Source organism: Chenopodium quinoa, unplaced genomic scaffold (genome assembly GCF_001683475.1).
Source record: "Chenopodium quinoa cultivar QQ74 unplaced genomic scaffold, ASM168347v1, whole genome shotgun sequence".
Classification (NCBI taxonomy): Eukaryota; Viridiplantae; Streptophyta; class Magnoliopsida; order Caryophyllales; family Amaranthaceae; genus Chenopodium; species Chenopodium quinoa.
In genome coordinates this window covers 605-72,491 of record NW_018742541.1, presented here as the reverse complement: position 1 = coordinate 72,491, position 71,887 = coordinate 605, and the positions used below count along the sequence as shown (strand labels likewise).

Here is a 71,887-nt window from a genome sequence, read left to right as displayed (position 1 = left end):
TGTGTTGGGTTAATTCCATCCATCACGTATATGTACGGAGTACATCCATCACGTATAACTAAATTTAAGAGTTACTTTCATATTAAAAATAACTAAAGTGGCCATGGAAGAAATACATTCAGACTTGCTTTGAACCACACTTTGGTAGATTTAGAGCTCGTGTTGAAGAAACCTGGAATGCTCTTAATGCTGATCTATTCCATTCAAGGAAATAATCTAGGGAGAAAACCGAAGCATGAGATTTTTGTTCGTTGGATAGCACCCCCCCTCCAACTGGTTTGCACTCAACACTGACGGTGTAGCTAAGGGAGCACCAGGTCTAGTTGGTGGAGGAGGGGGGTACTAAGAGACTAACCTGGTAAGTTTATGCAAGGCTTTGCAGCAAAATTTGGGATGTGCAATTCCTACGGGGTTGAGCTTTTAGTACTAGAAATAGGGCTACAAATGGCTGTCAAAGGCATTGTGAAGCTAGTAATTCAAATAAACAACGAACCAAGCATGCATTGAAGCGCTATTTTTGTAATGTCGTAGTTAATCATTGCTTTAGGGAGGGAAATAAAGTAGCCGACCGCTTGGCTAACTTAGGAGTCGTCTTTGAAGAGAAGGTAACTCATTTCAATGATCCTCCAATCGAAATAAGGAACCTAATCTAGGAGGACATAGTTGGGGTTACTTCACCCTGGTTTGTTAGTTAATTTCTGTTTTCTTTTGCTTTGTTTCTCGGGTTTTCCCACTTTTTCATTTAAAAAAAAAAAAAAAAAAGAAAGGTTTGTGTAAAGAAGAGGATGCGAATGCTAAAAAAAAAAAACTCGCCTAAAGTATCACCAATTGCTTACATGTATTGAGAAGACTGAGAAGTAAACTATGTTGTCATGTGAAACAAAGAAAGGTAAAACAAACACACCACCATAGACACCAGCACAAAGGCTATTGCTTATCAGTCACTTTGTTAGCTGGTGAACTACTCATTAGGTACCTCTCAACTCGTCAAAAAAAAAAAAAAGGTACCTCTCAACGAGAATATTCAAGGCCTGGTATAATAAGCACCATTTTTGTCAATGCATAATCTGATTAGACAGTCCATTCAAATTGATTTCCAACAATCTATTCCTTCTAAACATGGAAACCATTAAAACACCCTTTGTCCCACTAGAATTGCCCCAATTGGCCCGAATAATGGTCAAACCCCTGGTGAAGTCAGCATACTCCGGGATGGGTCGATTGTTGTGAAAGTACGAGGGGTCAAGGTTTATGGACCAAAGTAAAACAGACGGCGGCATATAGTCTGAGTATGATCAAGTGTGGAAGTAATGATCTTTTTGATATGGTACAAGTAATACAAGCAGACACGTTAAGCATGAATCTGCTCGATACTTTGGTTAAAATATTAACCCCTCTCAAACCTGCATGAATTTGTATTGTTAGTTTGAACTGGATTCAACTGCCGTATATTACTGTTTATTCTGTATCATACTTGAACTAGACATTGTGTATCATAAACCGTAAAAATCTCAAAATAACATACAGACGGAAATAGACATTGTTGGAAATTCCACATAATCTTGTTTATGGTTAATTGTAAGGTTGTTGCTAACTAAGATCCAGCCAATAGTACAATTCAAAAAAAAAAAAAAAAAAAAAAAAAAAAAAAGCCTAAATAGAAAATTCATAGGTAATATGTTACAAACAAACTACCTGAACTGAGGCCATGTAACTAATATATCAATAGAGTAGTTCTTTCCCTGTATCTCCGCCGAAGATTGTTCATCACTATTAAACTCTGCACTACCTTGTAAATAATCAACATCAACACTTGATTCAGAAGTTAAGCTGCCATCAACTATTAAATCTGCTTTTATAATTAGAGAGGACTTTTTTGGCAAAGAAACAAGAGATTTTGACAACGGCAAGGAACCATTGTTTTTAAGGTCATTTATAGGATCATCTAAACCTCTCTCAAAAAGAACACTTTGATAGTATTTCACATCATACGAGGTTGAATACTCATAGTTGCTATACCGAGCAACAATGCTCCCATAAAACTTTACGGGCAACAAGCTCAAAGCACTATCATTGTTTTTTACCAAGACATTCACTTTAGCGTGTGCTCCATCTTCAATTATTATGTAATGCAGTGCTACATATCCATGATCCCCTCGAATAACAGAACATATCCGTTTGTTATACCATTTGTCAAAAAAGCGAAAAGTCCACGAAACAAATCCTTCAACAAAAACATTACCCTTAGCATCCTTGAGGTCAAGATAAATGCCAAAATCGTTCATAGCCGATAAGCCAACACGACCACAGTATTTGTAACAACGTTTCAAATCACTTCCTTTGTAACGCAACTCATATGCATTACCCCATTTCACTCGCACTCTAATACGCCCATTTTCACCCACTACATCCATCTTAAAGTGGCTGCAGTCATTAGATGGAAACTCTAAGACCCCATTAGCTAGTCTGCTTCCATCCTTATACTTAAAATCCACATATATTTCAAGGGGTGAATTTGAATTAACTGGCATAGCAACCATGGACCTTGATAGCTCAATAGATGATCTAGACTTGACCCGTACACATTCATCACGTGACAATTTTAAAAGTATACTTGAAATAGTCGTATTGTCTCCATAGGAGACACTCCCAGGAAACTTGGTGTGTGCAGCAACAGTTCCATAAACATCAGCACCATCGTCCTTTCCATATGCAGAAGTATCATAATCGGTGTAATCAACATCAACATCAACATCATAGTCTAATACATCATAATCATCGTCTTTGCTGAAGAAAAACACATCCACAGAACCTGTCACTGCATAAGGAAAAGTGGCATAATGCAGAGTCACAAATCCGGCCTCACCCAAAACAATTTCAGCTCCATGTTCTGTGTAAAAGGTTTCTTTGTAGTTGAAGCTCAACTTTCCCTTAGCAATGACAACATCACTTCGAGCCCTATCCCTTGATCCACCTCAATAACGACATAATCATAGGGTATAATGACACGACCATCCTTCCTAAACATTAAAGGGTTGGGCAGTACAATTGCAACCAAATTTAATCGAAAATTCACATAATTTTAGAGATATTTGATTCAATAATCAAATTAGGCTCTTAATTTTCTTTTCTTTTGGTTACAATGGTATCATAATCATAGAATTTCGAACCGATCGTTCAGATTTTCGAACCCTACTCTTAATGCACTGACAATTAAATTGAATTAGATCAAAGATAAACCCTAGATTGTGAAATTGATATGATGATAACAAAAACAAACAACTTACCTCAGAAACTGCTTCAATGGAGGATACAAGTATTAGATTTAACGGAGAACGTCAACTACGCTTCAACGGACAAGTGAACTGAGAGACAGGTATGTTTGGAGACTTGGAGGCCTTGTAGCCCTCTTACCTTTTAACTTAATACCTCCGTTACAGATTATGTGGTATCAATCAATTAACCTATACTAAAAGCAAACCTAAAGTGAGACTTGTTACGATGTTATAAAAAAAATTTCCACCTTTTTATCTTTTATTTCCATTTTGACAACACATTTAATCCAATCATACTCAATTAAAATTTTTTTATTATTTTTTAACATACATTTTATATACTATAAATCTTTTAGTTACAAATATACTAACATAGTTTAAAATTAAGGTATTGACATATATCATCATCATTATCATAATATTATTAAAAAAAAAAATTTCCTCCGATTTAAAATTTATTTTAATTAAAAATAGGAATAATAGTTTTGGTATGATACTTTGTATAAATCTTACAAATATACATAACGTTTATAAGAACAACTGAACAAAATCATTTTATTATATTATGCTCCTCCGTTTTTTTATGAGTTATGGTTGAATTTGCACATTTGTTGCGACACAACTTTGACCATCAATATCTTTAATTAGAGACTATTATTTTGTTACAAATATTTTTTTTTGGATAAATTTGTTGAATTAACACCATTCTTTATAAATTTTGTCGTAAAGTTTAATTATGACCGTGCATGGCACGGGATTTAACCTAGTTAAGAATTAAATGTCATGACCTGCCACGGTTATTAGGTTATAAATGGGTATCGATTAGATCCGTCTATAATAAATAAATGAAGCGGGATTTTATACTCCCTCCGTCCCCGAAAGAACGAACCTTTTGGGTTGAATTCACGGGTATTAATTAAGTTAAATAAAAAGTAGTAAAAGTATATTGGAAAGATAAATTTACATGAGTTTTATAAAAAAAACAAAAGTAGAGAGAGATAGTAATAAAAGTATATGGAAAAACAAAATTTTATATGGGGAAGCTAATTTTGCACAAATATTATTGCAAATTGGTGGGTATTTTAATGCTAATGGGTCATTCTTTTTTGAACTAAAATTAGTCTAAATGGGTCGTTCATTCGGGGACGGAGGAAGTACAAATTTTCTAATTATGAGATAGAGCGGGTCTTATAAGAGTTTTAAATAAACTTGCTCTTTAAAAAGTATTTCGTATATAGTTTTCCTTTAAAATTGAGCGATTTTCATGGAAAATATTCAAACCATGCAAAATTCCTTAATTATTATACCATGTTATAAATTTTTCCATAATACTGCCCACATCACCAAAAGATAAAAAATAAAATGAGGTTTAGTTATTGATAATAAATTGTTGTTTTAAGTTAAAGCTATTAAAAAAAGAAGGAAAAATTGCCCGAAATAATTCCACTCTTGGATTGTCCGCTAAAAATAATCTCACCTTTGAGTTATTTTGTAATAATCTGACCTTTGATAACAATCTTCTTTAAATGGTCACAGGTGACTTGAAACCGATTGAGTAGGTTTTTTTATAAAAAAAATTAATTTACACTTGTCACCTCTTGATTGGTAAAAGAAAATAATAATAATAATAAAAACACACACACACCAACGGCAAATTTTAATATGGACCATGGTGCATATTAAAATATGTGCACCATCATTAATAAGAGGCCACGTATTTTACAATTTGCCAATACAATACCAACATCATTTTCTCTCTCCTCTCTTCTCCTCCTCTCACACTTTCCTCATTTCTGATTTCGCTCTCCTCTTTCTTCTCTTTAAACTATTTTTTCTCTCTCTTAAATTCATTCATAATTTTGTTTTTGATTTAATTTCTTCATCACCATTGTTGTTCACCATAGATTGAGATCCTTCATCTTACAATTCCTAATTTCTTATTTCTCTCTCCTCTATTTTTTTTCTCCTAAATTCATTCATTATTTTGTTTTTGATTTAACTCATTCATCACCATTGTTAATCACTATACATTAATTAAAAAGTTCGTTTTCTTCAACCTTCAATTTGAAGCTTTTGTTAATGGAGTTTTTCCAATGAAGTGAAGTTAAAAATGGCGGATTTGACAAGGAAGAGGTAGTTAAGACGACGGAGATGATTATTTTCCGATGAGATTTCTTTATCTAAATCACTATGGCTAGGTTTGAGTTTCAAAATATGTAGCTTTTGATTAGGGGATTTTTATCCACCAATCACCGTCTGACGAGTGGACCAACCAGGTTCCGCCACGTGTCCTTCACGAAGGCCAACAGGAGCCTGCCACGTGTCAATCACAGATACGTCCTCTACGGACCAATTTAGACACGCCACGTGTCCACCCATGCCAAATGGGAGAACCGACCATCAAGGCCCAATTCAGTCTAGAGGCCCGATCAGCCCTAGGTTTACCTTAAACCTAGAGAGTGGCACGCTTCTCAAGGCTATAAATACTCAATTAATCCTCATTAATTAGGAAAAAAAAAAAAAGTAATCAAGCAGAGAAGAACAGAGTTATTACGGAACATCAACAACCGGCTAATCTCGCTTACGACGCAGATTACCAACACTAAGCACTCTCACCTAGAGAGATCTTATTACTTTAATTTCTGTATTAATTACTCCTTAATCAGGTACTAACTTGACCGTTGGAGGCGGAGCTCTCAGGAGTCTCCGTTATTTTGCAGGTACAGGCGTCCGGTTCCAGTCTCGGAATTGTAACTCTCCCGCAGGACATCAGAAAACCCCGAAACATTTGGCGCCGTCTGTGGGGAGAGTACTTCAGAGATGGCATCCAAGTCTGTACCGACTCCAGAAGAGAGGCGTCCCCTAGACGACCCTCAAGTTCAGTCGGACCATGATACCGAAAGTGAATTTGAAGTTGAAACTCATACAGCTCCAGACGGGACCCTAAGGGCCCGACGTACCCGCCATACCGAAAGGAGGGAACGGGAGCATCTTCAAACAGGAAGCGAGCCAGCAGGCGCACCGCTTGCTCGGCAACAGCCGACTGATGGGTCTGCTCCCATCACAAGGAACGAACTCATGACCTTCATGAGGGACTTCAAGGGAGAGATTCAAGAGTTGATCAACAAAAAACCGCCTGCTTCAGTCAAAGAGCAGTCGGCCAAGAAACCTTCCACTTCACTGAAGAGGAAGCCAGTTCAAGGGCGAGAGGCGACTCCCCATCCTAAATCCAAGAAGCGGGAGCCACCTGCTCTTGATTTTACAAAACTCCGTTATCCTACGGGAAATAGGAAACCGGTTCGTCATATTCAGGCGGACGGGTCAAAGCAAACGTTCACAGATGCTCGGCTCCTGCTAGAGCAGAAGAAGAGTGACCGATTATCAGAGTCGGCTTCTACTTCAAATTTTCAGGACAGTTTGCGAAATGCCTCGATGAGGCATACTCAGTCGTACCATGAGAGTCAGTCAGGCGGCACCTCCCGTCAGTCCGGCTTTCATAGTGCCCAGGCGGTACCAAACTTACCATTTGTGCCGCAACAACAGTATTTTATGCAGCCACCTCCATTTGGTGGACCTGCAGCAAAAAACGTCCAACCTATGGACTGGCAGCTACGGCTGCTTAGACTTGGTGAACAGCCGTCGGCCTTCTCCAAGGAAATTACTGAAGCCGCTCAGCCGGCCAAAGTAAAAAATGTTCTAGTAGGCGCCTATGACGGCACTACTAACCCAGAAGACCATCTGATGGCATTCACCAACCTGATGTACCTTCAAGGGTTGGATGATCCCACTTGGTGCAAGTGTTTCCCAGCGACTCTCAAGGGAATTGCACAGCAATGGTTCGGCAACCTGCCGACTGGTTGTGTAAACAACTTCAGGACGCTTGCTTACTTATTTGCCTCCAACTTCGCAATGAACATCCCTGCGAAGAAAACGACCCTTGATTTGGGAACAATTCAGCAGGGCGAGAAGGAGGGGCTTCGTTCCTACATCAGGCGGTTCAACCTGATGAGAATACAGATTCAAGGGTTACCGGATGAGGTAGCTTATACTGACTTTTTTAGAGGTCTCAAAGACGGGTCTACCTTCAAATTTGATTTAGTTCGAAAAAGGGTGGCGACTCTTCAAGAGGCCTTGATTGAAGCAGAAGCCTATATACAGGCGACTGATCTGTGTACGATGAAACAGTCGGACGGGAAGAGGTTCGACAAAAGAGAGGGACGACAGAAACAGTCGTCCAACAAAGATGAGAAAAGAAAAGAGGTCTGGGCGGCTGATTCCTCTAAACAGCCGACTCAGAAAAAGAAAAAAGAATTCAAACCATACTCCCCGAAGTATGTGTTTAACAAGGATAACCAGTTTATCCTAAAAGAAATAAAGGGACGGCTCTCAATTGAGAAGTCGCTCCCCATGAAGGGTTCTGCAAGCAACCGGAACCAAGACAAAATCTGTGCTTATCATGATGACGTTGGTCATCACACCAATGACTGCATCAGTCTCATGCGGTACCTAGACCGCTTGGCTGATCAAGGTGATCTTGACACTTATGTCAAGAAATCTACGGGGAACACTTCCTCAAAAAAGCAGTCGGCCAAAAAGAATCAACAGGCCGACAGTTCCGATACAGATGATGCAGTCGTCTACACCATTGCAGGCGGCTTCTCAGGAGGCGGCCCCACTATTAGGGGCAACAAAGATAATATAAGGCGGTTAGATGTAAATTCCGTTCACCAAGAACGGCCGTCCAAATATACATTTCCTGAGATTGTCATCACTGAAGAGGATCTAGGAGGAATAAGGGGGCCGCATGACGACCCTCTCGTTATTGAATGTAAAGTGGCCAACCAGAGAGTTGGCCGAATCCTCATAGATACCGGGAGCTCCTCAGATCTCATCAGCAGCAAATGTCTGTCAAAACTGAAATATCAGACGGACTGCATACATCCGGCCTCCCACCCTTTAATAGGGTTTGGAGGAGGAGTCGTCCACCCACTGGGACGAGTAGATCTACCCATTCGCCTGGGCGAAAAAGGGGAAGGACGACACATGGTAGTCCGGTTCCTAGTGGTAGAGGAACTCTCGGCCTACAACATGATTCTGGGTAGACCAACCCTGAATAATTCCAAGGCTGTTATAATCCCGTCACTTATGCTGCTTAAGTTTGAAAGGGATAATGGAACAGTCGGCTCCCTAAGGGGAGATCAGAGGATGGCCCGAGAGTGCTATCTCTCGGATGTCAAGCCCACTGTTATGGCCACTGGGTCAAGTGGAGAAAAAACAGACCTTGACAATGTCAAGGAGAGTGTGCCTGTTCAAGAAACAGGCGACAAAAAAAGAAAGGCGTCCCAAACAGAGTCCGCAAGAAAAGCAAGAAAATAGCAATCATTGGCAGAGGAGCGGCCGGATGAGTTCCGCCCTCAGCCGGCTGGTGAGCATGCGGACCTGATATTAGACGACTCCCGTCCTGACCGAACAGTCAAAGTTGGGACGACTGCTCTGAGAAACCTTGGTGACGACTTTCACAACCTGTTGAAAGAGTACAAGGACATCTTTGCATTTGAAGTCCATGAAATGCCAGGCATTAGTCCTGATCTGGCAGTACACAAACTCGCTGTGGATCCGAAAATGAAGCCGGTACGGCAAAAGAAGCGGAACCATGGTGAAGAAAGAGGTCAGGCGGCAGCCGCCGAAGTCAAAAAATTACTTGATGCAGGGTTCATTCGGCAATGTTACTTCCCAGATTGGGTTGCAAATGTGGTGCTTGTTAAAAAGCCGAATGGCACCTGGCGAATGTGTGTAGACTACACAGACTTGAACAAGGCATGCCCCAAAGACAGTTACCCTCTGCCTAAAATTGATAACCTGGTCGACTCAACAGCCGGACATGCCTTGATGAGTTTTATGGACGCCTATTCTGGTTTTCATCAAATTCCTTTATGGAAGAAAGATCAGGAGAAGACGGCCTTCGTCACTGATCAGGGATTGTACTGTTACACGGTCATGCCGTTTGGTCTTAAGAATGCCCCGGCTACCTTCCAACGAATGATAAACACAGTGTTCTTTGATCAGATTGGGAGAAACGTCGAGGCATATATTGATGATATGATTGTCAAGACTAAACTTCAGAAAGATCATCTGACGGACCTCCGAGAAACTTTCGCCACACTCAGGCGGCACCATGTCATGCTCAATCCCAAGAAATGTGTATTTGGAGTTGAGTCTGGGAAATTTCTCGGATTCCTTATCAACCAGAGAGGAATAGAGGCGAACCCTGAGAAGGTACAGGCGGTCATTGATATGCAGTCGCCTCGTACCGTCCGAGAGGTTCAGAAGTTAACAGGTTGTCTGGCGGCCTTGGGGAGATTCCTAAGCCGATCAGGCGACAAATGCCTATACTTTTTCCAGGTAATTAAGAAAAAGGCAAGGTTTGAATGGGGGCCGGATGCTGAGGCCGCCTTCCAGAAATTAAAGGTTCACTTGCATTCCTTGCCGAGGCTGGTCAGCCCTTTGCCCAAAGAAAATCTCTACATGTACCTGGCCGTCTCTGATCATGCGTTAAGCGTTGTGCTCCTTGCTGAAAGGGACGGCTGTCAACTCCCGGTCTACTTTGTCAGTCACGTACTGAAAAATGCCGAGTTGAGGTATCCCCTAGTGGAGAAATTTGGTCTTGCACTCTTCATGGCTGTTAAAAAATTAAAGCCCTACTTTCTGGCACATGCAGTCGTCGTGTATACCGACCAACCAATCAAGCGGCCCCTTACCACCATGGAGTCGTCCGGACGAATGATTAAATGGGCCATAGAAATGCAGAGTCTCGAAGTTACTTTCGAGCCTAGAAAAGCAGTGAAGGGGCAAGCCTTTGCTGACTTTATTGTAGAGATGACTCGTCCTCCTGACTCTCAAATTCCAGACCAAGTCTGGAAGGTATATGTGGACGGAAGCTCTACTTCAAACGGTTGTGGAGCAGGCGTCGTATGTCAATCTCCAGAGGGCGACAGGTTCGAGTATGCTCTACGCTTCAGTTTTCAGGCTTCAAACAATGAGGCAGAATATGAAGCTTTACTAGCCGGGATCCGCATGTGCAAGGCGGCAGAGGCAAGAAAAATAGACGCCTGTTCTGATTCACAATTGATAGTGAGTCAGTACAATGGCGAATACGAAGCAACACATCCGGCCATGATCAAGTATTTACAGGCGGTCCGACAAGCAGTCGGCTCCCTTGAGGATTTCCATCTGATCCAAGTGCCGAGATCAGAAAACAACCAGGCAGATGCACTTTCGAAATTAGCATCATCCGCCTCCTCCGATACTCCTCGAACTGTTTTTTGGGAAGTAATGGAGAAGAGAAGCATCGAGGAAAACCCTATTGGAATCCTAGACAGAAGCTCAACCTGGATGGATTCAATCAGGGCATATCTGACAAACGGTACACTGCCGGATGATCCTCAACAGGCGGCAGCACTGAAAAAACGAGCCTCCTGTTTTGAAATGATACAGGGAGAACTTCACAAGAGGGGGTACCTTCAACCCTTCTTAAAGTGTGTTACTCCTGAAAAGGGACGAGAGATACTAGATGATCTTCACTCTGGTTTCTGTGCTTCCCATATAGGTGGTAGGATGCTTGCTCAAAGGGCAAGGCGGCAGGGCTACTTTTGGCCTACTTTGGAAGCAGATGCAATGGAGATGGTGAAAAAATGTGACAAGTGCCAAAGGTTTGGCAAATTAATTCACCGTCCGGCTACTGACCTCACTACCATTCACAGCCCACTACCGTTTGCTAAGTGGGGCATGGACATTCTGGGTCCATATACGCCTGCTACAGGCGGCAGAAGGTATATACTTGTTGCCGTTGACTACTTCACTAAATGGGTAGAGGCGGAGGCTGTAAAGGGAATCAAGACGAAAGATGTAATTTCATTCATTTGGAAAAACGTCATCACTCGGTTCGGGGTTCCCATGTCTATGTTTTTGATAATGGTCCCCAATTTGAGACGCCTGTTCTCAAAAGCTGGTTGGGAGACCAAGGAATTGCACATTACTTTGCATCTGTCGGTCGTCCACAAGCAAACGGCCAGGTAGAAGCCTTTAATAAAATCATCTCAGACGGTCTCAAGAAAAAGATTGAACGAGCAGGCGGCCTATGGGCGGATGAACTACCACATGTTCTCTGGGCCATTAGGACGACTGAAAAAGGGGCGACTGGAGAAACTCCATTCCTCCTAACTTATGGTGCAGAAGCTGTTCTTCCAATAGAACACTACGAGCCGACTCTTCGAGTAATGCTATATGACGAAGAGGCAAACTGGGAAGCCATGCGCCTGGCATTAGACTCACTTCCTGAAAAGAGGGGCAATGCTGTCTTGCGCCATGAGATCTATCGCCTGAGAATGACTAGATCATACAACAAAAAAGTACACAGGCGTCCACTCAAAGTAGGGGACTTTGTACTTAGAAAGATGGAAGCAGTCGGTAGGGCTAATGAGTCTGGCAAACTAACTCCCAACTGGGAAGGACCCTACCGAATCTATGAGGAAGTCAGGGACGGTACCTACCGTCTGGAAACACCAGACGGACAACCGTTGCCTCGAACTTGGAATGTAGATAACCTTAAAAAGTATTTCTTCTGAAAGATGTAAAGTAAAGAGCTACTTAATAAAGTTTGCACTTACTATTCAATTTTTGTATTACGAGGAGCATGCCGTCTGTACCATTACAGTCGGCTAACCTCCATTGAGTTTTTCACTCTATCTTCTGAGGGGCATGCCGTCTGTACCTTTACAGTCGGTTACTCTCCATTGAGTTGTTCACTCTATCTTCTAAGGGGCATGCCGTCTGTTCCTTTACAGTCGGCTACTCTCCATTGAGTATTTACTCACAATACTTAGCTAAAAAGATTAGGGCCTGGACGACCCTGTGCCTAACAGGGGGCTACTCCTCTTTTACTTAGCACCTACGTTCACCAAGAACTTACCAAGGCCACAGGCCGAATGATCAGACCAGGCGCCAAGCCAACTGATCAAATCTACAAAACTAATACGACCTGTCCCAACATCATAGCAGGCGTCCGACGGCATCCCTCCGGATGAAATTCGTCGCAGAGAGCAGCTCCCTTTTGGGTGGAACATTGTTCTATAAACTAATTACACGGCACCTATACAACTGTCCCCAAGGGCAACCACGTAGCCGTTTTTGAGACAAGGATAACTCTATCACTAACCAAACCAGTGGTAGCAGTTGACATCTGAGTCAGATGACCGCCTGTATTACTTGGGATAAATGCGGGGGGTACCTATTGAGTTAATAGCCAACAAACATTGGCGAATCAAGGGGTCTAGCCGGCCTACGCCGCCTGGTACCTCTACTTCTCAAACAAAAGTGACGGCGACTGAGTAACTCCAAAGTTAACTCATAGTCACTCCTTCAAATTTGGTATGGAATCTAAAAAGTTTGAGTCGTCCGCCTGTTTTAAACAAACAAGGGCACTCGAACCCCTATTCCTACTGGATAACCTATTGAGTTAATAGCCAACAAACATTGGCGAATCAAGGGGTCTAGCCGGCCTACGCCGCCTGGTACCTCTACTACTCAATCAAGATTGTGACGAAGACTAAGTAACTCCTATGTTAACTTAATAGTCACTCAAACTTAGTATGGAGCCTAAAAGGTATGAGTCGTCCACTTGTTTTTAATAAACAAAGGCTCTCAACCAATACTCTTGCTAGGTTAACAAGTTACGAGTTAAAAGCCAACATTGGCAATAAAGGGAAACAACCGCTACCCGCCGCTTGTTTTCCTACTTAATTCCTTGGCGACTAGGTAATTCTATTTACTTGGTCAGACAATTTGAATAAAGAGTTCGAATACCGATTGAATAAATGGCCGACTGATCATCTATCCTGAAAACAGACAACCAGTCGTCCAGGGGCATAGGCGAAATACTTACTATTTGTACCTGTCTTAACGTTCGGCCATACACAACAGTCGGTCTAGTGAACAAATTAAAAATACTTAGGCAAATTTGAACCAAAACAAAAATTTGATTAAAAATGAGCCGGCCATTAAAGACCAGCAGAATATTCAAAACCCCGGCCCCCTGGCCGGGTAATTACAAAGCAAACGGCACGCAAGCCGTGAAAAGAAAAAATACTTAAAGCTTAAGAAGGGGGCAGTTCAGTATCAGCAGCTGCCGCCTGGTCAGCACTCTTCTTGCTGGACTCGGCCTTAGCTGCACCCTCTTTTGATGCCTTACCCCCAAGTGGCACAAGCGCCACAACCGGCTCTTCCTCCTCCAACGCACCGTCCAACGCCTCTTCTTCAGCAGCCGCCAGGATCTGTTGATTATATATTTCCGAACACTGGCGGTACGTTCTTTCCCATGAGGCAAAGTCGGCACTGGGGAACAGTCGTTCCCAGGTCATGCGCTGGATTTGAGCGGAGTCTTCCACCATCTCCCGGACGAGCTCTTGTTTCTCTTGCTCGGCCTTATCCGAGAGCTCTTGGGTAAGACTCTTCTCTTGGTTCACCAGGCGTTCTTTTACGTTGGCCAAAGATTTCTCCATGGCTTCGTAAGAGTGCATTTTTTGGCGAAGAGGTTTCAGCTCGGCCTTAAGGTTGGTGACGGTCGCCTCCAGCTCGTCAACCTTCTTTTGGGCCGCCTCTAACTGGGCCCGAACAGCGGCGGTAGCCTGCGCCTGATAATAAAGAAGATCAATGGTCAGTACTTCATTTTGGGCAATTTGAAACATTGCCTTATCACAGCTGGAGGCGGCCATAGCTTTTGCGGCCTTTACCTCTTTGTTTTTCCGATCAATCGGCTTGCGAAGGCTGTTGACTCGGAGCAGGGCCTAAGTACAAAGAAAAACAGGCGTCAGTTTCCAATCAAAAAAGTTAACAGGCGTCCTGGAACTCAAAAGCTCAAAAATATGCTAAGTATACCTCAGCTAGGACCCCTGAAATCCCATCAAGGTCAAGGGTGTCGGCACCCCTGACCGCCTCCCTGTCAGATGGAGGAACTACTTTAACCATAGACTTGGCTACCTCAACCAAGTCAAGTCCCTGGGGGCCGGCTGCATTAAACGAAAGGATAAAACAAGTTAGACCTAATCAAGAAGGAAGCAAGGGTGAGTTTTTACAAGTAAGTGTCCATACATCTAGGCGGCCCCGCCTGGGTTTTTGAAGAAGTGGCCGGCTGCTTCTCAGCCGCCACTGTTTTCCTGGAAGACCCAGGAGAGCTTGCAACAGTCGTCCTCCGGGCCTTGGGGTCCGGCTGTTGCGAGGAAGAAGCCCTTGGAGTACCAGACTGAAAACAAAAAGAGTTAGTATATGCATAAGACAACTAAAAGAGGAAGAGTTTTCGAAGCTAACCAAGGGTGCCTCCTTGTTAGGGGAGTCGGCATACGACTGTTTCATGAGCGAGGCCCGCAATATGGCCGCTGCAGTCTTGGATGCTGTTATTTTACTCATGGCGTCAGCTGCAAGAAATAAACAGCAAAGTTAGTAAAAATCCCAAGTAAACAAGGCGTGAAAAAACAGAGTATTTGTCAGGCCGGCTACCTCTAGAGCACCGACTGCTGAGGCCACAGGCGGCCAAAAAGTACTCGTCATAGAGCCACTTGAAGCTCGGGACGCAGTTTAGGGGTACTTGCTCTCGTACCCCTGAAGTAGAGCTCACCCTAGTCTCTACTTTGAAGAGTCCTTTGTCTAGGATCTCTTTTTTAGCCTTTAGGGAACAGGCGGCATGCTGCGGCCGCCTGCGAGAAGAGGCGGATCCCTATTCCACTTGTTAAAGCGTTTGTTCAGCTCCGTGTCTGAACCCTCGATAATAAGGAAGGTGTTCCGCCAATCCTTCCATTTGTTCGCCTTACCTCTCGTCATGAGGTAACCCCTATGGCTTGTTAATTGATACCAGGCGGTACCTCCCGACTTAGGGGTCCGGCTGAGATAGTTCATGTGGGCGAAAGCCTCAAAGCTTGGCTCCACCCCGTTCATTTCGCACCCGGCCACATAGCCGAGTACGTTTACCCAAGAGTTGGGGGCTAACTGCCATAACCCCAGATCATACCCATCTAAAATCCGCTGAACAGCCGGATGTAATGGGAAGCGCAGTCCAGCTTTGATGGCCGCCACATAGCAGCCAAAGCAGCCGTCACCATAGCTGGTACCAGCCGGCCAGACGACAGTGTCTTCTGGATCCGGCACGAACAGTAAAAATTTCGGGCCCATTTTGTGGTTAGCAATAAAGCTCGCCACGTTGTCTTGCATGGTTGCGATCCGGCCCCGGGGTACCATGCAGTAGTAGGGGGCGTTTTCCTCTCTGTAAGAGGCGGACGGCTCCGCCCAATTGTCTCCCTTCTCAACTGCATGAGAACGCCTCGCCTCTTGTAGGCGGCTATGTTTTTCTTCTGAGCCAGGAGAACTGTGGCCAGAAGAGCTGGACTCGGACTCGTCCTCTGACGAGTCCGCAGAGGACGACTCCTCCCCTCTCCTAGAGGGGCCCGCCTCCTCTCCCTTAGAAGGAGCAGGAGGGAAATTAGACATGTCAACGGTAAGATGGGAAGGGACCACCTTGGCCCCTCTCTCAGAACTGTCGGCTTGACAGTCGCCTCGTTTCAATTCTACATCTGGCGCCTGGTCAGATGTTTCACTAAGGAGCACCCTTTGGGAGGAGCCGTCTGAGTTTGATATCATAGCAGTCTGTTTCGTTCTGGCCATCACGTTCTGCATAGACACAGATACAGTCGGACTTTGTATAAAGAGCAAAGATGGGTCCAGAAAAGGGCAGGCGGCACTCCTAGTCCTAGATTCAGCCGTCCCCGGTGACCGGCTGATCACTAACTTAGGTCGTGTCGTGTGCTTCCGTGGTGCCATTTCAAAAAATAAAAAGAAAATTAAGAGTAAGAGAACTGAGTTACCTGAACGAGTGACGGTTGATGAAGTCCTGGAAGTTCGGGTCAGTCGGCTTGTCAGAACAGGCGGTAGGCAGAAAAGGTCCGAAATGTCAGAGCAAGTTCAGGGGTCCGAATGTTCTCGCAAAGTTCTCAAATGTGAAAATGACCGAAGTCAGCACTTCCTTATATAGGCAAGGTGAGAAGGCGAAAGGTCGCTTCCAAATTCAAAATGTGGGCGGGAAAATCTCTCGGCCGTTTGCAAGGTGACACCTGTAGCAGGTCGTCGCCTGTCACCGTGCGACACCTGTCACAGGCGACACGTGACCAGTCACGTGCCACCTGTGAGGGGCAAATGATTAGGGGATTTTTATCCACCAATCACCGTCTGACGAGTGGACCAACCAGGTTCCGCCACGTGTCCTTCACGAAGGCCAACAGGAGCCTGCCACGTGTCAATCACAGATACGTCCTCTACGGACCAATTTAGACACGCCACGTGTCCACCCATGCCAAATGGGAGAACCGGCCATCAAGGCCCAATTCAGTCTAGAGGCCCGATCAGCCCTAGGTTTACCTTAAACCTAGAGAGTGGCACGCTTCTCAAGGCTATAAATACTCAATTAATCCTCATTAATTAGGAAAAAAAAAAAGTAATCAAGCAGAGAAGAACAGAGTTATTACGGAACATCAACAACCGGCTAATCTCGCTTACGACGCAGATTACCAACACTAAGCACTCTCACCTAGAGAGATCTTATTACTTTAATTTCTGTATTAATTACTCCTTAATCAGGTACTAACTTGACCGTTGGAGGCGGAGCTCTCAGGAGTCTCCGTTATTTTGCAGGTACAGGCGTCCGGTTCCAGTCTCGGAATTGTAACTCTCCCGCAGGACATCAGAAAACCCCGAAACAGCTTTCATATTATTTTGATTTTTTATTGATATTTGTGTATTCTATAATGAACAATTCTGTTTTTGGTTATATTTTGGTATTTTGAACATTTTTAATTAAAAATATGAACGTAGGACACGTTTCCAATAAATATATATTTTTACAAACATATATTTTTGGATTTATGAACATCTTAATTATAATTTTGAACAAGTGATACATTATTTATGAACTTTTTATGAGATTTATGTATTTTGTAATCATTTTTTTTTAAACTAAAATATTGGCATTATGTACTTTATAAGGAAAGTCCAGCAGTGTCTTTAGGTGCAGATGTTTTTTAAGGGTTTTCAGTGGTTTGTGGTTGGGGTTCAGAAATTTTTGTAGGGAGTTCAGAGGTTTTTGTAGAGTGTTCAGTGGGTTTGTGATTGGGGTTCAGAAGTTTTTGTAGGGGGGTTCAGAGGTTTTTGTAGGGTGTTCAGTGATTTGTGGTTGGGGTTCAGAAGTTTTTATAGGGGGCTCAGAGGTTTTTGAAGGGTGTTCAGTGGTTTGTGGTTGGTGTTCAGAAGTTTTTGTAGGGGATTAAGAGGTTTTTGTAGGGAGTTCATTGGTTTGTGATTAGGGTTTAGAAGTTTTTTTAGGGGGTTCAGAGGTTTTTGTAGGGTGTTTAGTGGTTTGTGGTTGGGATTCAATAGTTTTTGTAGGGAGTTCAAAAGTTTATGTAGGGGGTTCAAAGGTTTTTGTTGGGGGTTCAATGATTTGTAGTTGGGGTTCAGAAGTTTTTGTAAAGGGTTCAGAGGTTTTTGTACGGTGTTCAGTGGTTTGTAATTGGGGTTCAAAAGTTTATATAAGGGGTTCAGAGGTTTTTGAGGTTTTTATGTTATCAGAAGTTTTTTGGGGCTTTTTTGTTGCTTCTATTGTCTTATAAGAAGTTTTTAGGGGCTTTTCTTTTGCTTCTTGTATTTGATCTGAAGTTTCAGCCTTTCAGGTAGCTAATTTAATTTTGATTTTGATTTTCATCCTCTTCAGTAGGAGTAGATAATTTAATTTTGATTTTCTACAAAAAAAATAAAAAAAATTTAAGAAAAAAATCAATAAGACAATTATACAGTAGAATATTGTTTCAATTTTATAATTTGTTCATTTTTTGAGTGATGTTTTCATGTGTTTTTCGTCTTTCGCCATGGTGGATTACAATTTTAGAAAGAGAAAATTGGTGAGAGGAGACAAAAAATACAAAAAGAAATAATTGAAGAAGATTTTTAATTTATGATAGGAGAGAGAAAATTGGTGAGAGGAGTTAGAAAATACAAAAAGAAATAATCGAAGAAGATTTTTAATTTATGAGAGGAGAGAGAAATTTTTTTAAATGAAATAAAGATAAAAATGGCGAATAGAAAGGAGAACAATTATTTTTTAAAAAAAAAAAATGGCCTTTTCATCTGGGCTTTCTCTGTTGGGCATAGATTGGGCATGGTGCACCTATTTCTAAGTGCACCATGGTGCACATAATACTAATTGCACACAACAACTTCAGTCATACCACCATCCCCACCACCACCACCAACCAAGCCAAAGCCCAAACCGAAAACCTAGAACCAACATCCCACCCAAACCCGAAACCACCGCCACCTGACCACGTCGACCGGAATCCCACCCTAGCCAACCCAACCTCAAAACCCCCTTCGAAAAATCGATACCCCATTAATCCATCATTCGAAAACCACCAAACCAAAACTTAAGAAATGATTGGGCAGTTTGATGCAGACCGAACGGAGGCAGGGGAGGTTAGCGCTATCAGAATCGGAGGACAATGGATGTCGGCGCAACTGGAACTGAGGCTGGAATCGGGGGACGAGGGATGGGGTGGTCAGCGAGTCGGGAATCGAGGGCAAGGGTGGTCAGCGAGGCTGTCATCAAGAGACGGGGGAGGTAATTGCGACCAGATTCAAAAGACTGTGGAGGAAGGCACAACCGGCTATGGTGGTAGGGGTGGTCGGCGCGGAGGGATATTGTTTTGTTGGTGGGTGGTTTTTAAAATTAATTGATTTTGTTATATTTTTTTAAAATTTTTTTTTTAACCAATCAGGTGTCGATACGTGTCAAATAACTTGCTATAACAAGTTAATTGACCGGTTGTGACCATTTAAAAAAGATTGTTATTATTAAAGGTCTGATCATTAAAAAATAATCCAAAGATTGGATTATTTTTAGCGGGTGGCGCAAAGGTGGGATTATTTCCGATAATTTTTCCTTACAAAAAAAAGAAGTTAAAGAACCCCTAATTGATGAATTATTGGTTTACCCAAAATAACAGAGAGATTATTATATACACTCAGGTGTACGTACCATACACCCATGACTATTTGTTGTCATTTTGATGATTATTTTTCATATTATCATCAAATGAAAAGCAAAATTAACCTAAGGTTAGTTAGGTGTACCGTACACCCCGGTATATATAACAAATTCTAAAAAAATAAGTATACCAAACAACATTATTAAGGAATAAATTGCTAATTTAGGTTAGGGGAAAATTAATTAGCGAGCCTTTTAAGGGTAAAACCGATAAAATTGCTAATTCAATCGGCAGCTTTTTGAATTTGTTTGGAATCGGTAAAAAAAAAAAAAGCTACTAGGATAGCACCTGTGCAATGCACGACGGATTTCAAGGTAATTTATCTTTGGATTTTTGTAAATTTTGTTTTCATTTTTTTTTTTTAAGTTCAAAATGTTAATAAGTTCACTTTATTTGACCTCAACTATGCTAACAACTCCTATAAAGACTCCAACAATCTGATATAAACATAAAGGAAATTTTAGATTTTAACACCACACAAAAACCCGAAAATGGTTTTTAACACCTCCATTAAAAAAAAAATTGATTTTAACACCACACAAACTAACAAAAAATGAGTATTACCACCACTTAACGGATTCCGTCCATAAATTCCGTTAAATGGGGTCCTCAGTGACACGTGTCACCATTTTAGTTGTTTAAAAAAAATTTAAAAAAATAAAAAAAAACCCTAAAACTACCCCAGCTACTCCAGCCCCACCATCGCGCCACCACCGCCAAACCCCTGACCTACCCGAAACCACCACCGGCCGCGACACCTTCGTACCCCCAACCCAGCTGAACCCTCCCCCTCCCTTTCCCGCAATGGCTTCGCCCCCAAAAACGACCAAACCCAAAATCTCCTTCTCCAATACGGTTGTGATTCCGGCCACAAATGGCCGAAATCGGTCGGTTTTGGGGCTGAGTTGCCTTAACCGGCCGATTTCGGCCATTTCTGGCCGTAATCGTGACTGTGTTAGGGAAGGAGGGTTTTAGGTTAGGTGGTTTTTGTGGGCGAAGCGGTTGCGGGAAAGGGAGGGGGAGGGTTCAACTGGGTTGGGTGAGCAAAGGCGTCGCTGTTGGTGGTTTTTGGGAGGGCAGGGGTGGGTCGGTGGTTAGGCGGTGGTGGCGCGGCTGGGGAAGCTGGGTAGTTTTAGGTCTTTTTATTTTTTTGGCCAATAAGAAAGCGACACGTGGCACTTAACTGATTCCGTTTAGGAATCCGTAAAGTGGTGGTAATACCCATTTTTTGTTAGTTTGTGTGGTGTTAAAATCAATTTTTTTTAAAGGTGTTAAAAATCATTTTCGGATTTTTATGTGGTGTTAAAATCTAAAATAACCAAACATAAAATACTAGTTAGTTAAAAAAAATAGTAACCAATTAATAGAATTAGAAATTAAAATTTTTAAATTATAAATTAAATAAATATAATAAGATCCAACATGACTTATTTTTTTTACATATATTTAAATAATTAAATATACAAATATTAAAATATGATGAAAATTATGTAAAAATTAAAACTTTGTATGACTAAAATAACAAGAAATTACAAAGTACTATAACAAAAAGGTGGTACAATCCTTTGTAAAAAAAAAGTGGTACAAAAGCATTATTTTATTTCAAATACTCCGCAGTTAAATGTACACCATAAAAATAAGAATAAAAATAAAATGTTGGTTCCAACATTACATGAAATTTAGACAAGATTTGCAAATGTATAATCGACCAAAAAATTGCTTGTCGATGACATAGGAAGATGCAACAAGATCGACAAAAAGAATCCGAATTTGGAAGTGGGAACGACAACTTATTATTTTGTGAAATATATTTGCTGAGTGACCCACATGATTATTAGTCAAATAAAGGTGTAGCCAAATGAGGGTTATCATCTAACCTCATCGGATAAGATCAATTAAGTTTAAGGAACTTTTTATTTTCTTTAGGGTTCTAGCTTTAATATTTTTTTTTTTTTTTTATTTTTTTTGAGGGGAAGGGTTCTAGCTTTAATATAAATGTCAACAAGTTTGACCTGTATTGGTTTTACATTCACACTAGTTTTGTGCCCGTGCGATGTCCAGATTGTTTATTAAATTTAAAGATATATTTTAATCTATATGTCAGATTTTAAAACATATCATTGATACAAAATTAGTTAGGAATTGACGTGTTTTTGTGACGATTTAAACTTGTAGACATGTAATGACAAATAATAATAATATTGGTGAAATTTTTTTTTTGACCTTGTCTGAAATGACTCGTGACCTGACCTGATTGACAGGTCTACACAGTAATAAAATTATATTAGATTGTGAAGTATATTATTTTAATTGATTTGAATATATTATAAACCATGGATGTGGTACATTTTGAACTAATTTCTTTGCTCCAAAAAAATATTATGATACAAAAAATAAATTTATATGATAATTTATGACAGTAATAATCTATTTTTTTAATAAAATTATAATTCAATTTGTAAATATGAAATATTAGTATTTTATCAAAAATAAAACTCTAAATTAACAATTTTATCCTAAAATTCTATCCAAATTTGATTGAAAATAAAATTCTAAACTATCTTTTTTATCCTACAAATTGAATTCTATATAATTCTATCTTACGTGGCACGACACTTGGCGAAAAGTTGGAACGCTAAGTGTCGCTATCTCGTCGCCTGGCTAAAAGTTTAGCTTTATATTTTCTATCCAAATTTGATTGAAAATAAATTTCTAAACTACCTTTTTTATCGTACAAATTGAATTCTATATAATTCTATCCTACGTGGCACGACACTTGGCGAAAAGATAAAATGTCAAGTGTCGCTGTCTCGTCGCCTGGCTAAAAGTTTAGCTTTATATATTGGTTATATGATATGATTACAAAAATCAATTTTATTTCTTAAACCATGAAAGGGAATTTTTATGGTACACGTGCATATTATGTACCCTTGTGACGTTATTTTCTAGTAAATCATTTAACTAAGGTGTAAGGATTCCTTAAAAATAGGATAAGGTAATAAGGTATACTCATGAAAGGTTCCTTAAAAAAAAGTTATACTCATTGAAGTATGCTTTTTAAATAGGCGTATATAATTAAATCTTCGAGATATCGGTAGAAAATCTCTTATCCTTTTCCTCTACTCTTAAAATTAAAATACATAGTCCAATAATTTGGATATATAAGGCTGACTTGTAAAAACAACTGAATTAATAGAGCACTTGTTCTTAGTTCTTACTTATATGCTTCCTCCGTTACGTTATAGTAATATTCCAACAAAGATGAAATTACGCATCACAAAACACATTTTATATGTTAAATATGTATAACTTTATAAGAGTAGAAATTATAAAAAAAGTTAATATTATAAGTGGTCATTTGGTTAGGGTTAATCATCAAAGGGAATGGGAATCAACTGCCCTCATTCCCTTTGTTGTTATTTGTTAGAACATTTTTCCCAATCCCTTTACCCTCTTCATTACCCCAAATCCCTCTAATTTCATTCCCCACCTCCCCTCCTAGACTTTTCCATTCCCATTCCTTGGCCACCAGGCCATCTCACCACCATACCACCACCCTCTTACTATACTCACCACCGGGAAATCAGCCACCACACCGCCGCTCTACTCCCAACCGTTCGTCGAACCTCTGATCATCCGATCGTTTGTCGCACCTCCTTCGACCGTTTGCCGCACCTCCACCGCCCTTACCCTCCCTCGTAAAACTTCCCCAAGCCCCCCTAAAAACCCTAAAACTCCCCTCTTTCCCTGTAAAACCGTCAGTCGCCTCTCCCACCACCCTCGAATCCCTAGGCGCTAGGGTTTTGAGGGCAAGGGAGGGTTGGCCGATGGGTTTTACGGGGAGTACGTGAGACAATTTTTCAGGATTTTTCTTTGCCTAAGGGAGGTTTTTCGAGGGAGGGATGAGTCGCGTTGAGGTCAGCGAGGGGTGGGGAGGGCTGCCGAGGGGCATGGGAGGGCTGGCAAAGGGCGGCGACTGGTTTGGTGGCTGGAAAAGGTGGAATTAATGAAATATGTGGTGTTGTGGTGTATGTGGTGGTGGGATTGTTTCCCTTTGTTTTTAAAACAAATAACAAAGCAAAAATAAGGTATTTTATTTCATTCCATTCTCTTTATTTATTTTATTCCGATTAACCCGTGCGAACCAAAAGGCCCCTAAAAGTATTTAACGAGAAAAATCTAACAAGACTCTACGTGATTATATATTTTTTAACATATAGATCAAATCATGGTCAAATAATAGGAGTAATAAATATTATTACTCAGCTTTTATAGTAATATATAGTAACAATAACAGTGTCATGGGTGGGGTTTGTGGGTTTGCCAGCTCAAATAATGAAATAACCACCAAGGCAATGCACAAAAAGCAATTATGTCATGAATGATCTCAGTCCTAAATAAGGCCAATGTATATGATCCTTTGTCCTCATGCAATTTGATTTATTTAACCAAAACAAGAAAACAAATTCTACACGAGTGATCCATCTTTATCAGATGTGGTTAATAACACCAATAATCATAATCATAAAAAGTTGAAAATATTTTTAGATTTTAGCTCACCTTTTCTTCTCCTATTGCTATCATTTGAATGTGAATTGAACGCAAGAACTTTCTTCTTGTTGAAGGTTTTTCAAATATCCAGATCGTGTTCACTTTTCGATTTCGCTTATATTTCACTTGTTTTCTTATCACTTTCTTAAGGAGAATTGGTTTTGACAAACGACACCTTGGATTTAATTTGATAATTTTTTCAATTATTATGATTTGTTCAAAATGAAAAGAGTCAAATGATAAGGATGGATCATAAATTAAAATTTATTATATGCCACGTGTTTAATTCTTTTAAAGCGATTACTCCATCTATCTCCATTTTTTGCCCCATTGTAAATAATTAGATTAAACTTTGAAAACTTTAGCATAAATATCTATTAATCTATGAGTAATAATATAGTCAAGTGTGGTCTTGTTGAATTCGTCTTATTGTACAATTTATTAATATCTACTTTAATTTTTATAAATTTTACGCATATGAAAATGGAGTTATATACGTTATATGATCAAAATTCGGGTCAAGCTTAGCTTTATTAAAAAAAAAATCATGCTTAAACCCGTTAAAAAGTGTCGGGCCTATACGGGCTTTTCAAGCAAATCAGGCCGGGCTTGCGGGTTATGCCATAGTTGATCACTTCTAATACGTTACAAGACACGTTTAGCAGTGGTGGATCCAAAAATATATACTTCATATAACAGGGTCAAAATTTATAGGAAAAAAAACCTAATTTTATAGGGAAAAAAAAAATCCTTTTTCCATATTCAAGTGCGGTCAAAGGACCCACTTAGTTGTATGTCAATCCGTCTCTAGATGTTAAAAATCGTAAAAATTCAAATGAGATAAAGAAATAGGGACAAAGGGAGTACATGTGTAATAGAATTTTCCATCTATTTTTCTCGCATCTCCACTCTTAGCTACACTCTCACATCAAAGTAGCAACAGTGTAACCCTTAAAATCACTTGTCTTGCCTTGTTGCATCACTAAATACCACGACATGAATACTCTCTCCATCGATCTCTTAAAGTTTGTCTCCATTTTTTTTAAAGATTGCCTCATCATATCATACATATACGGCCTCTTGGAGACCTCAACATAATTTATTATTTGCTAATTATAGAAAGGAAGATGCTATATGTAGCCATCAGTATTATGTATAAGAACCTAAAAGAGAAAAATATTAAAGGGTGTTTGGCCGGTTCATTAAATTGGAATGGATTGGTATGGAATTTCATATATATTAGAGAGGTAAGGATTATAAAACCCATACTATATATACTACACATTTCATCAATAGAATAGATTGTGACTTTTAGGGGGGGAGAGATGAGTATGATGAGATTCCATGGTTATGAGGGAGAGTGAAAATCCCTTATATATGAGATTCTATTACTAAAAAACACAACCAAACAAAAGACTAGATGAAATAAATTCTAATTCCATTCCAAATGATTCGACCAAACGACTCCTTAGTGAAATCTCTTCATTAATTACAATGATTTGCATGTGATTTTTTTCATACATTTCAAATTAATTCCAAATAAGGAAAGACATTTAATTTATTGCTTATTTGTTGTCATAAGGATTACATACAGTAATACCCTTATAGAAAAAGGGGAAAAAAATTATAGCCCGTCTTGGCATCTTGTGCACTGTAAAAAAAAAAAAAAGTAACCCCTATAATGCTAACCGAGTAACTGTTAGCTTGTAACATTGACTGAGTAAATCTATAACACTGACGAAGTAACTCTTGTAACTACACTGACCGAGTAACCGCTATAATACTAACAAAGTAACCCCCATTATACCTGGTCACACTGTGTGGCCAGCTACATTTAAGAATTTGTGCAAAAATAAATATTTTCAGCCTAAACAGCGAAGAAAACTATAACTCTTGAAGAGATCAAAAACGGAAGGAAAGAAGACGTATGCTCTGTTCATTTCACTATATATTTTTTTTTTTGAAAAACTTCGCCATATTTTTTTTATTGAATTGAAATTATTTTTATTAAATCGAAATTATTTTTATAAGACTGAAATTATTTCTGTTGAATTTAAATTATTTTTACTGAATCAAAATTAATTCTACTGACTAAAATTATTTTTACTAATTTTTATCATATTTATTCTTTAATGTTACTGATTTTTACTGAACTATCAAAATTATTTTTGAGCCTTCGAACTATTAGTTGATGTTACAGTTATTCTAACAAATGCTCCTGAGTCACTTTTATGTGGATATGATTTCTCACAAATACAAATTTTATGCATTTACCCTCATATCTTCACACTCTCAATACATTTATGTACTCTCTCCGTTTCATAATTAGAAGCCCATTTTTCTTTATGGGCTTCTAATTATGCACGAAAAAGATGGAGTTATTGTATTATCTACTTCTAATACAACTATTTCTAGTTATAAAAAAAAAAAAAAAAAAAAATTGACGGGATTTATCATCAAAATTCTCCATATTATTAACATACCTCAAATAGTCAAATGTAAATATTCTCATTCATCAAAGTATTTACCTATTCTATCCCTAAAAAAAAAGTATTTGCTTATTTCAAAAATTAAAAAAAAAAAAAAAACCCTTATTTTACATATTTCCAAAGTAATGCCCGCTTAAAAACCAATGTAACCTTAGAAGTGTGACGGATAGGGATGTAAATGAACCAAGTTGATCAATAAACTACTCGTGTTCGGGCTCAGTTGAAGCTCGTTCATGTACGTTTATTTAATAAATGAGCCGAGCTTGAACAAATTTTGAAGCTCGTTAAATAAATGAGCTTGAACACGAACATAGATATGCTCATTCAGATAAGTTCATGAACAACTCGTTTATTTATGTTCAAGAACTACTCATTTATTTATGTTCATGAATTATTGATTTATTGACAATTGTTGATTTAGTTATTAAATTTATAATTAAGATTCAATAATTATGCTTATTTTGAAATTTTCAAATATCAAAAGTACAAAGCTCATTTATTGGAGAAGCTTGATTATTATTAAGTTCGTTCATAAAAGACTCGTTAAATAAACGAGTTGTTCACGAACCATTCGTGAATATATAGTGTACTAAATGAACTGAACTTGAACAAAAATTTGAGCTCGCTTGAAAGTTTGGGATCGAACTCGAACTCACCTAATTTAAATGAACATAAACATGAATAAGGTAATACTCAGCTCGGCTCATTTACACCCTTAGTGACGGAGTTAATATTTACATACTTAGGAATGCATTTATCAAACACCATGCGCCGAAATATTTAATTTGGTGGGTGATTTGCCTATTAATAAATTGCTTAAGAAAAAGCTAAAACAAAAATGGATATATTTTTCTACCTTAAGTATGATTAATTAGTTCATTATCAATAGTGGGGCCATACAAAAGGTAAGAGAAGAAAGGCAAAAGATAGGAAGGTGGGGTCCATCAAGACATAAGGGCTTGGCGCGTGCCACGTCAGGTCAAAGTCAAAGTTAAAGTGGGGTATCCCCCTTCATACGTGGCATTCGATTATGAGATTTTAAAATGTTTAATAACACCCTGTGTTTTATCACGTGCATGACACGTGAATGGCAGCAGTCAAACACGGCAATGGCACCTGGTTTTCACATATGTTAATGTGATGTAAATACTACGGAGTACGCGCTTAAAAAAGGCGCGTTAAATGTGGGAATGGGGAATTACTAGGGGTGTCAATTCGGTTAAACAGTTCGGGTTTGGGTTGGGTTTATCAGTTTCGGGTTATAACGGGTCGGTTTATAACGGATTGAAGTAATAAGCGGGTCGGTTTGGGTCGGTTTTGAAAATTATCGGGGTCAGTTCGGTTTGGTTTTTTTAATTGCAGTTTCTATTCGGATCGGGTCCTTATCGGGTCGGGTTCTAGTCGGTTCGGGTCATAATCAATTTGGGTTGAACTGGGTCGGTTTGAAAACGGGTTTAGCCCATTTAATGTGGGTTTCGGTTAAAAACAGTTCGGGTCTTAATCAGGACGGGTCGTAATTGGTTCGGGTCATAATCAGTTTGGGTTTAACTGGGTCTGTTCGAAAATGGGTTTCGGTTCAAAATAGATCGGGTGAAATCGGGTCCAACCATTATTGTTTCGGTTATAATCGGTTTAGATTGAACTTGGTTGGTTTGAAAACGAGTTTACCCAATTTGAAACGGGTTTCCAATCAAAATCATATCGGGTTAAAATTGAGTCGGATGATTATCGAGTCGAATTAGTCAGATAATAGGTAGGAACGAGTCATGTTATAATCAAGTCAAGTCATAAATAAGTTGGGTTTATCGAGTAGTGGGTTGAAACAGATTAGATCATAAACATATTGGGTAACAGGTTGTAAATGACTCAGCCATAACGGGTTACGGGTTTTAAACGGTTTGGTCATAACGGGCTACGGGTCGTAAACGGTTCGGTCACGACGGGTTACGGGTTGGAATGATTTAGGTTTATCGGATTTTTATCGGGTTTTAACGGTTTTCGGTTTAAAACGGGTCGGGTTACTATCGGGTTTAAATGTAATCGGTTTGGGTTGCTTTCAGTTTCGGGTTGTAACGGTTTGGCTTGATAACGGGTCGGGTTAGTAACGGTTTGCACAAATTCGGTTTAGTTCAGTTTCTGTTTGGAAAAAATTGGGTCGGGTCAGTTTTCGGTTTCCAAAAAACGGGTTTTAAACAGTTCAGTTCCTTTTCGGATCGGTTCGAAACAGTCAAGTTTAACGGTTCGGGTCAGAAACTGACAGCTCTAGAAATTACGGGTATGAGATAACCTCATCCTTCACGTACGCTAATTTGTTATTTTGTAAATGGTTTATGAGTTGGATTGTTCAAAGTTGTAATTCGAGTAGGATTGGAGAGTATTTGATGAAGTGGGGTTATGGTGTTATAATACAAAAAAAAGTTTTAACAAGTGTAAAGAGTATGTAATTATGTCAAACTTTTTTTTTTTAATAAAATTTTTTATTTTGACAATATGATTGTTATTAAAAGTGTATATGATTGTACTTAGGGTCTGTTCTGATTTATCAAACCTAGTTAAATTTGAACTGATTGGAGCTGAATTGAACTGAACTGAAATGAATTGTATACGAGAGAAAGAAATTAGGAATTGAACATAACTGAACCGATTGGAGCCGAAGTGAACTTGAATGAAATTAATCTGAAGAGAACAGGTCCTTAATTTCAGCTCCAATCACTTCAGTTCAATTCAACTTAGTTCAGTAAATGTAAACAGACCCTTAATTGATCTATTCCTAATTAGATTACTCATTTTTACTTTTAACTCTATTAATAATTTTATTTTATTTTATTTTATTTATTTATTTATTTTTTTTGACGGGAACTCTATTAATAAACTTTGGGAAATGATGTTGGCACACCCTATGTGAGAGCATAATTTTTATGTTCTTCTCACATAGACCTATGCCAATATCAATCAAGGATGTGCTTAAAATCAATTCCCATAAACTTTGTTTTAATAACGTTTATTTGTTGGGAATCGTATAATCCTTATTTTTCCAAAGTAGTATTGTAAATATTTTTAAAACTAGACTTAACTTAATCACAATTCATATATTAATACCATACTTTCTGATTGACCTGTTTTGATCGCAACCTAAACAACATTTTTTAAAAGCTTTGATAGCTATTAGCCATGTCGGGAAAGGATTGTTGGATTTATTAAATTACTTCAATATCATCATAATTTAATGTGACTAAAAAATTAACACATCACCAATTCAACTCCAACAAAATCAATCCCCATTCAACTTACTGTAATTAAAACGACCTATTCACCAACACAAAATCAACACAATAGCTATCAGCCGTACTATGAACAGATTCAAGTACCTAATTTCTCCAAGGAATCAACTTCAACTTATTAAAGTAAAAAAAGAAGATATTGACATTGAAATGACCCTTAAAAACTAAAATAACCCCTTACTCACCCAAATTACCCATAAAAAAAGCATCACCCCAACCCAACTAAGGCGCGTGATATCCAAACACTTCCATTTGTTTTACTATAATTTATATTTTTGTAAGTATTTATTTAAATAAAAAAAGGAAAAAGAAAGGAAGGTGCTTGGATATATCTAGTGTAGTCTTAAACTCCCAACAACACTTCAAACTTGAAACTCCAACGTGTGGTCGGCGGTCACATATTTCCTACCTTTCCTCCTCATATAAATATCCTTATTCTTCCATTTCTTCACATTTTGAATCTTCCTCATTTCCCAACCAATCTTTCAAACTTTTTATTTAATTTTATTCTTAGTCAAATTCTTTCACATCATTATTTGACCCTTGTATTCCTCCAATCTCAGGTACTACTTTTCTTTAATTTAATCTTTTTTATTCATTTTTTTAGTTTAATAATGTTATTTTAGCTGTTCATGTTGGTTTAATTTTGCTGACCAAGATTATATAACCTGTATTTTTGTTTAATTTTGTAATATGGGTGTTGTTTATTTTGTTAATTGCATGGGAATTTCTTGTAAACATATAATTTTTTTGATTTTAATTGAGCTTAATTTTTCGAACAGAGCATCTTCTGTGAATAAAGGTATCTTTTTTAGAAATTGAAACAGGGGTTAAGGAATCAAATTTTACCAAAAATGTTTGTTGTGTGAGATTTACACTTGTGGGTATTAATTTTTTTTTCTTTATCCGGAATTTATAGTCACGTTAATAGTGTAATCTCACGAGTAATGCAAGTATGTGATAATAAAACAGTTTTAATTTGAAATAGTAATGTCACAGCTAAATTCGGCGAATGGAGTTTGTGAATGTGTTATTCTTTGAATGTGTTTTGGGTTACAATCCCTTGGCTTCTTGTTTAAAGGAAGAGTTAATTGAATTTTTTATGCTAAAAGTTGGATAAACGATTAGTCTAACATTTGATTTTAAAAGGGTTATTATTCAAATTGGATGAAATGTGTTCATACATCTTGTTTGGGTCCAATTTAGTCAAAATTGGGCCTGGGCACTAAATGATCCAATTAAAAGCCCAAGGTCAAGGTTCAACTCTCCAATTGCTCAAAAGTCAAAAGTCAGCCCACAAAGTAAGCCAATTGGGCTAAAGCCCAACCTCTCCAAGTATGATGAGGTATAAAAGCCCTCATATTAACACATTCAAGGGGAGAGTCATATTCTTACATCAGACACAACGACATCTCATAACATCATATACGAGATCAGACACAACATCACATGCATTATCTCATACACGGATTATTGCAATTCATATGCTCATTCTTGCATTGAGAAATACTCCAAAAAAGCCTCAAGCTACAAACTCTCTTGCATAGTGTCTTCCTTTTTACACATTGTACTGACTTTAGCATCGGAGGGGCCTTCCTCGGAAACACCCCCGAGGCTAGTTTACGTGTGTTCACTGTGCAGGAAACCTTCGGCCCAACACAGCTTGGATCGAATCCAGTCTTCTCCATTTTAGTGGACCTTCGGCAAGGTCCCATTGTTTTCAACCGAAACAATTTGGCGCCGTCTGTGGGGAAGACTTTCAAAAATCTTTAAGCCAAATTCCTAACCAAGATCATCTTGCAATTGTCTTAGCAGCCATGGCTAAGAACCGCAAGAGCAAAAGCCTCCGTCAAGGAGCGGGCGAAAAGCCTAAAACCCCTACACCATCGCCCTCGCCGGACCGGAACTCTCCCAAGGGTGCCGGCTCGGGGGGAGGATCACACAAGGAGGATTCCTTATCTCCTATAATGCATGACTCTCAATATAGGCCGGACCACTCTCGGTCTAGCAGGGGTCAGTCTGATCATAGGACATATTCAGTGTCCCAAAGCCAACCATCGGCTGCACGGCCTCATTACCACACTCGGCCGGGGACCCCTTTGACGGGGCCCAGTTCGGAAGAGGTGGCAAGAGCGCTGGCAGTACTCATGGAGGCAATGAGGGCACAGAATATGCCACCGCCTCGTGATCGAACTCCTCCGCATACCCGGCATCAGCGGAGGAAGTTAGACCATGACGGTGGGAAGCTTCCTTCCTTCCGGGAACTGGAAGAGTGGGAGGAGGATTCTTGGAAAAAATGAAAAACAGAGGAAGAAGAACTCTCAATTATTTAAAGGATCCTCATCCTCAAGACCAGCAGCGCATAAAAGCAGCAGCTCAGCTTCTCGGCCAGAATCTGCTCGCCGGGAACCTGAGACTGCTCGCAGAAGCGTCCTTGACCGACTCGGCGGCCAGGAACCGAGCGTGCGTAGTCGCCTCACGTTCCCTGCAGCCGAGGCCCAGACTTCCCAGCCAGGGACGAAAACCACTCCTACCTCTCTGAGAGGGCGGAGCGCGGTCCCTTCGGCCAGGAACAAGGGCAAGGCCATTATGCTTCCCGCTAGTTCACCATTCGAGCAATGGATACTAGAAGAGCGCGTACCCACGGTTAAAATACCGTCGCATATCACATATGACGGGACCACGGATCCGAAGGACCACGTGGCCTCGTATGAGACTCATATGCATCTTTGCCCCAGATCCGAGGCAACTTGGTGCAAATATTTCCCAACCACTCTCAAGGGGGTCGCGCAAGCGTGGATCTCCAAGGGAGTAAGGCAAGGCTCCATAACAGGTTGGGATGATCTGTCCTCCAAGTTCAGGAGCAAGTTTTCCACGGCAAACCGCCGAGAGAAGACTACCGCAGAGCTCATGGGTCTGCAACAGGGGGAAACTGAAAGCCTCCGAGACTACCTGACCCGTTTCAGTAACGAGTCATCAAGCGTCTCTCAGCTGGACCAAGGGCTAGCTGTTTTTGCAATGCAGAATGGCCTTCAGCCAGGAAAATTCCTAGATTTCATGGTCATGCATACCCCGCAGACCTTGGAGGAAGCTCTTAGTGCTTCGGATAAGTTCATCCGAGCCGAAGAATGGAATAAAGCAAAAACCCAACCTCAATCCGGGGGAGGGAAACAGAGGCAAATACCCTTGTCTGAAGGCCAAGGCCATAAGGCAAAGGGAAAATCAAAGGCTCCGGAGCCATCTTCGGCCAGCGACCTAAAGAAGGACAGGTTTGCCTCATACACAGGCAGATACGAGTCCTACACTCCGCTCTCTCTTCCACGCGCCAAAATTTACAGTGTGACGAAGGAGGAGCAGAGTTACCGAAAGCCGAGACCACTCCCAGAGTGGTATCAGCGAAAAAATAAAAATCAGTGGTGTGAGTTCCACGAGTCTTCGGGCCACAACACTGAAGAGTGTATCCAGCTGAAGGACCAGATAGAAGACATGGTCCGGAGGGGATACTTGAAAAAATACATCGCGGATCACCGCGAGAAAAAAGAATCCGAGAGGTTAGCAAAGGACTCTCGGCAGGACCTTGATTTCCCTCGGAAAAACAGTAAAAAACCGGAGGGGAAATTCCCTCCGATCAATGTTATCTCGGGAGGAATATACTCTCGGAGGGAGCACAAGCGTCACCTTAGAGCTTTGACTCACCAGGTGAACAACGCTGACATTCAATCTCCCCAGTCGCCGGTGCCGAACATGACGTTCACAGCCGCCGACTGCCGGGGGATTACGTTCCCTCACGAGGATCCGTTGGTGATCATCGCCACGGTGGCCAACCACGACGTCAGTAAGGTCCTTGTTGACGGTGGCAGCGGAGCAAACATTCTGTTCCGAAAGGCCTACAACCAAATTAAGCTGAAGCCCAAGCACCTTACGCCGGTACCCTATCCGGTATCCGGGTTCAATGGGGCTTCAACTTATCCAGATGGGAAGGTGACACTTCCTGTCACCATCGGTTGCGATGAGGCAGCCCGGAACGTCATGATTGAGTTTTTGGTCATCGACGCTCCTTCAGTGTACAACGTGATTTTGGGGAGACCCATAATTCACGAGATCCAAGGGGTCGTCTCAACTTATCATCAGCTGATGATTTACGTCTCAGACGCCGGCTTCCCCGAAAGGATACAGGGCAACCAGAAGGACGCCCGAAGGTGCAACTACCTCAAGCCATCCAGTAGTCGCCCAGATAACGACAAGGATGAGGAGGAGAAAGAAAAAGAAAGAGAGCCAAGCACAAAAAAGCCGAAAGGCCTAAGTGCTTCGGCCCAAGGATCAGTGCCCAGAGAAAAAGGTCCCGAAAGGGAAAAGGTTGACTCTTCATCTGAGCCGAAAGACTCAGAGAGCCAGCCGAAGAACACAAAGACTGGGACACCTGCTGACATTGGCAGCAGACCAGATTCTGAAGAGTCCAGTCCATCAGCAATGGACATGGACCAACAGACTGAAACAGCAGAGTTGGCCGAAGGAGATGCTGAGAAATGTGTAACAATCGGGATGGACCTTGATCCTAACACCCGTTGTGAACTTATTCAGCTCCTGCGGGATAACAGAGATGTGTTTGCTTTCTCGGCAGCTGATATGCCCGGGATAAGTCCAGACCTCATCTCCCATAACTGAAGGGTCCATGCAAGGCCTCTCAAAATTGGAGATCTTGTCCTTCGGAATGCTGCTGCAGTTCAGAAAGGCCGAATCCATGGGAAGCTCTCAGCTACATGGGAGGGACCTTATGAAATTTATGATGAGCTTCAGCCAGGGACATACCGACTTCGGCAGTTGGATGGAACTGAGTTGAAGGATCACTGGAATGCTGATGTACTGAAAAAATACCATGTGTAAACCCTTCGGGCAGAACAATCTTTGTAAGTACATTTTGAACTAATGACAGGCCTCGGAGCCGCCATTTATATAAAATTTACAACTGTTTATCCTTTCAAAATTTTCTTTGTTCTATCTACTCTTTGAGGGTTTTTTATTCAGCCTCGTCTGAAGCCTTCGCCTTCGGGTAACTGGGTTTCAGATTGCTGACAAAACCTGTCTTTTTAAAGAACACCGGTCTTTCAGCTGAAGTCAAACTTCAGTAAGACTTGTTCTCCAAAGACATGAGTCCATGGACAATTCTGGGATATTGCCTTAACTGAGCCTTGTATCCCAGAGAGCCATTATCCGAAACATTGCCTTAAGTTGGCCCTGTGTTTCGGGTATCCATTTTTCAAAGATAGCCAGAAAATCAAGGATAACAGCAACAGTTGAAAATTTTTAAATCAGCCTCGTCTGAAACCTTCGCCTTCGGGTAACTGGGTTTCAGATGGCTTACAAAACTCAGTCTTTTTAAAGAACACTGGTCTTTCAGCTGAAATCAAACATCAGTAAGACCTGTTCTCCAAAGACATGAGTCCATGGACAATTCTGGGATATTGCCTTAACTGAGCCTTGTATCCCAGAGAGCCATTATCCGAAACATTGCCTTAAGTTGGCCCTGTGTTTCGGATATGCGTCTTCTTTAAGAACGCAGGTCTTTCAGCTGAAGTCAAATTTCAGTAAGACTTGTGCTAAAGAGGTTAGTCCCAAATTTCAGCTAATATCCCAAGCATTGCCTTCAGTTGGCCCTGTGTTTCGGATATCCAACTTTCAGACAGTCAATCTTCAGTAAGACTTGTATCCCAGAAGCATTGCCTTCAGTTGGCCCTGTGTTTCGGATATCCAACTTTCAGACAGTCAATCTTCAGTAAGACTTGTATCCCAGAAGCATTGCCTTCAGTTGGCCCTGTGTTTCGGATATCAATTTTGAAGAAGTTCAGAAATTGCTTATTCAACTAAAGTCATACTTCAATTTCTGTGGGGGCAAGAAGCATGCAGTGCAGCTATGTTCGGCAGAGTTGAAGAAAAGAAACAGTAAAGCATTCAAAAACAAAGCAACTGAAGAAAAAAATTGAAGAAAAAAATTGAGCTACAAGTTCAATAATTCAGTATCGGCAGCCGCCCACAAGCGGAAAATAACAGCTGCCGAAATACGTACATAAGCAAAAAAATAAAACTGCTGTACGACAAGGCAAGCTGAAGCAAAAAACAAGGCAAAAAACTCAGAAAGCGGCAAGTCTAAAGTTAAGCACATGATGAACCGCAAGATTCTGAAGACGACTGCCCGAGTTCCTATGCTTCAGCCGGCGGATCAGACTGATCAGCGTTGAGTCCCATGGTGGCCTCAGCCCCAGCAGCCGAAGAGGCGGGCTTTGCATTTTGCCGAGCCTCCCTTTCCCTCTGCTCAGCTTCCAACTCCAGTCTTTCAGCTTCCTCTTCGGCTTCCTCAGCCTTAAGAATTTCAGCTTCAGCTGGAGTTGCATACTTCATGTGAGGGTCTTCGGGATTCTGGACCCACTCAGCACATTTAGACCAGTCCAGCTTCGGCTCAGCATGAAGGCAGAGTCTTCGGCATACTCGGAATCCGTTTCTGAAACCCATCTCATATTCCTCTTGGGTATAAACACGGACCTTGAGTGAAGCCTCAGCATCAGCCAGCTTCTTCTGGGTCTCCTCCAAGTCTTCCTTGGATTTCTTCAGCTGTTCAGCGACTTTGGAGGAGGACCCCTTCAGCTCATTCAGCTCTTGCTGAATTTGGAAAGCCTTTGTCTGAGCTTGGGCCACTTCAACTTTCTGGATCAGCAGTTGATCCTCAGCCTCTTGGAATTTAGCTCTTTGAGCTTCAGCAGCAGCAGCAGCCTCTGAGAGTTGGACGTCTTTGGCCAAGAGCAACTCTTCAGCAGCCATTCGGCTGGCTTCAAGAGCCTCTAGACGCTGCTGCACTTCAGCTTGTGCAGCAGTTCCTTCTTGAATTCGGCTCTCAATAGCAGCCTTGAATTTGGAGACGTCCACTCCCATATGCTCCTGGAGGAATTTTTCCCCTTCCATCAGTGGGGGAAAAACCTCCATCTCCATAGCATCGCAGAAGGTTTTCAGAGCTTCGGCAGCTTTTTTACCGTACTCCTCAACCTCCTGCTGCTTCTCTTCAGCTGCTGCTTGCTTCAGCTTAGCAAGCTTAACTTCCTCTTCAGCCACCTTCCTTTCGTGCACAGCAGCGTCTACCCTATCTTGTAGGGTATCAATCAGCTCTACAGTGAGAGTCTGATTGTGCACGAACTGAAAACAGGAAGACAAAAAAATAAAAATAAGTAATAAAAAAAAATAGAGCTGAATTTCGGAGGAAATGAAGGAAAATTACCTGCATCATCAGCAGTTGGTTAGACCTGGCTGGGTCAGGAACTGATCTACTGGATTCGCCCATCCCAGCAGTGGCCTTCAGCGACCAGATCCTTGCCCTGTCTACTTCGGACATGCCAGCAAAACTGCCGAAGTAGGCTTCAGCTCCTTCTCGGTTTTGACCCCATATGAGGTCCCAGATGTGATCTGGGATTGGAATTCGGGGGGCCGAGAAACCCATTTCTCCAGAATGCAGAGTCTGGAAAGAAGGGAAGGACGACGATGGAGCTTGATTAGCTTTGGTTGTCTCAGCATCGTCCTTCTCAGAGGAGTCAAGTACTATGACCTCCTCTTCTTCAGGGGTGAGGACGAAAGCCTCAACCTCTCTTGCGATATCTGCCGTGAAGCCTTCAGCACTTGATATCACGGCATCTTTATTTCCGTGCTCAGCAGCACTCTCCTTGATTTCTTCTTGGACCACTCCCTTAGGTTCGGGAGTCCTCTGATCCACCTCCATCTCAGGAAGTGGCGGAGGGGTCTTTTGAGGAGATTGGGGTGTTGGCTGGGGAACCCTCGGCGATCCATTGCCTTCCTCAGGTTCCCTTATTGCGACGCCGATGGTCATCGGCCTCTGCTGAAAGTCATGAGGGCCGATGATGGCCATCCTTCGGCGCCTTTTCAGAAGGGGCTGCTCGTCCATATCTGAGTCTGAAGACTCTTGTATTTGATCTTCGGGACGAACAGGAGCTTTGCCTTCTCTGTGTCTGTTACTCTCTTCAGACTGTAACAGACAGGGGGGAAGAAGAGTGTGAGTAAAAAAAAAAAAAAAAAAAAAAAAAAAGAAGAAAAGAAAAAAGTTGTCTGAAAGCTCACCGAGGTTTTCAGCAAAGCCTCGTCTTCTTCAGCTGCTCTAGCTGCAGCTTCGGCTTCAGCAGCTCTGGAGGACCCTTCTCCTCCTTCACAAGCCTCAAGTACCCGTGCAACCTCTTCGGCTGTGCGGGCAGCTTCAGCTTCCTCGTTCAGCAGCTGAAACCAAGGGTCTCTCTTCTTCCACCAAGGCTTCTGCCTCTGATACAGAGCAACAGCCTCAATTTGGAAGTGGGAAGAGTCCAGATGAACTTCCCTATGCCTCGGCTCAGTGATAGACGGGGCCCGTTCAGTTACAACTCGCTCTCGGTTAACACCAAGACGAGCGTAGTTAATACCAACGTTGGTCTCGTCCCGCTCTGAAAAAAGGAAAGGGAAAAAGTTTAGCTCAGGTATGGCACAGCATAAAAAAGCAAAGCGAGAGAAGAAAAAGGTAGTTAAAAAGCCTCGGCCCCAGCCGAAGAAGCTTACCATCCTTAAACTTTCGGCTGAGGCCAACAGCTGCTAGCATGTTCTCTTGGAAAACGTAATGCGTATCGGGGAGCCAAGTCTCCGGGATATGCTGCATTCGACCACTTCCCCCCGGGTTCGGCAGCTTGCCGAAGATATGTTGCTGATCCAGGTTCGGATCCGACCCGTTATCTGCGGGGGGACCTAGACTTCCCATTTCGGGATCAGGCTCAGCTAAGTACCGGGGAGCGCTGAAGACACAAGGGTGGCCCGGATCTATGGGTGCCCTAACCCAAATCCATTGACCTCTCCAATCCTTGTCTGAAGAGTCATTTGGCCACATGGTCAAATATTGGGGCCGGGACTCAATCCGATACCACCCAGAACCATGGCTTCCGTGCCCACTCTGAATATTTGGCACTAGCCGATGGAGCTTTCTGAAGCAGTGCAGGTTCGGCACGTATCTGAAGAACTTGCAGACCCATAAGTATGTCATCACCCTTCGGATGCTGGTGGGGGTTAGCTGACATAGGGAAATGTTGTAATGGATCAGCAAGTCTCGGACGAAAACGTCCAAAGGGAACCTCAGCCCATACTGAAGCTGTCTCGTGTACACCCCCACATACCCCGGGGGTGGACGATGGATTCTATCGGATGCTGAGGGCATTCGGCACCAATATCCATCAGCTTCAAAAATGCCGTAGTGCAACTCAATTTGCTCGGCAAATCGATATTGATCGGCGTTCTCTACCCACCATGAGTAGGGGCGGTTCTTTATCATGGCCGAAGCGACTTCGGCATTCTCCCACTCTGAAAACCCAGGGAGGATATCCCAAAGGACAGCGGGAATTTCATCGTCCCGTCCAGAAGCACTCGGCTCATCCGTTCTTTGAGGAGGAGCCGAGGAAAGGGGAGTCGCCCTAATCCCATCAGCAGGGTCAGACTCCGGCCTTCGACCATTCCAGGTCCCAATCCTATTCCTAGGATCGGGAATCGGCCTTGCTCTTCTTGGAGCACGGGCTCTACCTCTAACTCCTCTTGCCATGGACTATTTCGAAGAGAAAAGTCGAAAGAAAAGGGGAAGGAGTTCGAATTCGAAGAAAAATAAACTGAAATCAAAGGAATTTACCTTAATCTGAAGCGAAAGTTGCCGGTTTACGAGTTCGTAGTGGCAAGTCTCAGTTTCTAAGCTCAATGCTCGGGGGAATTTGCGAAGTTTTGATACGGATTCTTGGATTCTCTCTCGAAGAATTCTGGGTTTGTGTTGGTGAATAAGTGAGGAGAATGACGCGCCTCTGTTTATATCTCCAGGTACGGGATACGAAGAGTCTGTGCTTTAATTTCTCTTAAGTACCCACTAAGTAACCATTAAACACATGTCTTGTGATTAAACCGCCCATTATCCGTCCAACTTCCGCAAATCATTAACCGTTGTTATCTCATTAATTACGGTTTAAATTCAAATTTTTGGATCAATTAAATCATTTACTTCCCTCCTTTTCTGAGTTAAATCAAACCCGACCCGTCATCCTTCCGAATCGGGTCTGGGGGGCAAGTTGTTTGGGTCCAATTTAGTCAAAATTGGGCCTGGGCACTAAATGATCCAATTAAAAGCCCAAGGTCAAGGTTCAACTCTCCAATTGCTCAAAAGTCAAAAGTCAGCCCACAAAGTAAGCCAATTGGGCTAAAGCCCAACCTCTCCAAGTATGATGAGGTATAAAAGCCCTCATATTAACACATTCAAGGGGAGAGTCATATTCTTACATCAGACACAACGACATCTCATAACATCATATACGAGATCAGACACAACATCACATGCATTATCTCATACACGGATTATTGCAATTCATATGCTCATTCTTGCATTGAGAAATACTCCAAAAAAGCCTCAAGCTACAAACTCTCTTGCATAGTGTCTTCCTTTTTACACATTGTACTGACTTTAGCATCGGAGGGGCCTTCCTCGGAAACACCCCCGAGGCTAGTTTACGTGTGTTCACTGTGCAGGAAACCTTCGGCCCAACACAGCTTGGATCGAATCCAGTCTTCTCCATTTTAGTGGACCTTCGGCAAGGTCCCATTGTTTTCAACCGAAACACATCTTTTGTTTTTAGGGGGTGGGTGGGTGGGTGCGTTTGGTTAGACTGAAAAAATGAGGATTAATAAAATTAGTTATTGATTTATAAATTGCCACGAGTTTATCGTACCAGTAGACATTAGTTTAGTTGTAATTATTTTCTAATAGATATGTTAGGAAACTGATTATGAATCTTGAATTGTTAGTTGTTGTAATTGAGATGAGAGCTTCCTTGTCTTTGGTGGTTCGGGGCGAAATGAGGGATAATCGGAAAAAGAGAAGAAATTAAGGAGGAAGAGGGGAAAAAAGCACGATGTTCTTTCATGAGTGGTAAGAAATGATTCATAGTTGGTATCAATTTAAATGAAATAGTGGAAATGTTCAAGTTATGTTAATCATATCTATTAAGTTTCAAAGAGAGATCTCAGTAGGAAAGGTGATAGTTCATGAATGATTCTCGCCGTTTTTCCCCTTCAACTACTAGTCCATTACAGCATAACTGTTGGTGAGGATGGTTATGTACTCCGTAGAAGCTAAAGTGCTAATCTACCTCTTTTCTTCTTTCTAACATAAGTGTATTGGGAGGGGTTAAGATCTAAAACATAAAGTAAGACCATTGATCTAGTCTTTTCGTGAGTTTCCCGTCTATGTCAAGGTATGAACCATGGAGTGTAGGGACTTATTGGATGGTAATGAAGAGAATAACTCATATCCTTGTTTAGGAGAGCAATTGATGCTTTCTTATGCTTTTTACTTGGCCTTAGACCTGCCTTAAATGAAGCAGTTGTTCGGTTAGAATTCTGTAAGTTTCTTTTGTTGCAGTTTCTTGCTTTTGTATGTCTGTGGTTTTTAGGCAGCTTTATTAAATTTTCTTTAAAGATTTCATTTCTGATGTTTTAATAAATTTAAGTGGATGAATCTCAAGTGTAACTGCATAAAGCGTCAATTCGTCAATAAATCTGAAGTGTAGCTGACTAAGATATCAATAAGATTCTCTTGCTTGTAATTTAACACATCAAGTTCACGCCGATGTTGTGGAGAGAAAATTATAGTTGTGACGGTTATGCATGTATTCCATACCTATCCTAGTTTCTCTTCTTTTTTACAATGGTACTGACTACTGAGCATGACTAATGAGTTAGTATGTGAACTATTATTGGTGTTAGCTCGATTTGTCTTGTCCTTTTCTTTATTCACAATTTCGCATAACTACTGTATTTGTTGAAGTTATTTTGCAATATTAACCTGTTTGTTTCATCAGAAAGCTTAGCATTTTTTTATAATACAGTTTATTATTTCTTTGTTGAATGTTCAGTTTATGAGTTCTCAGTTTGGGTGTTTGCATTGCTTACCAACTGTAATGCTTTGTAATTACAGATCGGTATTGGAGCTCGCAGGAAAATATTTTACCACAGGATTTCAATATTAACTGGTAATACAAAGAAGGGCTATAGCTTATGCTATAGCATGGACTCACACAAGATTGTGGGATACAATGTTACTGGTGCTGATTCGTCCTATATATCTTCTCAGCATACTTCTTCACCAATTCCAAACAGAATAATTGGACCGCTGAAGTTTAGTTTTAGAAACTCTCCAAGTTCACCATTCTCACCTCCCTTCGATTGTGATACTGTCACTGCATTGAGTGATAGCCGAGAGCAACACAGCTCGAGTGAGAGTCTCTCGGGAAAAAGCCCTTCTTGTAATTCATCCCTTGAAACTACCAGTTACTGTCAAAGGCTGAACTCAAGTCCTTCAGAAGATTCCCATCAGACTGCTGTTCTGCGGACTTCTAGCGGGACTTTGTTTTCTCATAAAACAGATTATGAAGTGAACATCAGACGTGTCTTACAGGAGCTAGAGACTGTTCTTATGGGTGATGAAGCAGTCGGAGGAGGAAGCCGACAACCCCAAATCCCAAGTCAGAGACTGGGGTCCTGGAACCGAGAGCCACAGGGTTCACTTGGGGCTCAAGCTCAGTCATCATCTGCTTCTGGGGAAAGAAGATCAGAGGAAGGAGGTCAGAGTGAGAAGCGCCACAAGGCTGTTGAAGAAGAAATCCAGCAACTTAAAATTCCGTCTGGTAATCTAAAAGAGTTGTTAATTGAATGTGCAAGGGCATTATCAGAAAACAGAATAGACGATTTTGAAAAATTAGTTGAACAAGCCAGGGGAGAGGTCTCGATCTCAGGACAGCCTATACAACGCCTTGGTGCTTATATGATTGAAGGGCTAGTAGCAAGGAGGCAATCATCAGGAAACAATATTTACCGGGCTCTTAGGTGTAAAGAGCCTCTTGGAAAGGATCTGCTTTCTTACATGCACATCCTTTATGAAATGTGTCCTTACTTGAAGTTCGGCTACATGGCTGCCAATGGAGCTATAGCGGAAGCATGCAGGAACGAAAATCGTATACATATTGTAGATTTCCAGATAGCTCAAGGAACCCAATGGTTGACTCTCTTGCAAGCTCTTGCTGCAAGACCTGGTGGGGCACCGTATGTGCGAATTACAGGCATTGATGATCCCGTTTCTCAGTATGCTCGAGGGGCTAGCTTGGAGGCAGTGGGGAAACGTTTAGCAGCTCTCTCCGAAAAGTATAATATACCAGTTGAGTTTCATGCTGTACCAGTTTTTCTTCCTGATGTCACAAGGGAAATGCTCGACGTGAGGGCTGGAGAAGCTTTAGCAGTGAATTTCCCTTTACAACTCCACCACACACCTGACGAGAGTGTTGATGTGAACAACCCGAGGGATGGTCTCCTAAGAATGGTGAAATCACTAGCTCCTAAGGTAACCACTTTAGTCGAGCAAGAGTCGAATACCAATACTACCCCTTTCCTGACAAGGTTCACAGAAGCACTTAATTACTACTCAGCAATGTTCGAGTCTATTGATGTGACTATGCCTCGAGATAGGAAGGAACGAATCAGTGTGGAGCAACACTGCTTGGCCAAGGACATTGTCAATGTCATTTCTTGTGAGGGAAAGGAAAGAGTAGAGCGTCATGAGCTTTTTGGGAAATGGAAGTCCAGATTTACAATGGCCGGGTTCCAGCAATACCCCTTGAGCTCATACGTAAACTCCGTGATAAGAGGACTACTTCGGTGTTACTCAAAACACTATACATTGGTAGAGAAAGACGGCGCTATGCTATTAGGTTGGAAAGACAGGATGTTGATATCGGCTTCAGCTTGGCATTGATCATACAGATAGGAAGAAATACAGAATCAAGAGACAGAAGTTAAAAGTAACTGATGAAATTTATTCTTTTTTCTCTAGAATTCTTTTTGCTTAGCAATGACGACGAATTTCTGTATGAGATAGTATGAACTTCTCACCATTGTTGTTTTATGTAGAGATGTTCAATATTGTATTTACAGTGTGATGCAGGGTATTAATGTTTAGGACTAACATATTTGAGTTAATAGTTTGTTGTATAATAGGCTACAGTTTATTTTAATCCCTGCTTTTTTTTTTTTTTTTTTTTTTATCTTTCAGTTACTTTCACATACAGAAGTTTTTTTTTTTAGTACTTCTGAGATATGAAATAAAGCTCCATTTACATGAATGTAACTCTATAATCCGTCATCCAGAAGCTTTGTAACGTCTACCCTTCAAGTCCTACATCATGAAAAGTAATGCTCGATTTGGAACAAGTCCGTATTCGCATTTTAGAAAATAAGCTATGGCCTGTAAGAATTGTAACTACTGTTTTAGACGAAATCCCACATGAAAATTGGATTCTTGAGCCCAAAATGTATTTGTAACAAATAACAAATAGATCATTGATGACTCTAATAGTGTTATGTATGTAAGTACTTGCAGAAGCAAAATGGATCTATTGTGCCTTGCTCGTGTCAATGTGTCATACGATGGAATTGTAACCAACATGAAGCAAACAGCAAAACAGGAGTTTTGTCAAAATAGGACATGATCATTTACCGATTTTTGTGTAAGGCTATGTTCTATTAGTCCCGAACTCAATAAAAAAACCTAAGCAAATATCAAAGACCTAAGGGCACAATTTACTTAACTAATTTGTACTCCGTATTTATGTGAATTTATTGTAACTTATTTTAATTTGTAGTTTAAGTTGAATTTAGGTAATATCCGAGCTTATTTTTCTTAAAGTGAACTTATTGGAATTTATCAACCTTTATTTATTTATTTATGTAAACTATTTTAAATGAAATATCGGGCCTTAAACCTATTCTTCCTACGTTAAAAGAAATATTGGGCCTAAAGGGAAATAATTTTAGTTCACAAGCCTTCACAAAATTGGTAAGATTGAATCAATAAATTCATTCTCTAAAAAAAAAAAATCAATAAATTCAATGTGGTATAAAAGGAAAGAGAGCAAAACATTGTACACATATCCTAATAGATCCACAAAATTAGGGAAAAAAATCAAATAAAATCATTTATTACATCCACCTATTATTGATATTGAATACTAAGTACTATGAATCTCAACTTCAGCCTAAACATGTTGTATTATTGCCCTCAAACACTTATTATGAACTCCAAATAAACCACATTTAAATGAATTAAAATTATCGGATTGACAATAACTCTATTCGTTTAGAATTAAAACTACCCTATAGAATATTTTGCTTAAATAGGAAAAAAAAACCAATTAAACTCCTCCCAATATGGTTTCAAAAAAAAAAAAAAAAAAAAATCAACTCCTCCCTATGTTTTTATATGATAACAAATTTCACTCTTGGCACAAATTCAAATTCAGCATAGGTATTTTAGAGTACTTATTATTCGAAGATAATTGTGAGTTAAATTACACAAATCAAACAAGATATTATTTTCATTCAAATAAATTTATCAATTAAAAACTTAGAATAAAATCAAGAGTCTAGGACTCTAGGATCATCTATTTCCTTTCAGTAAAAAAAAAAGATAATCTATTTCCTTTAAAAATTTCTTAAAAAATAAAAATAAAAAAATAAAAATCTATTTCCTATAAAATCACGATCTTCCTACGATTATTGAGTGACACCCAGTCAGCTCACAGCACACCCCATTATCACGTGACACATCCCTTTTCTAAATTATTATTATTATTAATTTAAAATAAAGTAAAATGCATAAATCAGATTTTCTGTTTTCCTAATTCAGTACAAATTTGAGACAAAGCCTTTATAAATAAGCAAGAAATATTCACAAAACATAACCCATAAAAAAACCCCATATAATTCAACAATGCCTTCTCAAACCCCCGAGGTACTCGGGGATCTCCAACAGCCGTTGATTCTCCCGGCCAATGGGAAATCCAACGTCCCAGAGAAGCTCACCATTGACGAGATGCTTCTCAAGTATTGCGGCGAGTTCGGAAGGTGGCAGCTAAGACATTTCGTTCTAACAAGTTTAGCTTGGGCGTTAGAGGCCTTTCATACTATGGTTATGATCTTCGCTGACCGCGAGCCGCGGTGGTGGTGCACCGGGCCGGGCTGCAGCCCGGCCCAGGCCCAGGTTTGTGGGCTGCCATCGGGCTCGTGGGATTGGGTCGATGGGCCCGGTAGCTCCACGGTGGCCGAGTGGGGGTTGGTGTGTGGTGAGAAGTATAAGGTTGGATTGGTGCAATCTTTGTTCTTCTTCGGCTGCATGATAGGTACACATAATGTTATTCTCCTTATCTTTCGTTGTTTTAGTTCTATCTTATTTTGATATCAAATTTAAGTATTTGGAGATAAAATTAATCCGTTTCTAAATAATTGCAACGCTGATAATGATAGATTTTCTAGAGTAATTAATTTGATTCTTTCTTTAAATTATTGTTACTTCCGTTTTTTTAGATTCTGTCGACTTATTATATTTGCTTAGTCAAAATTACATGATTGTAGCTGTTTTTTGACGTTAAAGTTTTAAAAAGATATTTGATTTTGTAGAATTCGTTTCATATATGAATTTCGAGGATGTAAATTTTTTCTTAAAGAATTTTTAGTAATGGTGCATATGTATAATTGATGATCGTTAAAGATGTTAATTAGAAACGACTGTTCAAATGCAAATGACTACTTGACTAGATCTCATCAAAATAGTAGGAGTAATTTTAAGAACCATTATGAAATAAATCATGCTACTACTGAGAATTAGTTTATTTTAATTTCTTAAGATCAGAAATAAGCACTATCAAATACTCATAATTGAGTCATATCACATTAGAATGTTTGTGTATTGCTTATTTTGAGGGTTACCAAAACAGAATAAGGTTTTTTTACGTAATTGTTGGTCCTAGGGTGATATTAAATATTAATTCTTAATTGCTGTTCACAAAACTACATACGGAGTATATAAATTATAAATAAATTATATTATCGAACAATAATTTGTATAAGAGAATATGATTTGATTAATGATCTTGTTGTTTTTGCCTAGCAGAATCTAGCTAATAAATTTAAGGGTAATGCTATAAATAGCCCTTAAGGCTATATATAAGCATTGAATTTACTCTTGGAAAATGTATAAAGTTAGGAATTCATGACAAAAACACGCGCAAATCGGTGTAATTAGTGTACTTTTGTCATGATTTTCTAAATTTAAACAATTTTCAAGAGTAAATTAAATGCTTATATGTAGCCCTTAGGGCTATGTATGCCATTTTCCTAAATTTAATTAAGGTAGATTTTAGTCCTAATCGAAAATTTTGAAGGCTTATTGTTTGCACTCCTTGTGATCAACCTCACTACGGCCTTTTATAATCTTTTTATAAATTAAGTACAACCCATGTGCTAATGTGTATTTTAATAGCTTAATCCTTGTTTTAATAGGTCTTTTCAGAATGAATTTATGCTACAAGTAGAAAGGGTTAGGTTAAATTAATTAAAGCAAATGTCAAATTGACTTATTTAGTGATTAAATTAATTAATCCGTGAAATAACATTTTGTTTGTTTGAGTCACCATTAAAGCAAATGTCACTAGAATTACAAATATTACTGGTCAAAATTGTTTAACTCTTTACTCTTTCAGCCCCTAACATAGAATATTCCATTAGTATGTTTTGTTTTTTAAAGGAAAAAGTATGCTTGGTTTGGATATATGAATAAGTAATCATCCAAAGTTATAAAGATGCTACCAATTAAACTTAAGCATATTCCTTTGTACCTTAAAATTCCATTGTTTTGCAAGTTGGACATGTTGGCATGAACACTTTGTTGTGCTTGCTAATTCTATGAAGTCAATTTCAACACGCTCAAAACTATGGGACCGAGTGAAAATGTTGGTTTTTATGAAGTCAATTGGTTTTTTGAGTGCTTAACTTTAAAATTGCTAATTCTATTGTTTTAGTTTGGTGATATATTAACAATGTCAGATGATAGATCCACATGATGCACGTTTTACAAAAAAGCATGTTCTTTTAGATAAGCAATAATGATAGTCTTGCTAATTGGAATTATGACATATGTCAACTTCTCATTTTATTACCCGTATATGTGTTATCCCATGTGTTTCAAGTTCATTGCAATTGAAAAAAAAAAAAAAAAAACAAACCAATTTGGTGGACACGTAATTTTAATAATTGCGTGAAGACCAAAGAGGCAACCAGACAATCTATGAGGTTATAACTTTTAAGTGGTTCCATGTATGAGAGTAAAAACTATACAAAAATTAGTACTGGTATAACAATGTTATTTGAATTGATATAAAGCTGTGCAACTTAGGGCCTGTTTTCTTCCGTTGAAATTCAGTTCAGTTCAACTCTTAATTTACGTCTAATGATATTGCTAATGATGTAAAGCCAAATTTCATTCTTTTAAGCTCTTATTACAACGACAATAATAATAATAATAATAATAATAATAATAATAATAATCAATAAGTAATAAATAATAATAATAATAATAATCATCAATAAATAATAATAATAATAACAATAATAATTGAAATAATAATACTAATAATAATAATCAATAAATAATAATAATAATCATCAATAAATAATAATAATAATAATCATCAATAATAATAATAATCAATAAATAATAATAATAATAATCATCATCAATAATTAATAATAATAATATTATTATTATTAATATGTACATTTGTATATACACATATGTATAATAATAAATAATCAATAAATAATTAAATATCACTAATCCGTAGTTAAAAATCACTAATTAATAAGTTAAGTTCAGTTCAGCTCAGCTCAGTCAATCGGAACAGGCCCTTAGATAAATGATAGAGAGGAATAAGAAAATAATACAAGGTTTTCTTCTTTATTTATTTATTTGTTTTAGAAAATAAATGTAACAATAATTCTAAAAGCAATAATAAAAAAGAGAGAAAATGTAGGGATTGACATGAAACGAAGTGACTCCAAATTTTCAAGATGATGAGAATTAGATAAGTAGCAAACTGGTTGAGTTATGGTGGATTGGTTGTAAAAAACACACGTCAATGTACGTTACTTTGTTATATTGACGGGTGTGACGAAATGAACGTTTCAGTCATAAAGAGATAGATATTGGTCTTACGGTCATAAATCTTTTTGTTTTTCGTTTTTTGTTTTTTTAAGTGATATTACGTAGTAGATTTTTTTGGATTAAGGGCTAAATTTTGGATGATTTGATCTCTACTTGTTTGTTACTTTAAGTGAAGCTGTAAGAGATATGGTATCTCTAAACAGATGCTCTTTTTGAGTTTTATTTTGACATTTTTTTTAATTGATTAAAATGACGAATCATTTGGTTATTTTTTGTAATAATCACAAAATTTAGAGATTTTGAATGATTACGGCTGCATGCTAGTGGTTTATTATTTTTAACTGCATCTAGCTAGCCACTCCTGCTAATAGTAGGAATTTGTATTTATTAAGGTGGTCACAAGTTGTACCAATTGCATGACTCATGTCTTGTACTAATCAACTAATGTACTATACCTTAAATAACACCTTATCCTAAACAACATGGAGTACAAAAGTATATTCGAATCAAGATTATTCTATACATTGCCAACATTATTGACTCAATTGATTTTTTAGGAAAAAAAATTCACTTTTGTTGGGTTTAATTTAGTCTAGTTGGTAGGTTTTGATCATTTGGCATTACTCATATTATATTCATTTCCTATGCGTTATGTTTAAGTTTAAGTTAGATTGATCTATTAAACACGTCAAGACATATTTAATAAAGATATGTATGAATTTTTTGGATAGGTTCAATTAATATAAATTAGAATCTTGTTGTCTTTGTTGATTGGATCTAGATCAGACAATTTCGATAAGGCTAGTATAGCCGAATAAGGTTTAAGTTAGCCTTAGCTAGATCTAAGTTTGATTGTCGTGAATTGAAACTAATACAATTATAAATTGTAAATTATTTTATAAAATAAGTACTAGTATAAGTTAGAGGCCAATCAAGTGGCTTATAGTTTTCCTTGTTGAATAAGCGGTCCATCACATGCTAATGAACTTGTTAGGCTGTTACTTCGTACCATTGATTGATTACCTATTGTTGGTTTGTGCTTCCTTTGTTGGCCTTTGTCTGCTTGCTAAATCTTCACTTAAGTGGCTTTGGGTTTGGAAACTAGCTAGTGGCTACATACCAACCTCGTTTGTGTTAATACTCGAGTCCAAAATTAACATGTTAAATGAGTGTAACGTTAATAGTGTAAATTAAGCTAGGAATTAATAATATGTTAGACAACTACTTAATTTGTTACGTAGTGGCGTACATGTTCAATCTTATATTATGAAGTACTCTTCTAATTCTATTAATCTACAGGAGCAGGAGTATTTGGTCATCTCTCGGATTCATCTCTAGGAAGAAAAGGCTCACTAACCATAATATGCCTATTTAACGGGATCCTCGGTTGCTTGACCGCGCTCTCTCCAAATTACGTCGTGTACACCCTCCTCCGGTTCTTGAGTGGCCTTGGCACCGGCGGGGTGGGCATGTGTGCATTTGTCCTAGCGACCGAGCCTATAGGACCAAGTAAACGTGGTGTTGCCGGTATGTCCACCTTCTATTTCTTCTCAACCGGTATTGCTCTCCTCTCCGGAGTTGCCTACATGTTCCCATCATGGCGATCCCTCTATGTTGCATCCTCGATACCTTCCATCGTGTTCATCACAATCGTTATCCCTTTCCTCTCAGAGTCTCCTAGGTGGTACCTTGTACGAGGTAAAACCAAGGAAGCAATGGAAGTCATGCGTCAAATGGCACATTCTAATGGCCGGATTATCCCAAAAGGCGTCGAGCTTACCCTTGATGATAATGCTAACAAGAACAATGATGTTGAAATTCTTAAAGAGGATTCATTTCTTGAAGAAAATGAGGCAATGAAGGGCTCTTTAATAGATGTCCTAAAGTCACCCATCACAAGAGTACGCCTTTACTTAGCCTTTATGATCAACTTTTGTTGCGCGGTTGTGTACTATGGACTTAGCCTAAATGTGGTCAATCTCGACACCAACCTCTACCTCAATGTACTTCTCAACGCGGTTGCTGAAATGCCTGCCTTCACATTAACCGCGATTATGTTGGATAGGTTTGGAAGGAAGCCACTTACAATAGGAACTATGTGGTTTAGTGGGGTGTTCTGCTTGTTAGGGAGTTTGATGAAGAGCTATGGAATATGGAAGAATATACGTATGATAAGTGGTATATTAGGGATTTTTGGTATGGCAGGAACATATAATTTGTTGTTTATTTACACCGTAGAGTTGTTCCCCACGGTTGTACGTAATGCTGCCCTAGGATGTGTTACACAAGCGTCTCATATGGGGGCGATTTTAGCCCCTCTTGTGGTGGTGATGGGTAGCACGTATCCCTTCATCGTGTTTTCGGTTTGTGGAATCGTTGGTGGTTTGCTAGGATTTTTTTTGCCTGAGACGTTGAATCGGCCTTTGTATGATACCATGGCTGGTATGGAGGAGGGAGAACTAGAGAAGCCAGATTTTGAGCCATAGATATAATTTTTAGCAACTTAAATTATACGAGGGAGCCCCATTCCTCATGGTGAGAAACAATTCCGTTTCTCACAATGGCATTTTGGAATTTTTTTACAAGTTTATCACTTATTGAGCTGTTGAGTGGGATTTTGTGGGGACAGCCTATGTGGCAATGTTGTTACCCAGTTAACAATTTCACACCTCTCATCTTTTTTCAAACGAATTATACATGATCACTTAACTAAACTTAATTTATAGCGGAGGTCTGTGATTCGAACTTGAATAAACGGAGGTATGCAATTTAACCCCAAGAACACTACAGCAATTCGTTCAAACCGAGGTAAGTGAGATCGATCTTTGGGAGCCATTAATCATTGTCATAGGTCGTGTTGGTATGAATTCCTAGTCATACAACCAATTTTCAAAAATTAACAGAAAATCAATCAACACATTTTCAGAGAACAAAACTGCAAACCATTTTCAGAAATTAAACAAAATGAATGAGCCATTCTGAGCAACCTCAAACCCATTTTTACAGAGGGATTCTCCATGATCAAGTCCATGTTCCTTCAAAATTTGTTAAACTTCTTCTATTCGGTTGCCTAAAGGTATTGATGGTGGTGGCGGCATCGGATGGGGCTGTGGTTGTGGTAGCGGCTGTGATTGTGTTAGAGATATCGGAAAATATACGTGTGATATATTTTCCGTAGATATCATTTAAGAGAATAATATATTTAATTAGGATATTTATGTTAAGATATTATTTTAAGAATATATCTAAGGGTTTATGGTTATGTTAGTATATCTTTAGGAATATTGTTTTCTATCTTATGAGGTAGGTTTTGTATAAATACTCTACCTATCGATGAATAATAATGAAGCTATTCATTCTCTCTTCTCCCTAATTTAGCAGATTGCGATTGCGGCTGTATACTGTACCATAAACTCTTGTTGAGTATGTGGTCGGAAAATAATACCCCTTTGCTTTGGCGCCCTTTCTTCACCACCATCATTATCTTCCTGAGTATTACTTTTTCTCTTACGCCTTGTTTGATCAAGCGTCGGCGCCCTCGGCGGTTTTCCATGATCATTAGACATTATGATGTTCAAGGGAGAATAGAGGGTGTACTTTCTTGGAAATCTTGAATGTTATTATGTTAGGAATTAAAGAAATGAAGAGAAGTTATATGCAACAGAAAATTATAGGTTTTATTAGTTAGTTGTGTGAAATTGGAGTGATTAGTAAAATGGATTCTTGGTTTGTTATAATTTGTCAGTTTTAATACTATCGTTGACAGTTATAAGTTACTTTGTTAATTAGTTAGTTAGGCGGTTAGGGTGTTTATCTCCACTGCAAATTACAATTTGGGCTGTGTATTCGGGTCTATTTTCATTTCCCACAATTGAAATTTTTTACATAATACGTACGTTTAACCCAAAATTAGATAATTTTAAGTGATAAATACGGAGTATGTACGTTGCTTTTCATTTACCGCTATTATATCCCAAAATGTGCAAAACTGAACAAATGTAGACATTGCCCGAAACAAACCATATCAGCTGGAAGCCAAATTAGCATCCTCAACTTATCATTTAGGCGTACAAACAACTAAACAAGGTATACCTATCTATAGTTAAGCATTATGGAAAAAAGCATACAGGCTGCGATCCAGCGGTTAATTGGTTATACAAATTCATTAGGCAATGCCATATGAATCAAACCAATGATTAGTTAATTCCTACATTACAGGCAGAGTGCTTGGTATCTTCGAAAGCAAGGTTTGCAAGGCAGCCAATCAGCGGTTACAGCTTCATCCCTTGGTTACCAATATAGGAAAAAATAAGATCGCCTCAGAGAAACAATAAAACTACGTATACAGGCATACAGCAGTGCCGTGATGCAGAAACAATGACATCTCACTATCCTCATCTGACAGTGGAGTATGTCAAAAACTCAGCAGAGGTGAACTGAAATGGCTGACGAGGAACGGGATTCCTGTTACAATTTATAGCTGAAAATAATAATTTAGACAGAGGAAAAGGCGACATATGAAGCAAGAATTGAAAAACCAATCAGGCAAAAACATACAGTCTAGGTCCATAAACTTTTATCTGGCGCATATGGGTATCTCTTCCATTAAGGTGATTTGACAAAACAGCAATTTGCAGCATGAAAGTATTAACAAAAGTTTCCCTGTAAATATGCAAAACACTTATCAGATATTGGCTCAAGAAACAGGTGTTATAAAGTCTTAAATACATCTTTTTGAGATCATTAATATAAACTAACACGAAGTTATTCAATAGTATGATCCAATTTCCAATTCTTAAGTAAAGCTCATAGCTAAAAAGCACCAGCTAATCAATTAGGATAAAAGCATACAATGAGATATAGGATACAAAAGTAGCAGTAAATCTGAAGAGATATATAAGAAAACATGGCTCCAGGATTTCAACGAGTCCAAACCTCAAGCCGAAATCTACTTTTGGATGAAAAACATGAACTGTACAAGCATGTTGACTCCCAGATGATGACTAGGACAGGATCTAGTCAGAGCAACAGCTAGCTACCAAGATAATGACATGAAGATCGATACAGCAGGTTGAAGACATAGAATACATAAACCTACTATACACCATTACACAAGGAAAGGTCAGAACATAAAGAGAGTTGGTTTTGATGCAACAACAACAAAGACTCAGTCTCAAGATTGAGATGTACAGGGATTTTCTATTGTCAGTCTAAAGAAAAGGAGGGTATTCACATATGAAATGAAATTTTGAAGGTCAATTGCATAAACCTATCTTACATGGGGAAAATCCAGAATCAAATGCCCAAAGAATAAAATAACCTTTTAGAATGAAATGCACGGCATTGTGGGTCATGCACAATTGCACACGACACAAGTACACAACCAGTAAACGTCGAATAACTGGCTACATCAGAAGCAAAAGCAGTATGAAGACCGTACATAATATTGAGATTATTGACTCAGGAAGTGATAGTTGAGGAGGGTGTCTAGCCAGTAAAAACTCTGCAACTATGCATAACATATAATCTAAGATATACCGAAAAGATCTGAGAAGAATAAAAGAGGAGCAAAAATATCACAGAAACTAGTGATGGCTGATATTTAATGATGTTGAGTGCTATACTAAAAATACATATTCCCAGATTAACACTTGTAGTTATATTCATAGATAAGATTGATATTTCCATGATGTTGAATGCCATACTAATATGAAAATGCAGAGATAAGAACCTTATTGCCCTAAACCTCCGCACACATTCAATCCCCAGAGGAAGAAGCACCCAATTGTGCATCCTCTCATGCTCCAAAAAGTTGGAAGATTCATTCATCAACCAGATATGAATACAATTCTAAAAAATTTATTCCTCAGAATCATTGGACTATAATAACCTATAGGCTCATCAGCTACCTTGTCTGGCTATGACTACAGAAGCGCCTGTAACAAAGCAAAAAAATCGCTCATCTCTATCCATTTCTGACTCCCAAGCTATGGATACTAACAAGAAACCTCAGCAGGACATGTTTTCACAATGTAACATTAAATTTACAAGTTTAATGCTTCAACCATGATTTAGAAATAGGTATCCGAAATTAGAAATATAAAAAACAGCAAGCATTGGATTTAAAGCCACTAGCTTCACAAGAATGTATGCGGCTAAAGTGATTTCAGTTCACAGATGACTACTATGTAAGCTACCAAGCCAGAATCAGACAACAAATTAGTCAAAATGTCTCACCGTGCATCATTTCCAGATAATGAGATATACACCCAACCAGATGGCTTGACTAACTCCACAGCTTTTATTTCCTACATTCCCCATCTACAATAATTTGAACAAGGAACAATAACATTCAAATGTTTGATGTTGTAAAACTACCTTCATGTTATGAAATATCTTACCAGGTGTGTAACTCTCGTCGAGCTTAAAATCGACATACAGCACAATAAGCTGAAACCAAATTAATAGTAGACAACATTAATTAACCATACCACAAAAAGTCAAAAACCAAACAAATTACGACAACAAACAAATGAAAAACCAAAATCAAATTAGGCAAAACCCTATTACTTGCAATTTTACTTTCTTCTGAAATTGAATGTTAATCATATGAGCCTGTGCCCCATCAGACCTACAAAAGGAACATAGATTTCATATAAAACTTTATAATTACATAATTGAAAACCCTAATTGAAGATTAAAGGGAGAAAAGAAGTGTTCTTAACTGCCAATTTGTTTCTAAATTATCATCTCGGAGACATTGAACACCATTACCAGGTTTACAAGAACTGACACTCCAAGCTGCATTCTTCGTCATCTCGCGCAGATCCCCATCGACAACCAAATCCTTGCTACCTCCGACAAGCTTTCCTTCATCTTCTCCTTCAGATGATTCTGTTGCCATTTTGGAAGTTCTGGAATTTTCCAGAAAAAGGAATTGATTATGTAATTCAACAATCAAATTAAGAAAAGGGGGAATGAAAATGTAATCAAATTAAAAAGTGTTGATTTGAATTAATTGAATTTAACCCAGAATTACCCAAAAATTCTGGATTTTGTAAGAAATTCGAAACCCTATAAATCGATAACAATTGAAATGAAAAAGATTAGAAAGAGTGAGAAAAGGGAGAATACCTTGATTAAAATTTGAATCCGCAGATAGTTTGGAAGCCCGCGACTTTTAGCCTGTCCACTCAGTTGTCCACCCCTTGTCAAGAGTGGGGAAATTTGAAAACTAGTTACAAATACAAGGCTGTTAGTTGTGGCCTTGATCGGTAATTAGGTGTTAGCTAGTTGATATAGTTATTATGCTGTTGTATTAATTGGTTTGACACTTTAACTAGCTTGTTATATTAGATGATTTGATTAGCTGTTGTAAATAATTGATTGTATAAAAGTGTTAAGTAAATACGAGTAGATGTTTATTATTAGTAGTTGTTTCAATGTATTTAATACTAAATAAGCTAATTTAAAAAATCTCTTATAAAAAGCTTTTTCTAAAAGAGTTTTTTTTTTTTTTTTTTTTTTTACCATAAAAAAAAAAATCTTTTTGATAAGTTATTTACCAAACACCAAAATTAAGTTTTTAAAATGGTCAAACCTCTAATAGTGTTCAATAAATTAAAAACTTTTCAAAAACTCTTTACCAAACAAGGTTGTTGTAATAGGTGATAATTCTGGCAATAAAGAGGAGGATAAGATCCTATATACTCCATGATCCATTCTTGTGTCAAAAGATTTTTACATCAAAAACTATCTACTACCTCCGTCATATTATATGCAATTTTGGATATAATTTGTGATACATAAAATATTCAAAAGTTACAAATAAAATGTATTGGGAGTAGTAATACTCAAACCACTTTAAGAGCATGTTTGATAAGAGTATTTTTTGTGTCGAAAACATATATTTGATTAAAGTATTAAACCATCACCATTGCCAAGTGTTCAATTAGAAGACTTATGTAGCAATTTTCATTATTTAAGGATAATGATTTCCACCTATTTACAACCTTTTTAGAACTTAAGGTAGCAATTTTTTTTTTTTTTTTTTTTTTTTTTGACAAAGAAGGTAGCAATTAGGTGTAAGAAAAAGGTACATAGAGTATGAGAGAGGGGAAAATAAGGTATGTGGAATCAAGAAAAAAGGAGTACTAAAAAAGCTCGAGTTAACAAAATTTTAACTCCTTTAAAAAAAGATAAATAAAATAAATAAACTCACGATATCGAGGATCTCCTAAATTTGGGAGGCAAGCTCTAACCATCATACCTGTCCCTCACTCTCATTCACCGATGACATGGATAGTTATTAAGAATCTAAGAGGAACTAAAAATGGAGGAAAGTTAGGCATTACAAATGCATAACAAGGGGTATTCATGTAATTACATATGTATAAATGAATGCATATTCTGGTATCATTGGATGATCAAATGGTACCACTGTATATACAGTGATACTATATATGTACATAATGGTATTATATATGCATTCAGTTGTACAAAATTTATGCATAAATAGTGCCACTGAGGATTCAATGGTACCATATAAACTTTCAGTAGAACAATCAACATGTGGTCCCCCATCACGTGATACAATCCGACCCAAAAATGGGTGGGGTCCACCTATATACCTCTCTCTTCCTATCTCTCTCCTCTTTTCTCTCTCTATCATGTGTTTTAATAATATTTTAATCAATATTATGTATTTACAAATGCCTAACTTTCTTCCCTTTAAAATTGTTCGGAAATCATATCATACAACTAGTTTCAATTAAGCTAGTGCATGACTGCACGTACAATCTTCATGTGTCCATTTAGTAATTAGGAGCAAGTTAAATAAGAAGTACAAATACAAATCCTTTACGTTTTTCTACTCTCTCTCTCCTCCCAATCAACCTCTCCCTTTCTTCTTCTTCTTCAATGGCGATTGGAGCAATGCTTAGGGCTTTCTGACTTCGCAACGCAAGCTTTTCTCTCCGACAATCCACCACTTCACGATTTGTAAGCTTCTCTTTTTTGAATCATCTCAAATTCTTGGGGTGAGGGAGTTGATCATTGCATTACTATCAAGTTTAACTTATTACTTGTTATTCATTGATTTTTGATTGTTAGATCGGAATTTAACCAATTTACATTGTTTTTTGATCGATTGATTGTTATTTTATGTTTGGTAATTGTTTGCGTTGTTCGAATTCGAACTTATTTTACTGTTTGATTGATCAATTGAAATTGAATTATGTGATTAGCAATTGTTATTTGGAAATTGAAAGTAATCACTGAAATATATATTTGATTGTTGTGGTAAACCATGGTTAAATTACTTAAATAGGGCTGATATTTTTGGTATGGTTACTTGCAATGCTAGTAAGTAATGGTTTATTGTAATTATTGGAAGGTTAGCTATCGATAGTTTGAATATTGGATTTCCTTGTTACACAATTTATTCATCAGTAAACTGCAATAGAATTTTAGTTAGCTCCTTTGATTCGCAGGTTGGTTCGATTGAGCTGTGCACTTCTAAAGTTCTAACTCCGTGCTAGATAGTCTGACTGCTGTTGTGTGTTTTTATTTTAGCGGTTGTATGACTGCTTCAATTGTCACGTTGCTGTATTAGATATTGTAAAAGAGTGCATAATTCAGTTATAAATTTCGTTAATGGTCCAGCTGTGTGTGTTTTTGTCGGGTAACGATTAAGCTTTGCCTTCTTTGAGGACTAACCTACAAACCCCACCCAAACCCTTTATTCGTGGATGCAAGAGGGGAAGCTCCTGCCAATTGAGCTTCCCTTTGCTCCTCCTTAATGTTGTTATCATTCATATATTTGTAGTAGATATTTGTTATCTTTACTAAACTTCTTTCTTCTATTGAACAATGGTATGTGAGTCTGGTGAATGTGGTTCTTGGTTTTGGCCTGTCTCAGTAATTGCTCTCTCCATGTTCTGGATTCAACTGTCTATTTTTATGCTGTTGTGACCATCATCATATGTTTATGCAATGCTTGCACCTCATGTAGTTTGTTGCTTCCTTCTTTTAACTTTTACATTTTCTGATATACTGATCAAATGTTGTAAATTTATAAGCAAATCTTTCTTTTCCAAATCTTGCATGCTTACTCTAGTTTTTTAAAAATGTGGCTAAATCATGGAGATCATTTCTATTTTAGAAGTGGCTATAGCTTATACATGTAAAATGTTGTATCAATAATCAATTATCATCATCATATTGTGACTCTGTCGAATACATGAAGTTGCTCACCTTATTTGTGTTTAATGAGGCTATATCTTCTGCTTAATGGAATAGATTAGCACGTTGGTGTTGGCTGAACATGAAGGAGGTTCCATCAAGTCATCGTCTATTAGTTCTGTAGAGGCTGCAAAGTGTTTAAGTAAGGATAATTCGATCTCCATGCTATTGGCCGGTTCTGGTCCCTCTCTCCAACAAGCTGCAACACATGCTTCCTTGTGCCATCCCTTAGTTTCACAGGTATGTGTCTTTTCTTATTGAATGTAGACTTATAGGATAATATCATTTACTTGGCGGTTTCAATATGACTTAAAATATTTGAACAAAGTTAAATCAAACAAAGAATTTTGTGATAAGTGGTAAAACAAAGAATACACAAAACGAAGAAATGAGCAACTTATTGACACTACTGAAAATTTGAGCTAGATAGCCAATAGAAGTAGAATTTTTTATTTCACTACTATTTGTAGTCAAATCTAGTAATTTAGGAACAATAGTTTTCATGGAGTTACCTTCTGAATAGTGGTGGTTTTTCTAGTAAGAGTTAGAAAAGGCTGTCAATGAATTGTATACCATACAAACTTGTCATATCCTTTTTATTTTGTTCTGAGAAGCCTTGAGCAGCTGTCTAAAATTCTACTTTGTATTTTTGAAAGCTAATTTTTCCATTGGGTTTAATTTACTAAAAGATGTCTTTTGATCGGATGATCATGGTTACCTTAACTTATTTAGAAGTATGTACCTTGAACTTGTAGAGTGGAAAAACTTTCACAGTACTAAGCTTGTGCTAATGATATGTCTTGTAGGTGCTTGTGGCCGATTCAGATAAATTTATGAATCCTTTAGCTGAAACTTGGGCAAATCTGGTTGAATTAGTTCAGAAGAAAGGTGGATATACACATATTCTTGCTGCTTCTGGTTCATTTGGTAAAAATATATTGCTCCGTGCAGCTGCGCTTTTAGATGTTTCTCCAGTAACTGATGTAACTGGGATATCTGGGTCTCATCAATTTGTGAGGTACTTTTACTACTCCTATCTGCATTTGTTATCTCTCAAAATAAGCATACAAATGCTGGACATTTAAGAAGTACATTAAAATTAAAAATAAAAAATAAAAAGAATAAAAAAACATGTAACATAGATGTATATGTTGAGATGGATGTTAGTTAAGTTGGTAACACTCTGAAAAATAAAATTAGGAATGTAGATATTGGGGGAAAGTTGGAGTTACAAATATTGAAGATTATGTTAGGGAGAATAAATATGATGCATTGGTAATGAAAGTGAAGTGTTTGGCTATTGGAATTCTCAAAAGAAGTTGAGGGAGACTAAAGATGACTTGGATCTAGGGAGTGAATAATGAATGATATGATGAAAGTTTGTTTGCAAAAGCATGTAGCACTGTATAAAAGTGAATGGAGGAAGAGGATCTTTGTAGATGACCACCTAAAATAGATTCTTGGTTTATGCATCTGACCCATCGTTCTAATTTGGATTTTATTGTTTTATCCCTTTTTCTTCTTGACAAAATTGCTAAGACTATTATTTTAAAACCCACTGGATTTTATGTGTGGATGACTATTACAGGCCAATATATGTCTTTGTACAGTTAAATATACTGGCGAGTCTCCATGCATCTTGACTGTCCGTGCTCCTTCCAGCATCTGAAACAAGATCTTATGCTGCTCCCATTACTCAGGTTGATCTCTCAGCCTTTGGTGAAGGTCTGTGTTTAGTTTAAATACAAACTTTTCTTTTGTCACACTTGGCAGTGATGGTAGCAATTGCCATCTTGATTTTGATTTAGATTATATTAAATGAGAGCCTCAGTCAAGGTGGTATTAGACGGCAACTTATACAATTCCAACTTCTGAGTCATGACATACTTGTATATCTGTGCTTGTAAGTATAGTTTTTATGAGCTCTGATTCTGGTAATTCATTTGCAGAAATTCTGGATAAATCTAGATTTGTAAAGCGTAGCACTCAGAAAACTGAGCGCCCAGATCTTGGAAATGCACGCATTGTAGTGACCGGAGGACGAGGTTTAAAAAGTGCTAAGAATTTCAAGATGATCGAGAAGCTTGCTGAGAAACTTGATGCAGCAGGTATTTAAAAACATTTAACATATGTTTGTTTACTTTACATAACTTTGAGCTTGAGTTAAATATCTTTTACACAGTTCTTCCGTGCTTAACATTTGTAACATAACAGATCAACAGAAACATTTTTAAATTGTATAATCATTTTAAGGACTCCTAAAATTGATAGCACTTCCTACATAAAGAGCTCAAATAAGGCTTAGTTTCAAAATCTTGGAACTCAAAAAATGCCATCAAATCTATTAAGGTAAGTATTTTGCATGGTATATGAAGAATACTTCTTAGAAAGAAACTCATACATCCTTTGTGTGTGTGTGTGTGTTGTTGGGGAGGGGGAGGAGGGGGTGTAGGTGGGGTGAAGGACTGAAGGCTAAACAAATACAAATTTTGTTATTAAATATCCTATCTAGCGCTTCAACAGTATTAAATTCCAACAATATGCTGGTATAACTATGACAGCATCAACATCCAGATTGCATAGAGCCATGGACGCCTTCACAAATGGGAAGGCTACAGTGTAAAGTAAAATTTTAGTTGAGTCAGACAGAAAGCTTTTATCGCCAATACAATCTCTGTTTTTGATCCATAGTAGATTCTCTAGATAGTTTTCCATTGATGGTATGCAACACTCAACTCAATGTTAGTGCTTATGGACTGAAAAATATAAATTTATTCATCATATAGTTTATTGAACATGTTCATTTTTAACTTTGAGTTTTATTTTTTCCTCTTTGTCTTTGTTTCAGGTTGTACAGACAGGAAAAATTGTTGCTCCAGAGCTGTACATGGCTTTTGGGGTATCAGGAGCCATTCAACACAAGGCTGGCATGAGAGACTCCAAAGTCATTGTAGCGATAAATAAGGATGCAGATGCCCCCATATTCCAGGTAGGAAAACAGTTTTCTTATCTTTATTGCTAAATTGCAAATGAAACTGAAGATTTATATTTGATTTTCTGAACCCTTTATTCATGAAAGTACATTTGCATCTGGAAACGCTGTATTACAGCAATTGTGAGTGTACATCTTCCTCCCCTCCCTTCTTTCTCACTGATGAGGAATTGGAAATTGATTGCATATTGGTGATCCAATGTGGAACTAATGCAATATCCATACTTTAATGTCACGGAAAAGATCATGTTAAGACATGTTATAGATGCATGATAATTCAGGACTGATATAAAACTTGGCCCTCCAATATGGGAATTAGTATGATCACTTTTCTCCGTGTTGCACCTAAGAACTTCATATATAGTCGAAACTAGTATGATATGATTTATGCATGGAAATTAGTATTAGATACTGCCTTCCAAAAATTGAAGATTATGCCTGAGGAATCACCTCTAGTCACCCTACTGTCCCTTCCAAGTTCCAACGACTCAGGTTTATCAAAGAACGCTGCTATCACACTATTTTTTCTTTAAATTTGAACTTAGCATACTTTTTGTTTTGCAGGTGGTGGACTATGGGCTTGTTGGTGACCTGTTCGAAATAATACCGGAATTGCTAGAGAAACTTCCAGAGAAAAATAAAAAATTGTAAATTTTAGTGACAGGGCTCACTGTATATGACCAATAAGGCAATATGACAAATTAACAAGGCCTGTCTTACACAAGGTGCTGTTATAAGCCCTCAGTTTTAGTTGTAGCAGTTCAGGACCTGTGGAAACGTTTTAATTCTATTCATATCCTTGTACAGTAATGAACTAGACTTTGTATACCCTGGAAAAATAACATACTCCTTATCAATTTCTTGTTAAAATTGAAAAAAACCTTGCCTATAAATCCTATAATACTTTCACGTTTCTGTATTTACTTACTATATTACCTTTTTTTTTTTAATTTTTTTTTTTTTTTTTACATTCACCCAACCTTTTACTATAGTTCATCTTATTTGTACTTATTCAAGGAAAAAAAAAAAAAGTTTAGATCAAATCAGGAAATATAAGTTCATATCAGATCATAAAAAAATAATTTATGACACACTTTATTGTTGAACGTGTTTTTATCACTAAATATCTTTAGATTATATAATGCCTAATTGACGTACGTAGTATATTTGGAATTCACTAAAGAATTTTTTTTGATTTTGTTTGTTGGTAAAAGTCAAAATTTCCTTATTAAAAAAAAAAGGTATAGGGAACGCAGTTGTAGGGAATCGAACCATAGACCAATGTAGTTACTAAATAGCATATAAACCAGTAGGACAGTCCACCACCGTGTTAATATTGTTACTAACAATATTTTTACCTGCACAAAAGTGAACCAACCAAAAAGCTTAGGCAAACAAAATGAACTGGAGGAAATCATATTATTAGTGGTACATACACCCGATGGTATCAATACAATGATTTAATAAATGATATTCCGTGTCCTTTGTTTATTTACACAAAAGCCAAGAGCAGAATTATCTATAAACATTAAAGCTCTATAATTAACCATACAACAACAGTATAAGCATCAACCAAAGGAAAATTTCAACTTTGATAGGGACTAATCATCTGTTATGTATATGAATAAGATCCTTTTAATGAGTTTTAATCATCGAATCACCTACATACTCACCTAGTCTATAGCATCTACTTTGTGCACAGCACATACAAACATCAAACTGCTTGATAGGGCATTCATCATTGTATCTTAAACTCAACTGTAATATTTGTTCAAAAAGGGATCAGTAATGAAGAATCACAGAGAATGACTAATATACAAAACATCCACTTCACATCAGCAGCCTGCTGCCATCATTCATCCCTCCTGCTGCCATCACTCATCCCACCAATCCTCCCCTGTCAATGACACCGTGAGAAACAAATATCAGAAACAGACTTGCATGATTCACGTGTTTGGATGAGGCAAAGAGACATTACCTTGGATTAACCTTGCTACCCAGAATTTGTTTCTGAGGTAGTAAAGGTTATGACCATGATCAAATACCAAAAAAGCGATTTTGATGTCTTCATCTTGATAGTATTTGTGCAGCCAATCCTCGAGAGCTCTTATCCCTTCTAAAATATCATCTTTAACGATGAAGAAATTTTCGTTTTCTCGCTGAATTAGGATGTATATCCTTGTTTGGGTGGGCGATGTAAGAAACCTTTTAGCTCGAACCTACAATACAATAAGATAGTCTCACAACAAGTCAGCAATAACATTAGTGTAATGAATGTATGTAGAGAAACATAGTGTTTTGCTGTCAAGTTACCATGCCATCACGTTGCTACTGTAAGAACCAGAATGATGTTGACATTTAGGTTAGTTGCTAGAGATTAGTGCAGAAAACAGAGTGATTCAAGCAAAGCAAGAGAAAAATCAGCCAAAATATGATAGATTCAAAATATGTGAAATGCACAGCTGGTCTGGGCTGACCTCTTGCATTAGTCTACTGCAATGAATGTGTTAATTGTGCATTCACATAGTTTTGTTGCTATCAAAGGGGAACAGATTTTGTGAGTTGTATTGTATATGCCTGAAGATGTCTTAGCGTCTCACTGAGCTTTGCTCGTATCATTGCGGTCTCGGGATATGATCATAAACTGTAATTGGGATATGATCCAAATTTCTGTCTATATTTTGAACAATTTTGGTTTTTGACATCACTTGTATCAGTTATATATGCTCAGTTGATTATAAATGGATGTCTTTTTTTTTTTTTTTTCCTTTCATGCCTTATGGGAGTCAATAACCTTTGTTTCACGTCATGCATTTTATATCTGCACTTATCGGCTTTCCCTTTGTTTTCAATTTCACTTGGAAAGAGGTCATATTGGTGCTACGATGAAAGCAAATATGTACAAGTTATGCAAGCAAAAAGAAATTGATTGGTATTTCCATGTAGTATTGTTCATAGACTCATACTGATTGCTTCTTATTAATCCGTAAAGCTTTCTTATTATGCCTATCTTTTCCCCTTGCAGTCAATATTTTGTCATACCTTTGTGAAGAGGAAATGGACCATGTTTTTTCAAGGTTTATGTCCAATCTGATGGAAAGTAAATACTAGTATTTCTAAGATTATGCATTTGTTGGCTAATAAGTGAGACCACTAATATGGATTGAAGCTTAAGTGGAAAGGTATTCAAAAAGTCGTGTTGAGATCATGATCAAAGGGAAGAGTCAGTTCAAGGACCAAAGGTACATCTCTGGTATTTTAATTGTCTTTATAATGATCTAAACTTGCGAGAGAAGTGTCAGGAGACTCAGGACATATAGTCTAGCAGCAATTCAGTAGGACATATAGTCTAGCAGCAATTCAGTACAAACTGTAATATAATACCAAACTACATGAGATCAATTTTTCATGATTTCTTGTATCAATTGTCATGCTATGCATGTTAATCATGCCTATAATGGTATCTACCACTCAATTTGTTTTAGTATGGGACTATTGTGGATTGTATATACGGTGTAGATTACAAAGTTTTTTTGGGGGGTCCTTTTAAAGATTATAATACCATTATTAGTTCCCTTAATTATACCTTAATTGAACACAAATCTCATTTCTAGCTTAATCTAGTTGTGATGCTGATGCCATTAGTAACTAAAGTAAACCAGAACCTTGAAAAAAGCACATTTGTAGAATAGGGTTCACGTTCAATGGACAAAAACAACAAAAGCAACAACAGCAGCAGCAACAACAACATGAAAAACAACAACAGCAGCAGCAGCAACAACAACAACAACAACAACAACATGAAAAACAACAACGGCATCAGCAGCAACAACAACAACAACAACAACAACATGAAAAACAACAACAGCAGCAGCAGCAGCAACAACAACAACAACATGAAAAACAACAACAGCAGCAGCAGCAACAACAAGAACATCAACAGCAAAAACAACAACAGCAAAAACAACAACAACAACAGCAACAACAAAAACAACAGCAACAACAAAAACAACAATAACACACCTCAGCATCGAAAACAGCCAAACCCCTCCTAACTTTCGGCATCATCTTATAACCGTGAAATAGAGGGTCATATCGCATAATCTCTGCTCCATCAGATGCAGACACTGCATCAAAACAAAAAATATGTGATTAATTTAAAAAAAAAAAAAAAAACAAAAAAAACAAAGTGAAATTATAAATAACTTACTACTAATTTTGTATTCTTTTACAGAATTGCACATTAGGAATGAGTTCTTGGACAATGCTGATGCATGTTGAAGAACGATGACAGTCTGAAATAAGAAATAACTAAATTATTTTAAACAAAAATTAAAGATAAACAAAATCAAAGAAAACCAAAATTACTGTATCAAACAAAAATAAAGAATTAATACCTTTAGTTGAAGCTCTTGAATTGTACTTCCCTTAAAGAACAAGAGATTGGTAATTGATTTACCCCTTCTGTTTTGGTAATACTCCTTAACTTGTTGGGCAATTACATGAAACTTTCGGAATGTTTGTCTGATTTGAAATCCCAGAATTTTCAGATACCTGGTTCCCCATTTAGTAAATTCATTAGTTCTTGACCCCAATAGCTTAAAATGCATGCATTCGTATTCTTCATCCTCGCAGGAAATCGTGGACAAGAATGATAACATGTCAGCTAATTTAATCTTCAAATCAGAATCACTCAAGCATTCTTGGTAATAAAATTTCAAAGCTTTATAAGCTGGATTCAAGAGCTTAACGTTTGGAGAACTCAATTTTCCCAATTGGAAGAACGACTCAATATCAGCCTTCATCTTCTCAAGAATAATCTTCTGAGCATCGCCATTTTTGGCCTGTTGAAGCTCTCTGATATGTATTTCGAGCATGGCAGAAAAGTCATCTGGTGATGACGAAGAAGATGATGATGCTTCCCCTTCCATTGTAGTACTGAATAAATGTGCAGACGAAAGGATGATTTCTTGAAGAAAAATGGTTATTTCTTGGAGAAAAATGGTTTTTTTGATATCGAATATTGAAGAAAAAAGTTAGTCAAATTTTAAAAATGGATTAAGTAGTAAAAAAAAAGTATTTCTTGGAGAAAAAGGGTTATTTTGGGATTTTTTTTTTGATCTCGAATATTGAAGAAAAAAGTTAGTCAAATTTTTAAAATGGATTAAGTAGTAAAAAAAAAAGTATTTCTTGGAGAAAAGGGTTATTTTGGGATTTTGTTTTTTTTTTTTTTTTTTTGATCTCGAATATTGAAGAAAAAAGTTAGTCAAATTTTTAAAATGGATTAAGTAGTAAAAAAAAAAGTATTTCTTGGAGAAAAAGGGTTTTTTTTTTTATTTATTTATTTATTTATTTTTATATCTCGGGTTAGTCAAATTTTTAAAATGGATTAAGTAGTTACAAAAAATGGGGAATGCAACTATAGGGAATAGAACCTTTAACCAATGTAATTGCAAGGTAACATGTAAACCAATAAGACAGTCCACGACCGTGTTATATATGTGCTAACAATATTATATATTGATTGTAACTATCAAATCCAAAATTCTCCTAAGGAAAAAATATTTGTGGTTGGGAAATGCAGCTGAAGAGTATCGAACCATAGACCAATATAGTCGTAAGTTAACATGTAAACCAGTAGGACATTCCACGACTATGTTATAAAAGTTGCTAACAATGTTATATATTGATTGTAACCATTTTAATTATACCCTGGAAAAATAACATACTCCTTATCAATTTCCGTAAAAAGTAGGAGATTGTTCTATGAATAGTGCACGGACTATTATGCCCCTTATAATATTTATTTAACTTCTTATCCTCATGTGTAAAAGTAGGAGATTGTTCTTATGAATAGTGCACGGACTATTATACCCCTCAAAATATTTATTTACCTTCTTATCCCCATGTGTAATTAATCATCAATTAATCATAAATTAAATGGAGGATTAGAATAATAAAGTTTAGAATTGTTTAGAATTTCATGGTTTAATTATATAACAGCATTAGTTACTGGACAACGAAAGGTTGTTTCTTTATGTGAGCGTTATTTTAAAGTAGCTCATTTATCGTTTAGAACATTGCACAACATCCAACACATTTATCGTTTATATGCAAATAGCTTTGATAAAATATTATACACAAACCGGCATAAGACATAAAGAACGTCGATAATTGTAGGGAATATTTCAAGTTATCTTATCTGAGTCTTCTAATTAAACTTCTGGGAGCCAATTTGAGTCTGTTGAGAAGAATGGGGTTGGGAATCGTTTTGACGTTGGAGAATGAAGATGCAGTGAACAATCACTTGGAGGTTGAGAGATGTCTGCTTTTTTGGATTTTGAGAAATTGGGTGAATTTGCAATTTAAGAGTAATTTTTGAGTAAATTTGATTGATATTGGTTTTGATAAATTTTTTTATTTGAAATTGAGTATTTGTTCTAGGTTGTTTGAATGGAATATCAATTTATTCCAAATTTTTGCAATTTTAAGAATAAAGTGTTGGAGAAATTAGTTTTGAGTGTTATTGTATATCACTATATCCAGGTTCCTCATTCATGTAGTGCAGGTGGCATTGTCACTTTTGTAATTGGATTGATGCATGGCTGTACTTATTGGCTGTACTTAATTGGATTGATATATCACTATATCCAGGTTCCTCGATAAATATTTTGGCTGTACTTATTGGCTTACTGCTCTGCTAAGTGTCATTGATATAGTGTTGATTTTCTTTGGTGATTGTTAATATATGCAAGTAATGCTATTTGTTTTCACGTCTTGATGTGAGAGTTCTAGCACCATTTTTGTGTTGCTTCAATCTGCCTTCTTTCTTTAATCTTGGCATGCTACTTACCTTTTGGCTAACCCTTTTGTTCAGTGTCCTGACACTAACTCTTGCTTTGAATTTTCCTGATTCTGCTCTCTGAATCCTGAATTGGCTTCTTGTATTTTTGCAGCTAGAGAGTTTGCCGAATATGATTGCTGGTATTTGTTCTAACAATAATCAACGGCAGTTGGAGGCCAGGCCACAACTCAGTGACAAAAATTGCTTTTGATAGGTTTTGGCTTGTTATCTTTTTGGGCTAGCAAAAATTTAGTAGTATGTCTCTCTCTCTCTCTCTCTCTCTCTCTCTCTTGAGTTAATTAATCAGGATAATTTTTATAAATTTCAATTTTGAACAACTTTCGCTTCTTACAAAAAAAGAGACTTTCTAAGCATTTCTGAATAAAAGGGTTAGTGAATATTTTTATTTATTAGATTTGGTAGTATATGTATGTCTAATTTAGAGATGGATTGTGGTGTGTCTCATCACTCACATAATGACCATTGTTATAGCTTTTTAGGCTCAAGTTTGATAATCTTGTCAATCACCTTAATTACTTAGCTGTAGCTCTTTGTGTGGATTTCCAATTCTGTATGAATTTCCCAAGACACTGAAACTGATGCTTTGGGTGTACATTGAAATCTAATAATTCACTTTAACGTTTATTTCTTTGTTTTAATACTTTTTCGACTTGACTTATGATAGCTTTCTCTTAGGTGATGTAGGGCATCCTTTGAGATCATACTTGTACTATATAGGTTATCTTTACCAAAAGATGGATCCATTATTTATAGTATATTATATAATCAATTAAAACATTATACTTTACAATCTAATATAATCTAATTACTGTGCGTAGACCTGTAAATCGGGTCGGGTCACGAGTCATTTCGGGCAGGGTCATTATTTTAGGTTACGGGTCAAGAAATGTTTTACACCAATGTTATTATTATTATTAGTCATTACATGCCTACTATATAGTTTAAATCATCACAAAAACACATCAATTCCTAACTAATTTTGTATCAATGATATATTTTAAAATTTGACATATAGATTAAAAATTTATCTTAAAATTCAATAAACAACCCGGGCATCGCGCGGGCACAAAACTAGTTTTATTTTTATTTTTAATCTATTTCTGCTTATCATCACTGTTTTGAGGCAAGTGTAGAGTCTGTAGACTGATGCATGGTAATTTCATAGGATTTTTCTTGTTATTCTTCGTGAATCAATGCTTATTTTGTGATACTAGGTTTATTTTTACATCATCTTGTTGTAATTGTACAGCTGATGTTGAAATAAAAAAAAAAAAAGAAAAAAAACAACACACACACATAATCATTATATATTTGTTGTAAATTAAGCAATTTACTCAATTGAATTTTCAGAGTGTTCTGCCATACTTCAATAATTTTCAATTAAATACTAGCCATTAAATACTATAACAACAAAATAGGAAATGATTATGCTAAGTGGGTGAACATGGCCCACATAATACTCCATTAAAACTGCTGGTAACTTCTTAGACCTAGGATACTACTTTTATTTAGGAAAATAATCTTCCACTAAGGCACTAGATAATAACGACTAACAACTAAGTCCACTGATTTTGGGGCATTAAGAAACAATACTCATACATAAACTAATGAAATAAAGAATATTAGTATCTTATATCTACTAGCATACTAGATCGACAATAGGGACACTTGTGTTTTCCGGGAAGCCATCTGAAAATGCAGTCGCGATGAAATACGTGGTTGCAACGAGACAAGCTTATTGCATTTTCCGATGACAAGTTGTCAAGACAAATGGAGCAAATAGTATCATTACCGAAATCTTTTGTATGAATCCATTCAACGGTTTGTTTTTGCTTCCTAAACACCCACGGTAATATAATCTCGGAATATTGTACATTAGCGTGGCGCATAAGCTCGGGGTAAAGACATTTAAGGATCTCAACATCATCTTGTTCAAGGCTTTGATATTCAACATTTGTAAAAGGGATTTCATCAAAACTTACATTGTTGAGTTTGGATGGAAAATAAGCATATTCGTTGTCATCGAATATTTCATCAAAATCGTGTGTAGTAATATAGGAATCCTCTTGCTTATTAGCAGTAGTAGTATACACGAACAAAGACTGCTGATCCTCTTGTTGGCAATGCCTTCCATCGATGAGAATATCAAGCACAAACAAAAGTCCGGGATAAGCATCAATATTCCTATGATAACGGAAGCAAGACTTCAAATAGTCCGAAACGTTTCGAGAAATTAACTCTTTTGATTTAGGGCCAATATAATCTTGGATTTCCGAGATTACTTGTTTTGCCAATTCAGAAAAATCACCTCTGTGAATGGCGTAAACTTTGAAATAGACGAGTTTCCTAAGCAGATTTTGATCATATGATTTGAGATTTAGGAGGAATAGCCCTTGATTATACAAGAAAGATGGAGGGAACTCATGGGGAAGGAAGACTCGAAAGAGTTTAACATTATCTAGCTTTGCTTCATGCAGCATCATGTTTATGTTTATGGAGAACCTACTAAACCAAATACAAATATCAAATATTATGATCAAGTATGATTGTTTAAAGCTATGAATAGCTAGTATATTTAATTTATTCTAAGCTAAACCTTGGGCAGTACGCTAACAACTCCTATGTTTCAGAGGATAATAGTAATAGATAGATTTAGGAATTAAAAAATATTGCCAATAAAACTTTCTATAACTTTTACTAATAATTTGTACGTGTTTAATACGGAGTAGGATAATAATGGATAGATTTGGAAAATAGGCGGAAACGATATCCTAAAAGTTACTATATTAAAAAAATCAATATTTGGAAGATTACGCTTAGTATTTCCTACGCTGTATAATAATAGCATAACCAAATTAGATAGATTAATAATTCTACCATATTTAAAAAATCAATATTCACAAAGCATTTTTTTTTTTTTTTGGATAATATTGATTTATAAATTAAAGCATGTTAGTTTGAAGGTAACT

The 71,887-nt window shown here is 38.0% G+C and overlaps 4 protein-coding genes and 1 pseudogene across 6 annotated transcripts; 3 read left to right on the top strand and 2 right to left on the bottom strand.

Annotated features, from left to right (window-relative positions):
* The first annotated feature begins 30,025 nt into the window (after window positions 1-30,025).
* LOC110720095 (chitin-inducible gibberellin-responsive protein 1-like) lies at window positions 30,026-43,834 on the top strand. Of its 3 annotated transcripts, none has more exons than XM_021899093.1 (2): window positions 30,026-30,295; window positions 41,749-43,834. In XM_021899093.1, exon 2 carries the CDS (start codon window positions 41,839-41,841, stop codon window positions 43,576-43,578), a length of 1,740 nt encoding a protein of 579 aa, XP_021754785.1. In that variant the 5' UTR covers window positions 30,026-30,295; window positions 41,749-41,838; the 3' UTR covers window positions 43,579-43,834. The 3 variants fall into 3 exon arrangements, with proteins under 3 accessions (XP_021754785.1, XP_021754786.1, XP_021754787.1); XM_021899094.1 differs by lacking the exon at window positions 30,026-30,295 and adding an exon at window positions 40,422-40,701; XM_021899095.1 differs by lacking the exon at window positions 30,026-30,295 and adding an exon at window positions 40,709-41,173.
* A 1,260-nt stretch (window positions 43,835-45,094) lies between these two features.
* LOC110720093 (organic cation/carnitine transporter 4-like) lies at window positions 45,095-52,053 on the top strand. The gene is made up of 2 exons (XM_021899092.1): window positions 45,095-46,000; window positions 50,119-52,053. The coding sequence occupies exons 1-2, from the start codon at window positions 45,592-45,594 to the stop codon at window positions 51,303-51,305; spliced, it is 1,596 nt and encodes a 531-aa protein (XP_021754784.1). The 5' UTR covers window positions 45,095-45,591; the 3' UTR covers window positions 51,306-52,053.
* Window positions 52,054-52,820: 767 nt separating this feature from the next.
* On the bottom strand, window positions 52,821-56,159 carry LOC110720092 (anaphase-promoting complex subunit 10-like). Its single transcript, XM_021899091.1, has 7 exons — window positions 55,954-56,159; window positions 55,545-55,733; window positions 55,390-55,450; window positions 55,198-55,269; window positions 55,057-55,127; window positions 53,377-53,481; window positions 52,821-53,283 (listed from the first exon to the last, which is right to left on the bottom strand). Exons 2-7 carry the CDS (start codon window positions 55,721-55,723, stop codon window positions 53,214-53,216), a joined length of 558 nt encoding a protein of 185 aa, XP_021754783.1. The 5' UTR covers window positions 55,724-55,733; window positions 55,954-56,159; the 3' UTR covers window positions 52,821-53,213.
* Window positions 56,160-57,633: 1,474 nt separating this feature from the next.
* On the top strand, window positions 57,634-62,968 carry LOC110720091 (annotated as a pseudogene).
* Window positions 62,969-63,297: 329 nt separating this feature from the next.
* On the bottom strand, window positions 63,298-67,151 carry LOC110720090. The gene is made up of 5 exons (XM_021899090.1): window positions 66,451-67,151; window positions 66,264-66,348; window positions 66,077-66,180; window positions 64,032-64,272; window positions 63,298-63,950 (listed from the first exon to the last, which is right to left on the bottom strand). The coding sequence occupies exons 1-5, from the start codon at window positions 66,982-66,984 to the stop codon at window positions 63,928-63,930; spliced, it is 987 nt and encodes a 328-aa protein (XP_021754782.1). The 5' UTR covers window positions 66,985-67,151; the 3' UTR covers window positions 63,298-63,927.
* Window positions 67,152-71,887: the final 4,736 nt, after the last annotated feature.

Excerpts from the sequence above, each read along its gene's own strand:
- LOC110720090 (XM_021899090.1), bottom strand. The coding sequence starts at position 66,984 with ATGGAAGGGGAAGCATCATCATCTTCTTCGTCATCACCAGATGACTTT. Across the intron at positions 66,181-66,263 it reads AAAAGAATACAAAATTAGTA|TGTCTGCATCTGATGGAGCA; the intron begins GTAAGTTATTTA and ends GTTTTGATGCAG. Across the intron at positions 63,951-64,031 it reads GGTAGCAAGGTTAATCCAAG|GGGAGGATTGGTGGGATGAG; the intron begins GTAATGTCTCTT and ends TGTCATTGACAG.
- LOC110720095 (XM_021899093.1), top strand. The coding sequence starts at position 41,839 with ATGGACTCACACAAGATTGTGGGATACAATGTTACTGGTGCTGATTCG.
- LOC110720093 (XM_021899092.1), top strand. The coding sequence starts at position 45,592 with ATGCCTTCTCAAACCCCCGAGGTACTCGGGGATCTCCAACAGCCGTTG. Across the intron at positions 46,001-50,118 it reads CTTCTTCGGCTGCATGATAG|GAGCAGGAGTATTTGGTCAT; the intron begins GTACACATAATG and ends ATTAATCTACAG.
- LOC110720092 (XM_021899091.1), bottom strand. The coding sequence starts at position 55,723 with ATGGCAACAGAATCATCTGAAGGAGAAGATGAAGGAAAGCTTGTCGGA. Across the intron at positions 55,128-55,197 it reads AGATATTTCATAACATGAAG|GAAATAAAAGCTGTGGAGTT; the intron begins GTAGTTTTACAA and ends TGGGGAATGTAG. Across the intron at positions 53,284-53,376 it reads AAAGTTTATGGACCTAGACT|GAATCCCGTTCCTCGTCAGC; the intron begins GTATGTTTTTGC and ends AAATTGTAACAG.